We start from the raw sequence: 72089 nt of genomic DNA, 5'->3' as shown, positions 1-72089 counted from the left end.
GCTTTCCTGTAGGACACCCACAATTGCTGACGGAACACATCGACCTGAAAACATTCGACAATACGAAGGCTTGATCAAGTGTAAAGTTTTGCCTCCCACGAACCTATACCATCCCGTCTTACCTCACCATTGTCAAGGCAAACTGATGTTTCCCTTGTGCCGTACTTGTGCCGAAACGTGCAACCAGGACCAACCTTGCCATCACAGCCAGGAAGAACGTGCCTTGACGGGAACCTGGGTCAGCTTGGAATTGTTCAAAGTTCTGGACATGGGATACCAACTGTTAGAAGTGTACGAAATTTGCCACTTTCCCAAGACACAACAATACCACAAGGGTGACCCCACGCAGAAAGGCATTTTCGCCGACTACGTGGATGCCTTTTTGAAACTGAAGCAAGAAGCCAGCGGCTATCCGTCCTGGTGTCACACTCCCGAAGACCAAATACAATTCAAAGAGAAATACTATGAACAAGAAGGCATCTCTTTAGACCACATAGAGAAAAACGAAGGCAGGCGATCGTTTGCCAAAGTGATGTTAAATTGCTTGTGGGCTAAAATGGCACAACGACCGTGTTTACCCAAGACGGAATATTTGACAGAACCTTCCCGCTACTTCCAGATGATTCACGACAAAACCAAATACATGAAACACGTGGACGTCGTTCGAGAGGATTTGATCTTGGTCAATTACGAAGAAGATCTGGACTTTGTACAAGACGACCCTTTTGGAAATGTCATCATTGCGGCTTACGTGACAGCTCATGCTCGCTTAAAATTGTACGAAGCTTTAGAACTGTTAGGGGAACGCGTCCTGTACTTTGACACGGACAGTTGCATTTACATCCATCACCCGAGTCAACATCACCCTGACATCGAAGGAGACCGTTTAGGAGCCTGGACAGACGAGCATCCCGACGACAAGATTCTAAGTTTCGTCAGTGGTAGTCCCAAAAATTACGGCTACGAATACCGGGACAAACAAGGAGAAGTGCACACGACGTGCAAAGTGAAAGGACTGACTCTGAATCATCGTACCAGTCGAGTGGTCAACTTTGGGGTATTGAAAGAAGCCTTGCAATCGGGAGAGGATGGAAACTTTAAAGTGACCACCTATCAACCGAACAAGATTGTACGTTTACCCACTCACCACATCGTCAGTCGGCCCCTAGAAAAAGTCTATCAAATCGTGTACCAGAAGCGAGTGAGACTTCCCAATCACTTTACGTTGCCGTACGGTCACGTCGGTATTGGTCTGTATATGAAAAGGAACCCTAGGCAAGATCGATAGTTCATTGTTCATTGAAGTAACTTACCATGTCGTTGACGAAGAAGAAACCAGATTGGTTAGGAGTCAAATGTTGGACATCACCGAGACCAGGGTTTTGAGGCTTGGACACAAGAGGTGGCCCAGTATGCACGAGAGTTATTCAAGGAAAAAAGTTACTTTTCAACCTGTGTTAGTGACGGTGCCAGAAGAACCCGTCACCCAGGACAGGACTGTCGTGGACAGGCCTGAAAGACCCTTTCGGGAGGACACTTGTGTGACCTTACCCCCTACTACAGAACTGGTTAGAACTTTACCCAAAACATGTGGTTGTTGTACAGACACTTGTTTTTATTCCACGTTCATGGTTATCATGTACCTTTTATTCTTGTACTTAAGCCTTTGGCTTTTATGTATTTTTGTCTTTCGTATTCATGTTTGAAAAAACATTCAATAAACGTGTTCTGAAAAAGTATATAAACTCTTGTCTTGTTTGTTTTTCGTGTCACAAGTGACATTCCTCACACTATGGCTACCTCTGCTGTCTCTGCTCCCTCTTCCTCTACTGTCAAAGTCATCGACGAACGCTTAGATCGTGCCAGTTGGGAGGCTTTGTATCTTCGCCATCCCTTTAACATGCTCATTGCTGGACCTAGCGGTTCAGGCAAAACCGAATTCGTCAAACGTTTGATCGAACATAAACATCATTTGATCGATCGACCACCTCAACGAATCGTGTGGTGTTACAAAGAGTGGCAATCGGCGTACAGCCTCTTGCGAGAAAGTCAAGGCGATTCCATCGTGTTTGTGGAAGGCATTCCTAAAGAAGACGATGGCATCGTCTCTGACTCCCGTCAAACCCATTTGGTCATTTTTGACGACATGTTAGGAGAAGACGAAGAAGAAATTAAACTGTGGTTCACGCGCAAAGGGCATCACCGTAATGCCAGTGTCATTTACATCACCCAAAATTTGTTTCAACAAAGTAAAGCCCATCGCACCATCAGTCTCAATGCGCATTACGTGGTCTTGTTTAAAAGCCCTCGAGATAAATCGCAAGTGCAAGTCTTAGCCAAACAGTTAGGAACGCCTTGGCTGACTCAGGCGTACGACGATGCCACTCAAACACCACACGCCTATTTACTCGTCGATTTGAAACCTACGACTCCCGAGGATTTGCGATTTCGCACCCACTTGTTTCACCACTGGTGCCAAGACGGAGGGCCTGTCCTGTACACGTCTCCGTCCTCGACTTCATTTCACTCCACATAAAAAAATCTATAAAAACCTCAGACCCTTTTTCGTCTGTCTCACTCTCAGTGCGAACATGACGTCCCTTCAGTGGCATCTTCCCGTCAAATTGATTCGTGCCTTGTATGGCATCAGTCGAGAAAAAGATCCACAAACACGAGCTCGTGTCTTAGAAGCTAGTCTCAAAGAAGTCTTACGATGGTTCACGGTGACGGCACGTCAATTACTCCAAGGAATCATTCAGATTCCTCATCAAACCAAACGCTTTTTCGATCGAAACAAAGTCGCTTTGGTCCAACTGGCCGATCCCCGCATCGACACTCAAACCAAAAAACAAATCATTTTGAAACCTGGAGGGAGCGGTACTCTAGGAGGGGTCATCATTCGCTCACTCTTAAGATGGGATCCTAATGCCCCCAAAGTTATCCCCAAGACAAAAGTCCAACGAAGCCCCAAGAAGAAAAAGACCAAGTCCTCAAGGAGAACTTCTCCAGTGGCAGGACCCTCGTCTGACCAGACACCACCACCCCGGAAAAAGAAAAGAAGCCCCCAGAAAAAGAAACAGAGAAAAAGTCCCCAGAAAAAGAAAAGTCCACAGAAAACTAGTCACAAGAGAGGCACTTTGGCCAGGACGCAACCTTACACTCGCAAACCACGACCTGCCACAGCGGTGACTGCGTCTCCGGCAGCCTCACGTTTGTCCACTTCTCCGTTAATGACATCCAGAACTGAAGAGTACTTGGAGACGTTGATCACACCAAGAACTTCTCTGTTGATGACCCCCAAAAGAACTTCCCCAGTGGCAGGACCCTCCAATTTAGTGGCAGTGGCTGCTGCTCACAAAGTACCTTCTCCCAAAATCAAAGTCCAAGAAAGATCGGGCATGTTACAAAGTTTACTGGATTTGTCCAAGCAAGAACTGGCTCGATTTAGTCCGTTACGTACCCCTGCACGACGTGTCATGCCTGTCCTCAAACTGATACGACGTAAAGACAATCAGTGGCGACGCGTTCCAGTATAAAAAAGGCCTGTGACCAAGTAGGGGTATCAGTGAACTTGTAAAAGATGTCACCTCCAAGAAGCCACAAAAGAAAGAGACAAAGGCAGACGCGTCATCCGACAAAGCGCTTAGCCAAGCATCGACATTACCCTAAGAAAAGACACAGTCCTTCCAAGAAAAAGAGGCGTCAACAAAGGGGAGGATTCCTTGGCGATTTTGGGAAAAACATTGTCACCTTTATGACAAAGCGATAGTCCCAAAAAAATGATAAAAGGGTGTGCGTTAAGTCATCGACGTTAGTGTCTGTTTGGTGAATGTCCCGGAACCCACAAGCAAAGATGTCACCCTCCAGAAAACCCCAAGGAAACAAAAGGAAAGGACTGCCACCACGTTTAGCCAAACATGGGGACATGTTATCTGTCCTGTCCAAAGCTTCTCCACCCCTACGAAAAAAACTCATTCAAACGGCCTCCAAAGAGGTCATCGATACCGTGTGCGAATGTTGTTTGAACGTTTTGAAAGGTACGATCCCTTTGTCCAAACACCAGAAACAATGCTTAGGCAAACATCGTCACGTTCTTCGCCAAATGGTTCAAAAGAAAATTCCCATTCGTCAAAAAAAGATGTTGGTCCAACGTGGAGGCATTTTGCCTCTCTTGTTAGGCCCCATACTGAAAGGAGTCTTGGGAACCATGTTGGGAGGACTGGTGGGAGCAAGATAAAAAGGCCTTCGGAAGTCCCAAGATCTCAGAATTAACCCCTTACAACCCCATGGAAGGACGAAAACTAGCTTTAGTGCCTTACAAACGATGGATGGAATACCATCGGTGGCAAGAACAACGCACCCCGCATTTACCTCCCAATCCCCCTTTGAGCGAGATGTCCCAGTTACAACACGAATTGCAGTCCTTGATGGATCGCCAAGATTTGTCCGAAACAGAAAAATCGCAAAAGTACGGTCAACTCTTGCAACGATTGCAACTCTTTCACCAGAAAGCTTTAAACAGCTCTACCCACTCTGAAAGATTTTAAGAGCTTGATGAAAAGTTCAGCACCATCACCAGTACCAGTACCACCAGTACCCGTGACCAAGACAGAAAAAGGAAAAGAAGGAGAAGGAGAAGAAGAAGAAGGGTTTCAAACTCCACTCGAAAAAGTACGCAAGTTAACAACACCACCTACCTCCAGAATTGGATGGATTAAAAAGATGATGGCCACCCCTTCTTCCTCACAAGAGAAAAAGAAAGTGAAGACAGAAGTGAAGACAGGAGTGAAACAAGAACCGATATCCCCCGCTCAGACATCCTCCTCCTCTTCAACACCTATTGCCGGTCGCACACGCAAAGCATTGCAATCCAAAAAAATACCCCAAGAGAAAAAGAGTAGCCTCTTCCAAGAGTGGGTACCTTATTAACACACAAACACAAAAAAATGGAAAAAGTCTTAGCCAGCATTTACTACGATCCCTCGCATCATGCAGGTTACGCAGGAGTTCAAAAATTGTATCGTGCTGCCAAAACGCGACTGAAAAGTCTCCGTTTACCTCAAGTGCAACGATGGTTACAAGAACAAGCTACCTACACTTTACACAAACCCATTCGACGCAAGTTTGCCAGAAGTCGCACCCGAGTGGAAGGCATCGATCATCAATGGCAAGCCGATTTAGCCGATGTCTCTCATTTGGCCAGCTACAATCGCGGCTACAAATATTTGTTTTGTGTCATCGACGTCTTTTCCAAATTTGCCTGGGTCGTGCCCTTGACTTCCAAATCCAGCAGCGAGTTAGTGCGAGCCCTGCAACGAGTGTTGAAACAAAGCGGTCGTCACCCTCTTCGATGGCAAACGGACAAAGGCACCGAATTTCTGAACCAAGCTTTCCAAAAAGAATTAAAGAAACGTGACATTCATTCTTTTACCACCGAGAATCCTGAAACCAAAGCCAGCATCGTGGAACGTTTTCAACGCACTTTGAAAGAACGCATGTGGAAATATTTTACGCATCACCGCACTCTGAAGTACATCGACATCTTACCGCACCTGGTACAAGCGTACAACCAATCTTACCATCGAAGCATCGGACGTGCCCCGCAAGACGTGACTCCCGACAACGAAGTGCTGGTGTTCGAGCGTCTGTTTGGTACGTCCCCGACGAGGGCTGTCCCCAAGAAAAGTGGAGAGTTGGCCGTAGGAGATTGGGTGCGCATTGGCAAAACCAAACGCACTTTTGACAAAGGTTACTTACCTAACTGGACGACCGAACTGTTTCGCGTCACTGGACGAGTGCATGGCCGTCATCCTGCCGTCTATAGATTGGAAGACATGAACGGAGAAGTGCTCAAAGGAACGTTTTATTTGCCCGAGTTACAACGTGTCACCAAAAAAGAAGACGACGTGTACGACATCGAAAGCATTCTCGAATGCAGAACCCGTAAAGTGGGCAAACGACGTGTCAAAGAAGTCAAAGTACGTTGGAAAGGATATCCACCCAGTTTTGATTCTTGGATCGACGCTTCGCAAGTCATCGACTATAAAAAGAAGTGACCATCATGCCCTTTCACACATCAGACGCAGCTACGTCGACCACTCCTCCTTCACCCAGTTCTTCTGTGCAAGATTTACAAAAACAACCCTTGTGCGTGTGGTGTGGAGAACGTGTGCCTAAAACGCAAATCGTCTTTTTCTGCCAAATCTTCGTGGTGTATTGTGTCATCGGGGCAGCCATCGCCAATTTGAGTTTGCAACAAGGAGACAAACAATTGTGGACCATTTTATTGAGCAGTTGCATCGGTTACCTGCTTCCTAATCCCTCCCTGAAATTCACCTCGAACGGGAATCACGGGAACCTTGTGTCCAGTGCCAGTGCCAGTCACCACTCCAACCACAACCAGAACCCCATTTTGGGCGGAGACACGCCTCTGACGTCCACTAACCCCTCGGACAACCACAGAACTCTGGAATTATGAGTCACCAAAACCAATTTTACTTAACCTTACCCAGTGACAGTTCCATGGAGGTGTTTCCCAAGAACACGTTGTGCTGTTACACGGCCAAATTACCTCAAGCCATCCAGTTAGATCACGAAGCCCATTGGGAAGTGGCTTTAGTAGAAATGATTCACCCGACCCAAGTCCTCAATGTCCTTCCCAATCAAAATTTTTTTGATGTGGAAGTTCATGACGAGCAAATGCAACAGTGGATGGATAGCAATGTCAAATATGACAAGAAAACCCGTACACAAAATCAAAAGTACACCACCTATCACTTGTTCATTCCCCCAGGCTATTATTTTAGTGGTCAACATTTGGTCAGCACCATAACCTCCAGGTTTAATGTCGTGTTTCTGAAAGCTTTGGAGCATGTCAACAAAAATGTCACCATGGAGTACCACAAAGCAGCTCGTCGCTTCTTGATGAAATTTGAACGAACTAAAATCATGTCCATTTTATTTTGTCCTGAATTGTTTGACATGTTGGGTGGAGACATGGACATGAGAAAGACCATGATGAAGAAAAACGAATTACCCATCGTTTACGACAACGAGTCTTTTAGCAAGTTATTTCGTGCCCCGGTAGAACTGAACCAAGGACTCAATTTGATGTTCGTGTATTCCGATGTGGTGGAGTACAACGTGGTGGGACACACCTCCGTACCGTTACTGCGTGTCATTCCTTTCAAGGTAGATTCTGTCACCAACGCTGACGAGGAAGGTGGAAACACTTACCACGTCCACCGCGAATTTGTCCATCCTCACTATTTGCCGGTCAGCAAGTCGTATTTGGACACGGTCAACATTGCTATAAAAGGAGATTTGGGACAAAATATTCCATTCACCAAAGGAAAAGTCACGGTGAAACTCCATTTTCGAAAACGGTTCTCTCACGACTCGTAAGTAAGTCATGTATCCAGTGTACCGAGGGTTTGCTCGACAGCGAGGACACGGTTTAGGAGACATGTTAAAATCGGCCTTTCGTTCGGTGGCCCCAGTGTTGAAACCGATGGTGACACGCGGATTGCACGCCTTGAAAGATGCGGCACTGACGCAAGGCAAAGAATTTCTCCAAAATGTCATCATCGACAAACAAAACCCTAAAGAAGCCTTCATGAGGGCAGGGAAAAATGTCTTGCTGCAAACGGGCAAAGACATTTTAGGCCAACGAGAAACACCTATAAATGCCCTGCACGCTACCGAGTCAGGCATTCAGCAAGGACAAGGCAGAAAGAGACGACGAAGAAAACACCCTTTCACCAGACTTCAAGCGAGAAAGGCCAAGAAAAGAAGAACCGTTCGAGACTTAGACGTTTTCGATTATTGAGAAAAGAGACAAAAAAAATGATGCACCGAGAATCTTGCGCTTGTTCCAAGACGGAACTGGATCTGTTTGCCATGCCCCCCACGATGATGACGATGCAAGAATCCCAGTGGGTGGAATTTCACCCCGTCTCCTCACTGACCGATTCCGCTCCCATCGAGTTTGAAATCAAAGGACAGCCCGAAGATTACATCGATCTGAATAGCAGTTACTTGTACCTGAAAGTCAAAATTCTAGATAAGACTGGAGGTGCTATAGACGATGAAGCAGTAGCTCCCGTCAACAATTTCATGCATTCCTTGTTCAGTGGAGTGGACTTGTACTTGAATAACAAACTGGTCAGTAGCAGCATGGATACTTACCCTTATCGTGCCTACCTGGAAAATCTCTTGACGTACGGAATAGATGCCAAGAACACTCATCTCAATGCCTGTGTGGTATGGGAAGCTGACGAACCTACCAAGTTTGAAATATTGGAAACTGATGAAAAGAAAGACAACAATGATGGATTTGTAGAACGAAGAAAGAGAATCACGGGAGCCGACACAAGTTTAGAACTGATGGATCGTTTGCATTTGGACATGTGGTTGCAAGAAAAGTATTTGCTGAACGGGGTGGATGTCCGCCTGAGACTGAATCGTAGCAGTGCCGCTTTCCATTTGATGGCTGATAGTGACGGTTACAAAACCAAAATCCTAGAAGCCAGACTCTACGTACGCCGTGTGGAAGTGTTACCTAAAGTGGGAAACGACATCAGTCAGACGTTGAGCAGAACGACTGCCAAGTATCCCATACGACGCGTGGAAGTGAAAACCTTCACCATTCCCAAGGGACAGCGATCCATGATCGAAGATCATCTGTTCCAAGGACAGTTACCCAAACGTTTGATCGTTGGTATCGTCGAGAATACAGCCTTCAACGGAGCTGCCGAAAAAAATCCTTTCTACTTTCAACACTTTGGCGTGTCCAAAATCGAAGTCAGTTGCGATGGCAAGACCTTGTGTACCCGACCTTTCGAACCTGACTTTACCAAGAAGAATTACTTGAGATCGTACTTGTCCCTGTACGAAGCCACCGGACAGTTAGGAACCAATACCAGTCACGGTATTACGTACGAGGATTATGCAGGAGGCTACGCTTTGTGGGCTTTCGATTTCACTCCAGACCAAGGCAGCGACGAGGGACATTTCCACCCTATAAAATCCGGCCAGATTCGTGTGGAAATTCAGTTTAAAGACCGAGACCCTGATGAAACGGTGAACGTCATCCTGTATGCAGAATTCGATAATACGATAGAAATCAACAGTTTGAGAGAAGTCATCCTAGATTACTAGAAACCATGGAAGACTGTTATCCCTCTTTACCTAGTGGAGAAACTTTTAGTGTTGCATTGTTGTTAAAAAATGTTAGAGTTGTTGTTTAGTGTTAAGTGATTATTGAAAAAAAAATATTGTGTTTTGAAAAAATAGTTTGATGTTATATTGTTGGATTATTGTTAAAAATGTTAGAGTTGTTGTTTAGTGTTAAGTGATTTTTGAATAAAAAATTTTGTGTTTTGAAAAAAATGCCTTTGTCTTTTGTTTAGCTATAAGAATGTTGGATTGATGCTCTTTCATTTCTTACTATCCCTCTCATGGCACTCACTAAACGTTGCGACTCAAAAACCGTGTGGGGGATGTTTTCCTTCACGTCCGCGCTTTGACTTTAAGAACCGGGTTGTTTCCAGTCTAACCATCCATTGTCGACTCATCCTCCTAAGAAGATGTGCTCCAAACTAGCTAAACTCAACGAAGCCTACGTGAATTTGCATAGGGTCAGACACAGTCTGATACCGAAGCCAGAAGAAATAGAGAATGTGAGAATGTTAAAAATCACTGAAGACCTGATAGAAGAGCTCTTCAGAGAAGAAATGAACAGGGAAAAAGAAGAATGGACAGAGAAGTACAGACTTCAGAGACAGCAGCAACAACAACAACAAGAGCAGCAGCAGCAACCTGAAGCTGACAGAGGCTTTGTCGATTTTCGTATCGACACCAAAGAGTTCTTCTTCTCTTTCCGAAGAAGCAGACCTATCGCCAGAAAGTCTATCCTCAGAGGACATCGCATTCTTAGAAACTAAAAAGAATGCCATAGCAAACAAAAAAAAACAGCCCTTTTCAGGGCTACCCAATACTCTAGAAAAGAAATAACAATCGATTTGCCAATGTGTGTAGGTAGAGTAGTGTGAAAATAAACACTAACTCTTTTTTAAAAAAATGTGAGGGTATGTGTTTGTGTGTTTGTGTTTGTAAGTGGTTAAGTAAGTTGGTATGGATAGTAGATTAAAATGATGTCTTTTTTTTTTTGGTGTTTGAGGTGTAAATTTGGGGTTAGATTGGATTGCTTTGCGTATGTGGATAGTCTATTGAAGTGATTTATAAAAAATTTTAAAATAGTGATGGGTAGCATAAAAAAGTGAGTGAGTGTTTCTTTTAGGTCCGCGCGTTGTTGTTTTTTTTTTTGGTTATGATCTAGGTAAGATCAATTTTATGTTTTTAGGGGGATGTTTTCCATCACGTCCGCGCTTTCACTATAAATTGAAACTCGCTGGGCAGTCTAGCTACCCTTGTTGATTGATCAACACAAGAATGAATAGCAGAATAAGCAAACTTCTTGAACTCCAGATACATCTGGAATATGTCAGGCGCCTGTTAAATGAACTGGCCGCGGAGGCTATAGTAGAAGAGGAAAGAATGAAGAACGAAGAGGAGGAGAGAAGACAGAGGGAAGAGGAGGAAAAGAAACTAGAAGAGAGGATGTCGTACAATATTCCCGAGACAGAGGATTGGGGTGTTGAAGCGAATCATCCTCCCTCTGCGCTCCCCAGAAGAAAGGTGAAAGGAGACTGGGGAAGAAGATGCGTGTGTGGCGCCAGGCCAGGAAGGTGCAACCATTAGATAGGTGCATATGGAGTTAAAAACAAACAGCCCTTTTAAGGGCTACCCAATACCCTAGAAAAGAAATAACTATCGATTTGCCAATGTGTGTGTGTGTGTGTGTGTGTGTGTGTGTGTGTGTGTGTGTGTGTGTGTGTAGGTAGAGTAGTGTGATTATAAACACTAACTCTTTTTTCATAGTGCGAGGGTATGTGTTTGTGTGTTTGTGTTTGTAACTGCTCACGTAAGTTTGTGTGAATGGTAGATTATGGGTTTCTTTATTTTTTCTTAGCGTATGTGAAGAGTATAGTTTGGGTTTTGTAAGCGCTCACGTAAGATTGTGTGGATAGTAGATTATGGATTTTGTTAATTGTTTCTTAGCGTATGTGGAGAGTATAGTTAGGGTTTTGTAACCGCTCACGTACGATTGTGTGGATAGTAGATTATGGATTTGTTTATTGTTTCTTAGCGTATGTGTTTGTGTGTTTGTGTTTGTGTGTTTGTGTTTGTACCCGCTCACGTACGATTGTGTGAATAGTAGATTATGGATTTTTTATTGTTTCTTAGCGTATGTGGAGAGTATAGTTTGGGTTTTGTAAGCGCTCACGTAAGATTGTGTGGATAGTAGATTATGGATTTTGTTTATTGTTTCTTAGCGTATGTGGAGAGTATAGTTTTGGTTTTTATTATATGAAATGAGAAAGTATAGTTTGGGTTTTATCATATGAAATGAAAAAGTAGGGGGATGTTTTCCTTCACGTCCGCGCTTTTCGTATAAGAACCCACAGTATTCGTCGTTCAAACCATTCTGCAAAGAATAAAAAAGAAGATGGCTTCTAACCAAATGGACAAAATGGAAAAATTGCAAAACGTCCTCGACAATTTAGGAATGATAGAGCAAATGTTGGTTAACCTAAACGAGGATCACTATTCTTATAGTCCCCATCGAGTGAAGATGGAGATAAACAATTTACGAAAAATGAAGGTAATCATCAGTGATCGGTTGAAAGAAATAAAGGAGGAGAAGGAGGATGAAGAGGAAAGGATAAGGATGAGAGCATGGAATGAAAAAATTGAAAAAGAAGAAGAAAATGAAAAGAGGAAGAAAGAAGAGGAGGAAGAGAAGAAGAAAGAAGAGCAGGAGAAAAAAAAGAAAGAAAAGAAGAGAAAGAGTGTTGGAGATAAAATAAGAACTTGGTGGAGAAAAAGAAGAAACTAGAAGCGGAAGAAGAAGAAGAAAACCCAAAGGCCCTTTTCAGGGCCAGCCATATTTCTCGAAAAGAGATAGCCTTTCCATTGCCTACCCCTTTTTTTTAAATTTAAATTTAAATTTAAATTTAAATTTAAAAAAAATTTTAAAAAAATCCCAAAAGCCCAAACTCTGTTCCCCATGTTAATTTCCCTTGTCCCTAGACAGACCCAAACTCTATGTTAAATTCCCATTGTCCCTAAAGTGACCCACGATTTCTCTCCATGTTAAATTTCCATTGTCCCTAATCTGACCCAGGGGTCTTTTTAATGTTAAGTCCCATTGTCCCTAATGTGCCCCACTTTACTACTATTAGCTATGTATTGTTATTTACAGAATTAAAAAGGTCAGTGATTTGGATCACAGTGAACTTGATTTTGGACAAGGTCAGCAGCAAAAATACAACATTACGTAACCCACAGCATATCATGAAAATAATTATTTTTAAAAATCTAACAAACAAACAATGCAAATTAATATATATTATAAAATCAAGTTAATATTGTTACGACTCTATGGTCACAAACAAGTAACAGAAAACAGCAAAACCTACAAGTTTTGTTAAACTTCACAAACAATTTAGTTGTCAAATTTAGAAATGAAAATGTGATAGGAACTTACATTATTATGACGTGAATCCAAACTAATCTGTATAAAGTGTCTACGAAAATCCTTAATGAATGAAAGTTCAGACGTTCCTTATAAATTTCAAAACCATATGTCCTGCTTCTCCAAGAACCGTGACGTAACAATATATTTATAAAGATGGTGTAACAATGACATCTCTCTCTCTCTCTCTCTCTCTCTCTCTCTCGTGAAAATCCGCGACTCTTTGTGAAGCTCTTGCGTTGACGCCTTTATTATGTATTATGTTTGGAAAAGTGGGCATGCGTCCTGCATCCAGTATTTGATTGCTTAGCGGCAATGTTCGGATTTGACAGATGCATTTATTGGAGTTATTTATGCAGAATCATTTATTTGGAATTCCTAATGTGATGTCTTTACAGAGTTTTATTACAGGTAAATAGTAAAATGCAATTTAAACTAGGTGGGAACTCAATAACCTCGCAGCATCGACACTAACGGCAAAATAGGAACGAGCAATATATAGCACTTCCGGTTGTAAACAACTGTTTCTAATTCAATCTTTTGTCAATTTCCTGAGAGTATTTAAACAGACCTTAACCAAATTGTTGAAAAATATTATAAGAGATGCTGTTCTTGTCATAACAGTGTTGTTCTCAACGTTTATCATGCTGCTTATTGGTTGGCGGATAATCTGTGAACATGCAGCGACGTGTTTTCAACGATGTCATTGAATTGACTTGTATGGGATCGTATAATATCAGCGGGCGTAACTTTTAATATTTACCGCTTCATCAGAACTTGATCAGACTGATAAGATGACACACTTGGGAGGTATGTAAAGCTACATGCTGAATACAAGAACCAATCTTACATTGCTTTTATTATTTATAAAAAGATAGTTTCAGAGGTTGTCATTTTTATTTGTAGGTAAAGCCATATATAATAGAGATAACAAAAGATTTATTCAAGTTTTAACTACTGAAAAATACCTTTGCACAAGGTAGAATGCCAATAATGGAGTATTTTGGGTATTATGACTTTATGTTTGAGTTTGGCAAGTTTTCAGTGTAATGATATATGACATATTTCAAAACTATTTAAAATTTCTTGCTTTAGAATTCTGATAGGTGCTAAATTTCTTTTCTTGAAAAATGTTATGTGTGGATCTTTTCATTTTTAACTTATCGTCATTCCTTTAAGTTATATAATTTTTAAAAAATATTCTGAATCAATCCCAATATTTCTAAAAATGTATCTTAGACTCCTTGGTTTTGACACACTCAAGCACTTACTTTCACCTTTTCAGAATATACATTTTGCACAGTTATATCTCTCATTACTTTAGAATATTAGTTATTTTAGTAAAGTATGGCTAACAGATGACAAGATATATTCTCTCATACTCTACTTGGCAAGCTTTCAACTAGGAGACTCATTGTCATAAAGATCGTATATTTACATCACCCATTGTGACACACATCACAGAAGTCTATTTCTTCCTAATACACCATTGTAGTGGGCCCTGAGTGGCTGAGTGGTCTAAAGAGCTCACCATTATGGATCATTGCCATCTCACCTCTGTCTGCATGGGTTTGAGTCTTGGGTTCAGCCATTGTAGGTATGTGAGGAAGCTTGCCAGTTTCAGAAGAGAAGATAGATTTGTATATAAATTTTCTAAATTCTCTCCGTAAATTTAATAATTGTACATCTGTGATAGAGAAGTACATCTTTATTTACTGCTAAATTTAGGGTTTGAGAATCTGGGTAAATATGGTATTATGAGAAGCAGTCAGTGGCAGTAGTGTCAGGTTACAGTGCTAGCTGAGGCAAAGTGAAACACAGAAGTCATTATAGTGATGGATGTGTGTTTATAAATTTACTAAAAATCAATAATAGCAAGAGTCTCTTGATACTCAAACATTTAATTAGTGACCAGTTGTTGGGAAATTTGAATCTATTTTAGTAGATATAAAGTGCTTAACTTCGAGATGGGTGGTTAAAGTTTAATTTGGAATTAATTAGATCATAAGGAAAAAGTTTACAAAAAAAAATCCTACTTAATATAATATATTTGGAAATTCAAACAAACATTATCAGTTGCAAAAGATTGTGTGTGGAGAGTGGATATATGGTTATAATTTGGATTCATACCTGTTAACTCACAACGGGAGAGAAAAAACCCGATTTTTTTGGTCGTTTTATGCCTACCTCTTGATTTCAAAATATCTACTGATTTTTGTAGAGAACTCCTGATTATTACAATATGTCTGTTGGTTTTATTTTCCTACCAAAAAAATCCTTCATCAATAGATACATCTTATGCAATCCACAGATGTCACATGGAGAAATAATGCATCCTTTTGAGAATTTCATGGACCCAGAAGATCAGTTAATATTTACTGAAAATGCCACAAAAAACCGCCAGATTCTAGGTCCCAATCTCCCTATAAGAGATAAAAGTACTTGGATTTTTTAGTCACATTAAATAATGCTCATTTTTGTAAGTTTTATCTTTAGAATACATAATTATTTGACATCTAATGAAGTTTAGAAAATGGGCTAGAGTAAATATGAGTACTGTCAGTTTAAATGTTCTAGTCTAATTGTGTTCAGTGTTATCTGCCCTGTATAGTGTTTTTTTTCTTCAAAATGTCTTTGAAACATCATATACATTTTGCATATTGTAAAACACGCTTGAATCATATCTGGGTATATTTAGGTTATTTTTGGATGGTATCTTTGGTGAATCATAGCCCTGCCCAGTATGAATTAGTGACTTTATAAGCTCATTGTTAAATTCAAGTACAACATGTAAACAGATTCCAAATAAGCTTGATTTATTTAGCTTCAGTAGCTCAGTCTACAAAATGTGGAATTTGACTTACCATTTCACATGCTACATGTACATCCTACATTTGAACCAATATTGCCATTTTTCCACAAAAGAACATACATAGAGATACCATCCTTATAACGTACAGTACATATATTTTAATGAACATGTTGGCTTAATGCAGGTTATTCCTTTTATGGACTGATATAAATTTTCTTACCACAATCCATGTTCATACTGACCAGGCAGATATATCTGAATCCAGTTTTTTCACGGATATTATGTACTGTGATAAATGTCAAGATTCATATGAGTCAAGCTAATAATTAAATAAATTTTCAAGCTTCAATCCAACATGAGTATTCCTGAGATCTAGATGGCAACAACTACATCAAATAGGTACTGGGTAGTTCCAATTGACTATCTGGTTTAAACATGCAGCTGTTGATTTGATAAAAAAAAATTATGTGCTTTTATCCAATTATCAGAAGATTATGTCAACAATCAAATTGTTTTCAAAATCCTCATAGTGAGTAGAAATGATGATTTCATATAGGAGATTCAAGAGAGAAAGTAAGTAAATTAATTTTTATAAAATTTTCATGTCTATGCATGTAATTGTCTCTAGAATTTAAAACTACCTTAGAACCCCTAAAATATAAGTAATCTTCTGGTGGAAACATATTTACAATTATATAATTTAGCAGAAGTTCTTCAGCTATAGCCATTATCAGTGTTAACTTTACATTTAAGGTATGACAGCTACTGTAATACACGTGCAGTAACTGTACACCAAACCTGTCAGATGCCATAATGGTAACCATTCCAACAATATTGATACCAAGTCTTTAGGAAATATATATTATGTACAAATGAACTATTCTTTCATTAATGCACCAACATTATACAGAAAGTACAAGACCTGATGCTCTGTAGAATGAGCATTCTTTCCAAATTCTTCATGCTTCTTTGCACACACATTATATCACACAAGCTGTAATGGAACTACCCAGTAAAAGACAGTGCCACAGTAACAACCCTGGTGTTAGTAGTGTTCCTTTGCTTTACTGTTTTCACATCATATTTTTTAGTGTTTCTTCCATTATGCCCCAGTCAATTCCCAAATCCCAAATATCATTCTCTGTAATAAAATATCTATGAAAGATAATTACCATGAAAGGCATTGAGCATAAGATTTGCATATTTAGCATTTGGTACCTACTATCGAGGTTACTGGGTATCAGGTTTGTTCTTGTACATTGGTAACATATGCAGTGATAGTATCAATGCCATTGCATTTATTAATTGCATGTCAAAAGAGAGCGCCTTTTAAATTGATTAGCTACTGACTGCAGCAATAATTCTTGTTGATTGTTGCATTCTGGTACCACTGTTTCAGGCAATTTCTGGATGTAGCAACTCTTATACATATCGATCAATATAGATCTTATGACACAAATTAAGAATCATTCACTGACATAGTTAATGTTACCGTACTTAATGTATGATTATACACTTGAAGGAGAGTTGTATCATTGGATCAAGAAATGTCTCTCTTCATGTATGTGTGCCACTAACCAGAACTGTACATACAGTTAGTTATTATTGGATATCAGATCATGTAGATTTATTTTGCTAACCAGAAATAGAAATCACTCGTGCAGTATCCTTCACAGAAGCATGATTTTTTAGCTATCCATTTCAGATGTTCTAGTGAATGGCAGCCTCAATTAAAGTGGCTGGTATCCCCGACACAATTCGGGCTCAATATGATTCCTTACCAAATGACCTTGGAGGAGGGGCGTACATGATGGCTCAGGAATCAAGACAGTATCAGAGGTCAGTGATTTATGACTTGCATTTTGCATTTTTATTTTCTACTTTATGGTGTTTATTCTACTTTAACCAAAGATTCAATCCTTCATTATAGAGGGAACACTTATTAGTTCTACTGGTCATAGACTAGAAGTGTTTATGGGATGGTCTGTTATCCATCCATTTGTTAGAAGAAGTTAGTTGTTTCTGTTCCTCCTAAACTACTTGGGGGATTGCCATGAAACGTTTACGCACATTAACCCTAGGGTTTAGTTGATCCTAAATGTAAATGGTGATACTTAGACATTAAATATGGCTGCCACAGTAGCCATCTTGAAAATCACTACTCCTCCTGAATGGATGGTCATATCAACATGGGGTTTTCACTAGAAGAATTCTAGGACATGTAGGTGGTCCTAAATGAAAATTGGGCTGATCTGATATCCACTATGGCAGACACGACAGCCATGTTGAAAATCTTACTATTGCTACTTCTCCTGAATGGATGGTCATATCAACATATGGTTTTAACAGAAAGACTTGTGATGCCTAGTTGGTCCTAAATAAAAATGGTGGAGATTTAATATCCAGGATGACCACAACATCAGTCATCTTGAAAATCTTGTTATTGTCATAGTTATTCCTCTTGAATATATCAACATGAGGTTTCCACTTAAACCAGAGAGTTCACTTGCCCAGCTTTGGGGACAAGCTCATATATGGCTCTGGCAAGCTCAAGTTTCCAAGGTACTTGTGGGCAAGTCCCAAAAATTTATATAGAGAGAGAGATGGAGAAAGGAGTCATATTCCTTTTGTAATGCTTTATGTTCAGCAAGTTACAGTACATATGTCAGCATCTTTATTTAGTGTTTACATGTACCATATTTTTTTATTGCATAACTGGTCAGTTTCTTTTATCTATCATATCTTATTTCCATCTTGTAGTCAGTGTCATGGTCAGTCTCACGTATTCTCGTATAGATATATTGATGTAGATATTTGCTATTTAAAGCATATTTTGACAAATAAGTAATGAATATTTATATTTTAGCTTATTAGTTACATTTTAATCATAATATTTGTACATATCTGGGATTGGCCAACTTCCATGCCCTAACCTAACCTTGGGCAGTTTGTGAACTTGCCAACTCGAAAACAATCAGCTTGTCAAAGATTGTTTTGATGTATGTTGCTAATTTTTAAGATGTATATGTGTTAATTGGTACAAGTATAACTCAGGAGATTTCTTGACAGGTGTGTTTGAAAGTAAATGGTACCTCTGTCTACCTATATAGTTGAATTGCAACTTGAACGTCTATCTAGATCAATAAAACACTGTTAATGTCAAATTTTAATTAATTTTCAGTTGGATACTGTCTGATTAAAAATCACGTTGGCTTGACACCTTAAGTCACCAGAGAATGTTCAAAACAATATGTTGAAATGGCTAACAACAATAATACTTTATAAAAAAAAACACAACGTGTTTGCAAAAAATTCCACACAGGCATCAAGAGAAGTTATATTTTGTGTAATATCAGCAATAATTTTTATTTCTTTTTTAATCATTAGAGGAAAATTCATAATGTATTGAGGATTTTAGCTTCTTAATATGGACAACTTTGCAAAAATGCCACAAATAGATTGTTTTTATTTGAAAATTGCATTATGAAAGGGATAAACTTAAATGTCACAGCTTTACACCAAGTAGCTGAATATGTTCTGAGCGAAATCTAATGAAATTTTTTTAGAAGGCATGATATTACTTTGTAAGTATGATTATGTAATCCATAAACTTTTCTGTGTTCTTTATTAGTTTTGGTGAAATTGTTAAGCAGGTAACAGAGCAATGTTATAGATTATTATAGAGTATTCATTGTTAAAAAAACACCAAACATAATATATAGGAAGTTTATGAGATTCCGAGAGGAACTGAATCTTTGATTAAAGTAGAATGAACAGCAAGTACAATGCTGAACAAATTAAAACATCACTGTTCATTATGTATTTTTATTGTCAGTATAGGGGATTGCATTTGTTGTCAAGTAAGTCTTCATTTTGGGGACCTATGACTCTTTTTTTCTAATTGGCTGGATCACGTGTTTCCAGCATTGGAATTAGATAAAACAATGCTATACCATTACCGTTTAAAAACATGTTCTTGATCAGCACATTCTGTGAGTGGCATTTTATTTCAAAGAAACACTGCTTTAAGTTCATAAGATGCCAGAGAGTTTTTCATCCTTGATCCAATGACAATAGTATACATGTGCTTACTTGTGCATTTGACTGATTATGTGTTTAAACTTTTGGCCTTGCCACTAATTAAAATGACATTATTTTTTACAGGATGCTGAAATATTTTTGGTATTGATGTTGGAAAAGGAAATATACAGTTTTTGTATGTAATCATGTAGTTAGACCATCATTTTGTTTTACTTCCAAAATAGTAGTTGTTGATCTCTCTGAAAACTGAAGCCTCATAATTAGGGACCCCCAAACTTGAAACTTTGTAAAATTTACATTTTGCATTTGCTCTTAAATTTGACATTGGCTGGAAACTTAAATTAGAACAAGTACAGTAAATAAGATAGTAATATTTTTCTTTCATGAAGAAATGATTTTAAAAATAAAGCCATTATATTATGTTGAAGGTGATGAGTAATACCCAGGGCCTGGAGGTTATTAAAAAAATGTTTATGCTCAGAATACATACTCTGCCCAAAGTGCTGATGGCTAACTGGACCATATTCAATTTTTGACTAATTAAATGTTAGAATTTTGGTACTGCATTTCAGCATTAGAATATTTTTTATTACTTGAGACCTTAAGATTGTCTTGAACTTTGTTTTCGCTTTGATTTTGTATATTGTATGGTCTAGGGAAGATATGTTACATTAAAATAAAGTAGCTCTTTCATGTCATGATTTTAACTTTTTCATTTGTTTCTTACAGAAATTCTGAGGACTTGAAGCTGCTTAAGTTCCCCAATACCAAAAATATTCTTTGGGATCACACCAGCACTGGTTCTCCTCTACATTTGCATATATCTTGTTACAGGTAAACTGGCATGTAATACTACATTTCTACCCAGAAATATTTGAACCTGTGGCTGATGCACATGAAAATATCAAGTTTATATGATTAACAGCAATCTTTAAAATGGTCAATAACCAACAAAAAATAATCTCTGAACAGTATATTGAATTCTTCAGATTTGATGAAAGAGAATGAATTATTATTTTGATCAGTGGATTGAGCTGCAGATCATTTTTGGTACCAGCAGAAAGGGTATTGTTAGCATGTTCTCAGTGCAGGTGAAATTATTAAAAAAAAACTCCAGTTACACTTTTCATTATCAGTGTAAGTAACATTAAGAAAATTCCTGTCATGCTTTTCATTAAAAATTTTAAGAAATATATATTCTAAGAACTATATAAATAATTGAATCCAGTAAGTAGCAATTTAGCAAAATTTTGGTCCATATGACTTACAACTTTGTATCATTGATGTGCATTGCAGCTCTGTATAGACCCTCATACAATATAGTCCCTCTTATTTTAGCAAAATAAATGACATCTTTTTTGATTACTGTTCTGTATTTCATTTTGTCATATCTTAAAATTGTCTGTCCTGTTTTCATGAATAAGTAATTCTGAACTTATTTCCAAGTCTTTCATTTCATGTATCCATATTTTGTTTGCCATGAGCATGTCCAGACTTTATCATACAGCTTGTTATATAAACACACCTTGTATACCAAATCACTTAAATTGTCAATGATAGAAGGTAAACCACTGCCAGATTAAGCCCACATTATCATATAATATCAAAATGACAGCATACTGAATACAAATTATAAGAGAGGCTCAAACTTTTATTTTAAATTGTACATTTTTATCCTCAATCATTATTTTATATTGTATAATATTTTACATTATATAATACTTGGAATCCTTCCAGAATTGGTTTACTCCCTACAGCACACAATTTAAGTAATTTGGTATGCATGGTGAGGTAAATAAATGTGTATTCTGATATTCTTAATCAAATGATATTGGGTTTCCAAGTGGAAGGAATATAAATTCAGACTGATTTTGAATAATGTAAATATGGAAAAATTGTAGTCCCTTCATATTTTCTCTTTTATTGTCCACCCACCTAAACTAAATTTTTAGGACACAGCCATACTGAAACAAATCGTTGATGCTTGGAACATTGGTAACTTCCATGCAGTATAGTGACACGGTCTCCGAAAGGGAAAAAAGGGAGAGAGAAAATATGAAGACTGTAAATGTTACTTCAATAAAAACTATGAATCCTCCTATTTTGCTGTAAAAAAAATAATGTTGCTGTTAGACATGAATTTTTAAATGCCACATGGTGATAATCTGAGTGCAGATATAAAATACTTGTCAAACTATAAATTGGGGCTCAAAACTTGGGTCAGAAAAGATACGAGTCTGGGACCTAAGCTTCTGGGTCAAATATGCATGCAATTTTTGAAGTACACACTGTTTCTCCCTGTAGTGTTTCCCCATGATGCATCTTGTTTTCTCCAGGACGTACCCCCTTTTCATATTCTGGTCAGCCATGGCCACTTGGCAGAATAGCGAAAGGCTTGACTTGCGTAAACAGGCAGAAAACCAGTGTGACTAATTAACAGTTGATCCTTATTGTAATTATTTTGTGAAAAGAACTGCTCCTCCAAAAGTTACCCCGACATATTTAAAGAAATCATGCATGTAAGCACCTGCTATTGATTGGCAAATAAATGATGTCCTATTTTGTTGTAACATTGTTTAAAATTCTATTGGTGACAGTGTGAAAATAAATAATGAAAGTAATCAAAGCTTTGGACAGTATTGTCAAATCATCAGTATGCCATAATAATATGCCATAACTTCTATTTAAGTATGTGTGATTTCTATACGGCATTTCAATATCAATAGAGATTATTTCTAAGAGTGCAGAATAAAATATGGCATTATAAAAATGAGTCTACAAAATCTGGTAACTGAACTTCATTATTGGCTAAATCAGGACCAGTTTGTATCAGAATGTTCAACCATGATGTTTTGAAATTAGGCATAGATTATTTTACACATACTGCCTATAATGAATGGCTTTGTTTGTTTTTTTTGTTGTAGAAAACCTAAGCTGTATGTGTCAGAAAAAGTGCTACGATTTGCTCAGCGTCATTTAGAGAGCACTGGTCAGTCTTCTTGTTCATCAACTCTTATAGGATCCCTTGCCATAGATGATGGTAAGTTATTTTGATTTTTTAACTTGAAAGCCCTGTAATATTTGGGGCTGGGGTGATAAATATCTCACAGATTCTGACTAATTCTAAATTTATTCTTGTTGTTGTAAGAAGTTTCATTCAACCAGCTTGTTCTTATTTGGGGGGGGGGGTGCAAGTTGGAAAATGAATTTTACTCTCAGGTGTCTTATGAGCTGTTTTTTTTTTTTGTGATTCGAATCAGAGGAAAAGGTAAATGATTTGTTTTACTTCTCAGTTATTATGCTCTGTTCCATGAAGTCATTTATTTTATGGGTATCACTTTTTGTAGTTTTATGACAAATAACATTTCATGCATGTTGGTACATAAATTAGTGGATAGTCACTAGTGGATGGAGTCCTATTGTTTCATTGAAAGATCACTGTTTGTTCGATTTTTAAATTGGTGCTTTGTACCAACCATGAAATCCACACAGAGTTACCCCCATCAAAATAATGAATTTACAGTAATTTACATTTTGGTGTGTGTCTGCAGCCTGTTTCTCCGAACCCCAGTTTCAACAAAATTGTCAAAATTTTCCCTCAAATTGAGATTTTACATTGCCTCTGGTTCTTCAGACAATATTTTTGTCAGAAGTAGAAGTGACTGTGGAAAGTGCAAAATCAAATTTTAGTTTTAAATTGAACACATGGAGACCTTCATAGTCTTGTAAAAGGGTTCAGGAACATCTAAGTATTTCCACAGAGATAAGGCAAGGCACCTTTAAGGAAAATTCAACAGTTTATGACTGTATTAATTCTTGATGCCTGTTGAATGTTCTGTGAAGAAATCATTGTTATCAACTAAGCAATAAGAAAGATATTTAAATAATCTCAATGTGAGAATGAATTTTTAAAAAAATGTTTAGTGAAACTGGTCAGTCCCTGCCCACTCCACATACACAGCATTTCATACAAGATACTAGCATACCTAATAATGAAACAGTTCTTTCCCTATCCTGTTAATAAAAAGTGCATTGATGAATGGAAGCCAGTTAAAAGATATTTCCATGGATCTACAAAAGTCATATTTTAATTTCCAGTGACATTAGCTCTGTACACAGTACATCTTATTGAACAGTTTTTTTGCTGTCTTTTTTAGATGGAGAAGGAGTAACGTTCAATCTGGAAAGGTTAGATCCAGGGGCCTTCCCAGAGACCAGTTTGGGGTCAAATGCTGTGGGAGATATTCTTATCCCATTTACAGTAGGTATATTTTGCATCACAGGGGCAGGTTTTATCAATATAAATAAGAAAACTGCCCGATCTTTCTTAGTATGGGGGAAAAGGTCCAGATTGTTAGAAAAAAGTCATAAATGGTATAAAAAAAAGTTATGAATGTTAGAAAAAAGTCATCAATGTCACAAATAATGGTGGCATTTAAAACTTCCCAAACAAAATATTTGATAGCCAGTAGAAATACATGTATTAAACTCAGTCCAAATTTGTGCATTGTTAATGGTGGTAACATTTGTAATCAGCTAGAAAAGTGCCAGTAACATAGTTTGTTGAGGATTACTATCACCAACATCTCAGTAAGATCATGTTTTTAAAGACTGATAGCTCTTTTTGATCATCAAATAATAGTTTTGCACATTTTGATTATTTTCACAGGAAGACTAAGTTCATAAACCATGTCCAACCCTTAATCATGTAGAGTAAATTAATATAAAAAAATGCCCTTTATATTTTATTACATTGCTTGTGAAAAACTTGCATATGTGAACATTATCATCACAAATAAAGTATGATGTGAGTATTTACATGTTTGAAAATCAATCAATGTTATATTGTTGGATCCCAAATCCAAGGAATAGTTTTATTTGAGACACATGTACAAAGTGCAGTAGAAACTTTTCTTCTCATTGCAGTGTTTGCATGTTGTGTTTATTTGTTTACTGTTACAGAAAAGAATTCAATCATATATTGCAGACAAAATTGAGTTGTATTGAAAACAAATAAGAGTTTCTTGTATGGTTCTAATTGATGAATAATGACAAAATACTATACCCATGTGAATGGTTTTTGAGACATTTTAATTTGTATTGTTCAAAACTACAAAGGGATTGGGCCTGGTTATGGACTTTACTGTGAAAATGTAAAAATGTGTAAATTGTTAACTCATTAGTGACATAAACTTACATTCCGTTGGGATAGGATTGTTTTGGAGAAGTTGGAAATTGTTTCACTTGCATTTTTCAATGATATTGTGATATTGTGAGAAGATTGTAAGCCCTAGAAATTGCATGTACAGAATTTAAGGCCACACATTTTTGGGATGAAGAATTTGTCTCCAGACTGCACTGGATAATTATGAGCACAATTTTTGGGAAACCATGTGTAATAGTTTGACTTTTAAAATGTGTTTATTTGTGATTTAATTGTCTATACAAGAATTTGTCTTTAGATGTTTAACATTTAAAAAAAATACAAATGTAGATTTCTATTCATTATGAAAACCGACATTTTCAATGGTACAAAACTGAAAATCATGCTACTTGTCGTTGAATATTTGAAATTGCACATAAAACTTTTATGGATCTGTTGATTTTTGTACATGGGGCAAGTGATTATTCAGAAAATACTTGCCTTTGGCCAGTAGTTGATTTTTATACATGGGGCAAGTGATTATTCAGAAAATACTTGCGTTTGGTCTGTAGTTGATTTTTATACATGGGGCAAGTGATTGTTCAGAAAATACTTGCCTTTGGCCAGTAGTTGATTTTTATATAAGGGGCAAGTGATTGTTCAGAAAATACTTGCCTTCGGCCAGTAGTTGATTTTTATACATGGGACAAGTGATTATTCAGAAAATACTTGCCTTTGGCCAGTAGTTGAGAAAGAGTTGTTAGTGTCAGCATTCACCCACAGTGTGATCTATTTTAACTAGCCAGCTGAAGAATGGATTTACTTGGTTGTTTGGAAAAGTTGGCTTAAAGGGAGATAATTTAAAAAAAGTATAACCCAAACTTGTTTGACATGGGAGGTGGCTGTTATCGAGGATTAGAATATATATTAATAATTGGTTCTTATCATGGTCTTCTGTCAATCTATTCAGCAAATTCCACCAGGAGAATTGCAGACCTGTAAAAACTGGGATAGCATCCAGTTTATAACATTAGCTACAAGATAACACATTTAATTTGTTGTTGTTGTTGTTGTTGTCGGATTTAAAGCCATTTTTCAGCACACGATAGGCTATGCATGGTGGCCAGTATTACTGGTGGAGGAAGAACCTGGGAAAGAACCACCAACCCACAAGAAGCTACTGGCAAGCTTTCTCACATACCACATTGGTTGAATCCTGGACTCGAACCCACACAAACAGAGGTGAGATGACAGTGAACCATAAAGGAGAGCACTTTAGACCACTCGGCCATTCGGGGCCCCCACATTTAATTTATAGGTATACCCAGATATTAATGATGATTGAACACTCTCTGTGATTAGAACAGTAAGACATAAATCAGACCTCAGCCACTTCACTAGACTTTCCAGTTATAATGACCAGCATAGTGTCCACATGATAAAATATTTATCGCATATCTGGTTAGCTACTCAGGCAAACTCCACATCCGGAAAATTGATCCTACAATATATTGGCACAATGACATAAATTGCATAACATTACATTAAGCACATTAATGTACATTACAGAAATAAACTCAATCTCTTTGTAATAGTTAAAAGGTATAGCATCACTTTAACACATTAGCTAGATTAAGTCTTGCATATAAAGGGTGAGACATATTGCATGTATCAGTTTTTTAGCAGTGATGGCATCATCATCATCAACATGCTACAGTGTTATACTTTTTATGTTTTGTAGCATTTACTGTAATCAACTAAAACTTTTGGGATAATATTACTGTCTGTAGTTTCTTTCTTTATATGCATAAGCAGTATGCTGGTGATATTAAGGTGCTGTGTTCTGTTGAACACTTGTTTTAATTACATTTGACTTATTATATGTTTAATTTTATATGACCAAATTCATTTCAGATTCAAAACAACACAAAGAAAGACAGATGTAGCAGTGTGGATGATTATCAAAATGCTCAAATGGTACAGAAACATTTTCTGTATTTTTCATTATATCTATATATATCACTTTAAATTTATGTTTATCAAATGTTTTGAATTATTGAGTGATTAATGTCATGGATTTATTTCAAAACCCTGTGACAAAAATCCTTCATAAAATATTGAGTGATGATTTTTATATCTCTATAACAAAGATAATCACTTTCACCTACATAATATAATGATACATTTGCTTAAAATGGCACAGACTGATTGGTATTTTATTTTCTTGAACATAAATGTTGTCATATTTCTTAGATGTTTCCAAATTTCATTGGATTGCATAAAGTTTTAATGAGTATTAATTATTATAAATGGATATACATGATCTGTGAAATAAAGAAGGGCACAGACCATGGGTACGTTTGCATTTATTACTATAGCATCAGAAAGAGTCGCTGTATTAGTACACAGCATTTCAACTTCATTGTGAATTATATGATAAGCCCAATGAAAAGAAATTTGTGTTTCCTATTGCACTGACTTTGAAATTAGGGTATGCAGTGTTTTTAAAAAAACAAACATTATATGTATATTTAGTGTGATATTGGTTTTGTTTTTTTTTAAATTACTGGGGAAGTGCTAGTGTCAGCAATGAGAAACATGGATGGAAACACATTTTTTGTTTGGCCTAATGAATACACTAGTAAATAGCTTTCAACTTCATGAACAATTTTGCATGTGAATTATATCTTAAGTACATAGCTTTTAACGTTTTGAAATTTTGTTCGTAAATTATATCCATTGTTCCTCTCTTTTGTAAATGTATCATGATAACTTTGTTCAGCACTATAAAAACTGTTGGTGTTCAAACAAGGAAACAAATGAGTGATGCCTTACAATTTCATATGAGGCATGGGTAGAGTGCTTTTGAATGTCATCTTGGTTTATATTTTGTTATGACTTATTGTCTAGTTTTCCCATAGAAACAATAGAATTGGTACTCCACAAATAATACAAATATTAACTATATATTTTATGTTTTCTGTACATACCATATATACTCACTAATAAGTAGACACATAAAGCACTGGCAGATTTGACTTTCTGAAATCACTTAAGAGTAATCATTATTCAAACAACACAGACACTGATCAGCCTATGTATTATACAATGCCAGATCAGGGACTGTTGTTTGCAGTTGGACTTGTCTTATAAGCGAGTATATATTGTATGATTTGTTGTCCACCATCTTTGTACATATGAGGATCATCAAAAGTTATTGCAGTGTACAAAAAAAATCTGGCACATGCACATACTTTTTAAAATGCTTTTTGTTTTTCTGATTTTTTATGTACTGTCAAGTTTCCTTAAACATTTGCAGTTTAGAATGAGCAGAGTACAAATGTACCTATTACATTCTTTTTGTAACACATTGGTTTAAATAATCCTATTTGATTATTGTCATAGAAAAAACAAAATCATTCTTCATTACATTGGTTACATTTTTCTCTTCATCTTAACCCTTTTTACTTCAAATAATAGTATCATATAAAAGCACTGATTTTTTGCAGCTGTTGAGGCAGCGATGTTGCACAAAAAGCCCAATAGAGTTGAGCAACTTCCTTCTGACAAAAGGCTGGTGCAACTTCTACATAAACGGGGACAAGTGCATATTTCATCTTGAATTGGATGTCGTTACCATGGCAACTGAATTCGTTGCCACTCCCATTTCATCTGTTCCCATAGTACCAACAGCTTTATCCAAAAACTTGGCTGGTCCCATGAGTATCAGCCATATGCAGGGAGAACCAAAAACTGGGTAAGGTTTGTTATGCTAAGTAAACAATAAAGAACACTGATTTAGAATCATTGGAATTTCATGATTTGGTATTATAGTAAGCATAATTGTCATCTTCATTGTCACATGATATATACTTTAATATGAGTTCTAGATTAAAGAATTTTGTTGCTTTGCACATATCTTAAAATTTTCTGCTTGTAAACTGTTGTCAATTAAAATATTTTATATATTCCTGCAAAATATGACATCCTAATGAATCTCAGGTCCCTCCTTGGGATTGGCAATGCTTAAAACTTGAATGGTGGTGGTGCAGCATTCTTGGCCCATTAAGTATGTTTTTCTTGATATTTCAGTTAGAATGAAGAATATGAATTTTTTCTTTATGAGTTTGTTGACATCACTGAGCAGGCAAGTGGAATTATTATTGCATAACTTGAATCTTTCTTTAAAATAATATCCTAAGATCACCATGTTGTACAGAATTTTAGAGAGGAAAAAATATTTAATTGAAGCTTTTGCAACTAAAGTAGATATTGTTTTAAAATGGTCTTAACAGCTGTAAAACGAGTACTTTATGACAATGGATGCATGTTATTTAGCTAAAAAATTCTAAGAAATATTATTAAGTTTTGGGAATATTACTTTTCTTTGTTAATCCATTTCGTTTTTGTAACTGTTCTTTTGTAGATACCTGACAATGGACCATACACGTAAACTTCTGTTGGTGCTGGAGTCAGATCCAAAAGTTATAAATCTACCTCTTGTTGGCATGTAAGTGATTACACTGGATTTACATAAGCCTTTTAGACCACTCCAGTAACCTAGTAGTTAGAGTGTCCGCCCTGGATGTGGTAGATCATGGGTTCGAACCCTGGCCGAGTCATACCAGAGACTTTTAAAAGTGGTACTAACAGCTGCCTCGCTAGGCACTCAGCATTAAAAGGTTAGTGTTAGGACTGGTCGGCCTGGTGTCTGGATAATGTGACTGGGTGCTGCTAAATGTCTGCAGCATGATGACCCAGTGCTAGACATCACTTTAAACTGCCACACTGCAGATATCATAGCAATATGACTGGAAAATTGTTAAAGCTACGTTAAAAATCAAAATCACACACACACACCTTTAAATTCCTTAAATTGCATTTAACTGGCTTGGATTGATTTCATTCCTTTAATGCTGTCCACTTATCTTTACTGAGAATATTCTCTGATTCAAATAATAGGTGCTTTTCTACATTTAGCTCGACTGACATTAAAAAGCTCCATGTAAAAGGATATAAATCAAAGTCTGATCCTAAGAACAACTTATCAGACTCAGAATAGTTACCTCCCTTGATATAGCTTGACAGCTTCTCAGTAGTACATTAAACAACACATCATTTCATTAGAAAATGCTCATGAAAGGTAATTCCTTAGATATTTTGTTCACAAATATTTTATGAATTTTTTTCATAAATCCACATCTTAGAAATAAAGAGAAAATGATACTTGAACCATTTATTTCTGATTGTCATATATTTTGAGGAATATTGGTCCTTGCTTATAATCACGATAAAGGTACATGGATTGTCAGTATCTCACAATCTATGCTGATCTGCTTGAACGTGTTTTTATGTATCATATGATCTGAACCCACCGAGACATAAATATTCGCAATACTTGTATATCTTTTTGTGATAACAGGATGATAGTTGTTTCATTGCAACAAGTGTCTTGCAAAATGAGTAAGATTTATGTTTTAACACAGATAACACATATATGAGCTTTTTTTGTCAGTGTTACGTGGTTATGTTAAACCTTAAGGTACTAAGCATCATTGAAATAGAAAAATGCATTTGATGTATTTTACTTCAAAACTTAAGCACATTAGTTATATGAAGTTAAAAGAGAGTACTGATAGTGATTCTTTGTTGCAAAAAATAAATGTCACTGGTTCAGCATAATGCATGAAAATATTTTTCAAAATACAAGTGTTTTGTGGCTAAAAAGAAAAGAGTGAGGTCAGCTTTATTACCGGTTCAGTGTGAATACATCGGCTTTTGAATGCTTTAAGATTTTGTTTTTTTATCAGTCTATAAAAGATGTAAAGGCTGAACACATTTATGTGCCAGATTTTAACATTTAACAATTACTCTGCAGCAGTTTGTGATGCATAGAGATCCTGTGCTCTTGACATCATCATGATGCATGCAGTCATTTATTTTGTTTTCATCCATGAAAATTGATCATTTGTTCCCAATTTCAGTTGGGTGAGTGGCGTGTCACATGTATACAGTCCCTTTTTGTGGGCCTGCTGCTTGAGATATCTCTTCAACTCAAGCATTCAAGACAGGTATGATGCTTTCTGGTGCCACTGCAGATTATTTTACTAGAACAATTTTGGGTGGGGGGAGGGGGAAGATGGTCATCTTCACGAAGTACCAGACTTACACGTACCTTTTTTGACTTTATAAATATTGTAGTTAAACTTGTTGGATAAATACAGATCATAAATTAATTTCCAGAAAGTTTTCCTTATTAATAAAATAATAATAAAAACAACAATGATAACAGCACCAAAAGTATAAACTAATTAGGTGTTTGCAGGTAATATTCAGTTGAAGATTCTGATTGGAAGGATTTGTAAAATAATTATGTGGTCAGTTGCTACAAATAAGATCTTTTTTTCCTTATGTATTTTCTCTTTCAAATATGTTCCCCAATCACATTAACATTAGGAATATTTTAGACTGCTACCTCTTGAATCCAGTCCTGCTAAAAGATGAAAATTGTCTTTTTCAGTCTATCTCATACAAAGGGCAACAGCATTTGCCCATTACCTCCGCTTGTCACCGCCTTATGTCGCTAGTTTTTTTAGCTTTGCCGCTAAAATTAAAAACATTGTACATTTTACCTCAGACAATCCAAACTATCTTAGTGTTAAAATTGGACGATCCTACTTTCATTTGGATTCATCATGTTGGACAATCATTCTTCTGCACATTGTATACATTAATTTTACAGTTTCTGCCAAATTTGAGTGACTTGTTCACTTTTATGGGCTTCATCTACTTAAGACCATGTTACACCACACTATCATTGACCTCATGTTGTCATTTATGAATTAATGCAACACTGACAGTTATTTGCTGACTGCATCCCCTCCTATTACCTATTCTTCTAACATGAATGTGATTGATAAATGTATTTTTGAAGGAGAGAGCAAATTTTTAAGTAAATTGTGTTTGTCTGAGATTATTTACCCAGTCACATTACTTAAAAACCCCAACCACACCACCATGTGAGTATCCTCATTAGTTTATTGTGCAACCAAAGAAAAAGCTATTGATGCCTGGTGGTGGCAAGAGGAAATAATGAGCTAAAGTTTTTGCCATTTATTTATATGAGATAGAAAGAAACAATTTTTGTCTTTTAGCAGGGCTGAATTTGTGAAGTAGCTGGCTAATATTCCTAAAGTTAATGTGATTGGGTAAATATTCTCAGAGAAACACAATTTACTTATAAATTTGCTTTCCAGACATTTGTATTGTAAATTTATTTGTGATGTTTGTTAGTAACAGCTGAGTATTGGATCAGTTCTGCATTGATTTCACTAGCTGTTGCAGAATGTGTTAGGAACCCATTCTTATAATATTCTCTCTGTTTCAGAGTGTGTTCACCCCCAGAAGCCTTTTTATTAGTGCTGTATACTCCCCTTCATTCCAAACCAGAATTCTATGATGTTACAACGACCTCAGGAAACTCAAAATTAACCTTTGATCTTTATACAGGATATGATGCATTTCATTTAAATAAGGTAAGACAGTTGATATGTGTTTCGATAATAACAAATTGACAAAATGTTAATGTGTGTTCATGTGTTGAAGGTGTTTAGAAAAGTTATTTATTTTTGCATGGCCAAGGTAGATATAGGCATCTCTTTTCCACTATAGTCTGAATATACTTACCCGTTTGTATACACCTACCAATTTTAATAATGAAAAGCACAAATGATATGAAAGATGCACAAAACTTAGTTCATTTATTAATTTATAACTTCAAACCTGATTATGCCCAGGTGGGACCCTAATACTTTTATTGTCTGCATGTTTCATCCCAAATGAAAGTTTTGTTCGCCATACATTTCCATTTCCTGGACAAGTCCATTTTCAGATGGGTTTTTTGAATGATTGCACATGTGTACATATTAGGAAAATACTTTATCGTCTGCTTCTCATATTTACAATGTCAAATCAAGCAAAGGAAAAGAATGACAACTACAAATTTGCTTGTCATGTTGATTAAACAAGTTGTTTAATTTGTATATACATGTGTGCAAAGGGATATATCTCTAAAGTCTCAACATTATGGTAATTTACCCAGTCATCTAGCATTTAATAGATAGGATGAACTATGTCACAATGTTGTATGAGGAAATCAACTCACCCATAGTGTATGTAATATGGCACCGTGTTGTATGGAAAGTCCGTTTAACATGAAAGGTGCAGAGAATGCCAGTGTTAGGGCCACACTGGGTCACATTCAGGTTAGAAATTATAAATCAGTGAATGAATTGGCCAAGTTCTGTGCACTTTTTTATCACATTAAAGATTTCTGTTGTTGAAATCAGTAAGGGGGTATAAACAAACGGGGAGATTTATTCAAACTATAGCGGCAGTATTGGCATCAATGTTATATTAATGTGACTAAGTTCTTATAATCGTGCTTCTGTACAAGAAGCAGTTGGTGAGATAAAGTGGGAGATATATGGGAATTGTCATGTCTGGTCTTCTGTCCATCACAGTCTTGTAAACACAACTATTCCCGCATATCTTTTGGATTGCCTTGAAATTTGGTAATAATTATGGTCATCACCGTAAGATGTGCAATTCAACAAATCACACTGCTCTCAAAAATTTTACTAGTTATTGTCCATTTTGACTTGCAAGTGAATGCATTCTATGATAAAATCTTATGAATACAGCTGTACTCAGTTCTCACTGGATTGTCTGAAACGATTATGGTAATGATCTGAAAATGGACATGTCAAGAAATCACTGTATGCCTGCTATATTATTTAGAGTTATTGTCCTTTCTTACTTGCAGCTGGAAATGGTGTATGACAGAATTTTGTGCATGCAACTAGCCTCACAGATTTCAGTAGATTGTCATGAAACATTGCATATGTTAATGTCGTCACTAGAATATTGACCAGGTACTGTGCTCTTGTCATCACTAGAATATTGACCAGGTACTGTCCTCTTGTCATCACTAGAATATTGACCAGGTACTGTCCTATTGTCATCACTAGAATATTGACCAGGTACTGTCCTCTTGTCATCACTAGAATATTGACCAGGTACTGTTCTATTGTCATCACTAGAATATTGACCAGGTACTGTCCTATTGTCATCACTAGAATATTGACCAGGTACTGTCCTCTTGTCATCACTAGAATATTGACCAGGTACTGTCCTCTTGTCATCACTAGAATGTTGACCAGGTACTGTCCTCTTGCAGTATATATTAGTGTTGTTTATAACAGAATCCTGTGACTGTAACAAGTCCTGCAGTTTTTGATGGATCACCATGAAACTGGTAAATATTGTGGCCATCATTAGAAGAAGCAGATATTGACAAATCACTCGGCTCCTGTGATTTTTGATGAGTTACAGATTTTTTGTAGTTCAAGCTGGATATTGTCTATGACAAAATAATGTGGGAGCCCAGAGTGGCGGAGTGGTCTAAAGCGCTCAGTGTTAACAGATCACTCCCATCTCACCTCTGTCTGTGAGGGTTCAAGTCTCGGGTTCAGCCAGTGTGGGTATGTGAGAAGACTTACCAGTAGCTTCTCGTGGGTCAGTGGTTCTTTCCTTGGGTGTTCCCGGGTTCTTCCTCCACCATTTATACTGGCTGCCATGTATGGCCTATCTTATGCTGAAAAATGGTGTCAAACCCTACAACATCAACAACAAAATAGTGTGAATGCAACTAGGCACACAGTATTGATCGCATTGTCATTAAACTTTGCACGTGTTTTTGTCATTATTTGAAAAGAAACATGCTGACTGATCACTCTCAAAAAGTCTCAGATGATAGAAACAACTGGTGCTGAAAAAAAATTTGACATTTCAGCCATCAATGAAATAATTGTAATTTTTATTTTTAATGTTATTTCTGTAACATTTAAATCTAAAAAATTATTCACTTCCAACCTATTGCTTACATTGCTATTAGTGATGACAAAGCCAACCATGAGCTTTAGGGCACTGAAAAATTGCAGTTATAACATACAAGGTATTTTCCTAGCATGCAACAGAAAGAATTACAGACATTCCGATTGATGCTGCACCTCACTTTGTTCCACCCTTGTTAAACATTTCTTGTCATACATATCATATTCAGAACTCATATTTCTCCAATTTATATAACTGTCTAATGTTTAAGTTTGCAATTAAAACTATAATCAAAAATCCTTGTTGTATGCTAGTATTTTTTATGGTATTTGTTTCGGATTCAAGTTATCTTAAAACATCAACAACACATCAAACATTGATTGTAAGACAATTTTCACTTTTGAATGGTACTTTAATCTATCTGGCAGGGATGGAAATTTATGTTGAGAGCTTGATTAAAGTTTGGTTTAGGCTTGGGTTTGTGTCACATATACCATTGGTAATTGAATCTTTTTGCATGTATCTTTTGATTATATACAGCATTATATGCCACTGGGTCGATGGCTGAAGTTATCTCTTAAGTGCAACTATTTTGGCACATAATCTTTTTCAGAGAAATTTTTAGATGACATTTATCTGGGTTTTAATTTTTTTTAAATTAGTAGTTACAGAATCGGAAGCCTAAGGTCAGTTTCCTATAAATCAAATTTTTAAATTTTGTTAATGTGCTGTGTATTCACCTGTCAGTGATATTATCATAATTTTTTTTAAATACATATATAATCTTCACATATAGCCATCTGAACATAGGCATTTGTTTTTCTTTTCAGAGTGATACAAGTACTCATGAGGTGTTGGAGATAGACTTGACTAGTGTTCAAAGTGGGCCCAAACGAGATTTGTTTGATAATGCATATGAGAAATTTCTAACTAAGATGTAAGTTTTTTGTTTTCTTTATTTTTGTGCATGATCATATACATTTTATGGCATTGTAGAGCATAGGGCTGTAAGATTCTTTTAGTATTTGATAAGCTGTGACCATTCTGGTGGCCTAGTGGTTAGAGGGTCCACCTGGCATGCGGGAGGTTGCAGTTTCGAACCCCGGTCGAGTCATACAAAAGACTTATTAAAATGGTAGTAACAGCTGCCTTGCTAGGTGCTCAGCATTAAGAGGTTAGTGTTAGGACTGGGTGGTCTGGTGTCAGAATAATGTGACTGGGTTGGGACACCATACTACATGTCTTCAGCATGATGCCTCAGTGCTAGACATCACTAGAAACTGTCACACTGCAGACATTGTAGCGATATGATTGAATTTTTTTTTTAAAGCTACATTAAAAAAAATTAAAATAACACTGATAAGTTGTGAAAATGCTTTTACTTCTTTAGTATTTGATAAAACTGTATGACTGCTTTTATTCATTTTGGATTTGATAAAGCTGTTAGAGTGCTTTTATTCCTTTTGTATTTGATAAAACTGTAAGAATGCTTTTATTTGTTTAATTGTTGATAAGAATGTAGTAATGCTTTTATTCCTTTAGTATTTGATAAGACTGTACTAATGCTTTTATTCCTTTAGTATTTGATAAGACTGTACTAATGCTTTTATTCCTTTAGTATTTGATAAGACTACTAATGCTTTTATTCATTTATTATTGATAAGACTATGATTGATTTTTATTCCTCTAATTGTTGATAAGACTGTACTAATGCTTTTATTCCTTTAATTGTTGATAAGTCTGTAAAAATGATTTTATTCCTTCAATTGTTGGTAAGACTGTAAAAATGCTTTTATTCATTTAGTATTATATAAGACTGTACTAATGATTTTATTCCTTTAGTATATGATAAGACTGTACTAATGCTTTTATTCCTTTAGTATTTGATAAGACTGTACTAATGCTTTTATTCCTTTAGTATTTGATAAGACTGTACTAATGCTTTTATTCCTTTAGTATTTGATAAGACTGTACTAATGCTTTTATTCCTTTAGTATTTGATAAGACTGTACTAATGCTTTTGAGGGCCCCAAGTGGCCGTGTGGTCTAAAGCGCTCTCCGTTACAGATCACTGCCATCTCACCTCTGTCTGCGCCAGCTCAAGTAGCAGATTCAGCCAATGTGGGTATGTGAGAAAGCTTGCCAGTAGCTTCTCGTGGGTCGGTGGTTCTTTCCGGGGTTTTCCCGGGTTCTTCCTCCACCATTAATACTGGCCGCCATGTATAGCCTATCGTGTGCTGAAAAATGGCATTAAACCCAACAACAACAACAACAACTAATGCTTTTATTCCTTTAGTATTTGATAAGACTGTACTAATACTTTTATTCCTGCATAGGATTTGAAACTGAAGTTTGTACAACTGTGCAAGTGGTAAATAAAGGTCTACGTGTACTTTACAGACTTTTTATTTGAACATGTTTACTGATGCTACATGTATCGAATACCAAACTTTTGCATACGTTTCCAGCATTACAGTAGTAGTTTATGATATTTTGTTACACCTTACTGAAAACTGGTAAAACATACAGGAAAAATAATTTGCCTTACTGAGACAGTCTCATCAGGGTTGGCAGGTCTGAGACATTCATTTTAGTTGTTAGCTATAAAAACACTCTCTGCTTGAAGTTAAAATATTTATTTTCTTACACCCTAAATACTGACACCTCACAAGCCATCTTCATTGCATTGGTATATTTTTTGTCAGATTAATTTTCCTAAATGAATTCAGGTGAATTGATTATTTTCTTATAGGATACCTATTTTTATAGATTTTGTGGGGTACAAATTTTTTTACATGGATTTCATGGTTTCTGCAATCAAAAATTAAAAAAACTGAAGAATGACTCTTCCTTCCCCAGTCTATGAATGTCAGTTGGCCTTGTCATGCTTTTAGCAGTACAGTAAAATAAAAATGTTGTATCTCATAAAACGGCAAAATTTATTCCAATGAAAATAAATTTGTTCAGGGTAGCATAAAACATTAGAAAACTCATATTTCGTTCACCATATTACCAATTGTCAGTCAAAATGAAATCTTGGTCATTAAGATATTTATTACCTTCAAAAACTCAAACACTGACCACTTGAGTAGCATGCATTACCCAAGGTCACAGGCTGCTTCTAACCATAAAAGCACATTTTCTGACTTAAAACTGAAGTAAAGTCAGTGTGCTGGCTTTAATTCCATTTATATGTATTCTTTGGAGAAGGCCCTTCCTCAGTTAGTGTTATATTGAAACTGGTTAGATATTGACCTATACACACTGTCCACATGCTGCTATAAAGGTAATCAGCTCTAATATGCATTGGGTCTGCATGAATCAAGGATATAAGTGTCAGCTTTGTTTGTTTAAACTTTAAGCTTATGTTGGAATTACAATTTTTAAAGAGAAAAGCACTCTTTGTGCATATAAACCTTGCAGAAGGCACTCCAAAATCATCACTTTTTCCCAGTGATGAATGAACATGTTTCACAGGCATTTCCAAACAGCCTAGAGAAGGATCCATCATTGCATTTCTGTCTGTCTGATCTTACATCCTGCTCTCCCTGTATCCATTCTATCTTTTATATTGATCAAACAATGTTAGTTGGCCTTGTCATGCTTTAGCAGTACAATAAGTATTTGGCCATGTTTAGCTTACAGTTTTGTGGGTGGTCTCAAAAACTTGAAGTAAAATTGTAGTCAGATAGTACTTAGAGTTTTCAAATTAAGGATATTAGGATAATAAATTATCAACCACTGTTGACCTTTGCAAAGAACCTAAGAGGCTTATGCTTGACTGAGACATTTTCAGTTTTAATTTAAGGAAATGTACTTTTATTATTGTATTGTATGATGGACTTTGCTGTAGCAGTAATAAACTGACATTTATTTTCTTTCTGTTTTTAGTGTTCGAGATGATTCATTAAAATCTGAGTCCTCCCATGGTACTTCCACAGGTCCAGATGAGATAATGCCTCGAAGTCAACCAACTCCACAGCAAGCTCAAGTAGGTATCTAGTTAGAAAATCTTTGAAGCTGACTTAACTGAATAAAGAGGACCAGCTTCACTGACCCAAGGCTCTTAATTATATTAAGACATATATTATTCCTACAGTATATATACCGCTCTGGTGGCCTCATTGTTAGAGCGTCCACCTCGGATGCAGGAGGATGTGGGTTTCAATCCTCGTCTAAGTCATACCAAAGGCTTATAAAAATGGTACTAACAGCTGCCTCGCTTAGCGCTCAGCATTAAGAGGTTAGAGATACGACTGGTTGGCCTGGTGTCAGGATAATGTGACTGGGTGGGGACATCATGCTACATGTCTGTGACATGATGCTCCGATGCTAGACACCACTATAAACTGCCACACTGCAGAAATCGTAGCGATATTACTGAAAAATTCTTAAAGCTATGTTTAAAAAATCCAAATCCTGCTTGGATTATGTAAAGTCAGTTGTCTTCTGTCAACAGTTACATATTACCACTCTTTAAGGCCATATTTCTGATTGAGTTTTATGAGATTTGGAATAAGAGCTGATATGATCAAGATATTGTGCATGACCCACATGAGTTAATGAGATAATTTTGCATCTGCTTGGATGAGCTAGTTACCACTTTAGAGTCCATAAGATCAACTTTTGATCTTAGCAAAGATTTTTTAAATCCTGAAGATCTTTGAAGAGTTGATATTGAGTGAGATTCATGCATATTATTGAGGTGATCTTCCATCTGTTTTATTGAGTTTCTCACAACTCTGAAATCCATATTTCTGATGCAGTTTTGACCAATGAAGACTTGTATAATTGAAATCTCAGTTGAATTGGATAATAAACAAGTTCTAAGTATATTAATGAGGGAATCTTGCATCTGATTGGCTGAGCTTGTTCACACTATATAGACTGAGCTTAGATAAGATTTTGTTCAGACTTGGTACAAAGTTTATATCATCATGGTCTAAGACAGGATCTGTAACAAATGAGATCAGTGAATATTTAATAATGATAAGATCTTGAAAAAGATTGCATCAGTTTCTTACTCCAGAGACTCCATGTCTTATCTGATTGTCATGAAATTTGGTAAATAGGTTTACGTCATCAAGATCTTGGATGAGTTTGATTCTGTACATATTAATTATGCCTTTATGTTTAGTAAGACATTTTATCGAACCATAGCAAAATAGGTGAAAATCAACTTGTTATGATCTTTCTGAAGATGGTTTATGTAGGTTTGTGTTCTTACAATAGTACATGAGTCTACTTAATGAAATGGACAACTATTAATTTAGGTGAGCCAGGTGAGTGTCATCAGGTCTACTTGAGGCTCTTGTTAAGAAATAATGCAACAGAACCTGTGTAGCAATGTTCCATTTAAACATTTGTGGTATCCAGCAAAAGCATCTTTTAAAAACATGTGCCTGGATGTTCTGATTACTCGGAGAGTTAAGGTGAAAAGGATACAAAATTTTAAAAGGGCCTTCCCTGGGTGACAAATATATTTTACTGAAATAGCCCTTGTAAGGAATTTATAGGAACTGATGAAATTTTTTTGTTACTCTTCAATTTAGAAAAAGTGGGAAAACAAACAAGGATTATACTTCATTATTAATAAGTTCAGTGTTACTTTGTTGTGCTTCTTCATCAATGTTTTCCATTCATGGTGACTCAGTTGTTAGTGTGGCAGACTCTACATTCCAGGTTGTAGTCTGGTCTGGGCAAGATATTTCATTCCCTTTGCTTTAACACTTTACAGCCTTTCATATGCTGTATGCAGATTAACACCAAAACAAGCAAACGGTTCATTCTTTTATTTTGTGAACAAGCCAGGAAATCAAAACACTTCTGACCATACATACATACATTCATAGAAGATGAAGATGAAGATATATATATATGTATATATATGATTTACTGTATAAAACAGTGGTACAGTGATAAAGATGTCAAAGACATTTTAATTTTTTCAGTACATATTCATATACAACATACAGAGCTTATATAGTCAAACTTTGTGTCTATAGCAAGATGTTAAAGTTATTTCCTGTAGTCTGGTGAATTTTACTTAATGTTAGCCTTAGGGTATATGCCATTTGATCCAGCTATGTTGTTATAGCATACTGAGTAGTTGAAGTCAGTTATCATTGCAGGTTGAACATCCACTATCAGTTATAATTCCAACCCAGTGGAAAATGTTAACTTTTTTGTTTTCCATTTTTCGTATTTCAAGCCGCATGTAAAGCATACAGATTATGCTGTACCTCTCATGCTTCTTTACCAAGTTAGACTAGAGCAGAACTCAGCAGGGTCTTCTTTCCCCACTGGACGTTTATAAGAGTGTTTCTGATCAAACAGTTTCATGTGAATCTGGCATGCTCTCAGGTTCCCTAAAACTGTTGTAGCATTTTTCATTTCTTCACAAAATAGTTTTAGAACATAACTGTCAAAAAACTGATCATGTACAGTGCTTTATCTACACATGGCTTCATGTAAGTCATTTGACTCATCAAGGCAAAAACAGTGAGTCAGAATCCAAGCCTTTGAGTCTTATTCAAGCCGTTGATCAGTCTTAAGTAGTTTTAAAAAATAATTATATTGTTTAAATACACAATAAAAATATTAGTTCTATAATGTGACTAAAGCCAATAAATCAATTCCCTTGCCAGAAGCAGCTGAACATTCTATATTTGTTAAAAAATCTTCTTGATGGTTTTTCATGTCATCAGAAATAATGTGAGTTCATGTGACAAGCCATTTATTGTTGGAAATGTCAGTGCTTTCATCTGCCATTGCTGTTACAAATGATGAATTTTGCAGGCCACATGTAAGATTATCCTCAACAGCGTTTGACAGGCTTTCCAGTACCTCTGAACAGGTTGTAGCCAAGTCATACTGAACGAAGGAAATTCCTCAAAGTGCCAATGGCATCGGTTTCTTCAGCCATTAAATTGTGTCTTAAATTAGGAAGAGATCTGTATTTTAAAAAGGGATGTCTTTTACACTCAGCCAATGTACACACTTAAGTAGCACTTTCACTGCTATGTCTTGTATGTAAAACTGCATTAAAATCTGCTTGGTGGTGTGGGCCTTCAATTAGCAATTTGTGTTCTGGTAACCAAGCCTGCCTTGCCAGTGAACTGTTCTGAAAGTTGTTTTTTTGTGCACCTTTGATCATGGAGGTGTATTTTTTTAGCCTCTGTTCATATATGGCAAAACATAAAGGCGTCTTCACTGCCACATTCTACACTTCTTTTTAAAAACGTAGCTAGCTGTATGTTTTAAACTATTGCTGCACAAAATTTTACATTTTGTCTTACGAGTAACCGGTACCTCATCTTTAGATGATGAAGGCTCCACTGCTTCGACAGCAATACTATTATCGACGGTCAGTTGTACAAACTTGGTCCAAATTATAATTTTGTTTGTTTTGGATCAATTTTAATTTTTTTTGCTTTGGATGCCATTTTCAGTCAAATGCTGACAGTATCTTCGAACAACGCAATCCATACAATGGAGTGAATGGAAATTGTTGCTCCTTTGCGTGACAAGGATGTGCATAAAGTAATAGTTTCTCATGAGAATCACTTTAAAATCTCGTGTTTATTTTCTGCCTCTTTCTTGTGTGTGGTGATTATACGTTCCTAACATCCTGTTGCTACAAATGATGTGACAGTTACAAGTCACATACAATCGGCTCCAGGCTCCACTCTCACTTGTAACCCTATGTATTGTGATAACATCAGTGAAGAAACTGATGTGCATGTGTTTTCCATGTTTGGGAGATTTGTAATGTAGCCAATAAAGTAGTTAGAGCAAACCTTTATTTTGTGTTAATCAGCAAAACATAATATTGGGGTGCGTCAATTTGCATGCCGTCGACGACTTTTGTGCGTCAAATCGGAAAAGTCTGCATATTTGACACATGATGCAATGGTAGATAAAACACTGCATGTAGGTATATCCATTAAGTTTACTGTACAGTCACATGCATTTCTTTCTGAGTAAGAAAGGGAAAATGTTTTACAACCTCCCACCAACCCCATTCTCCTGATTTTTTTACAGACAGAAACAAATGCATGTTTGTACTGTAATGTAACAAAGAACATTGGACAGCTACCTGTACTACAAATGTATTTGCCTGTCCCATTTTAATGCATCTGCATTAGAAGCAGCGTCATAAACTCCCAGCTCTCAAGAGAATTCATTGCTCAGTGGAGAGAAAAATGTGTCAAAAGTCCTGTCATTATCAGTTGTTGTTGTTATTATTTTGGAGTTAGCACCTTTTTCTCAGAACAAGATAGGCTGTGCATGTCAGCCAGTATAACTTGTGAAGGAATAACCCAGGAAAATCCTCTTAAGAACCACTGACCCACAGGAATATACTGGCAGCTCTCTCAGATACCCACATTGGCCAAGCATGAGCCTTGAACCCACGCTGACAGAGATGAGATGGCATTGATGGGTAAAGTCAAGCGCTTTAGACCACTCAGCCACCCAGGGACCCTGTTATCAATTGTGAATTGAAGCCAAGATGCATGTCAAAGAAATAGCCTTCTTTATTTTTTACATAATCTTGTTAAATAAACGAAGCATAAGCCAAATAATTAAGGAAAAAATAAAGGCCTGGACGAAAGGGGGTTGGCTTATCCATGGGCCAATGTCTAAACTTGACAGTTTTTAGGTCTCTTTGTTGACTACTATAATGGCTGTAAATCTTGGGACAAGAAACATCAATTTTTTCCATGTCCTAAGACATAGGCATGTAAAAAAGAGTAACTTTCACTGACCCGTCAATTATTAAACTGTTATAAAGTACTATGATTGATTTTGTTATTATTTTGCGTGTGCATATTTTCTGATTTCTCCAACACGAAGTTAAATAAAGGTAAAAAAAAGACTTCATAACTCGCGGGCCGCTTGAGTTTACCAGGGAGACTATGCTGAACTATAATGTACAGTACTTACACCGTGCAGAGCGTGCATTGCGTCACTTAAATCCTTACTTATTCCCAAACATAGATGCAGATTTCTCTTTATTCATTGTTTTGACCAAATTGCATTCTTCCAGATAACATTTAAGCTAGTCCTTAATAGCTGTTTCATTTAAGTTGAATCATGTGCTCACAAGTTACTCATTTTCAATGATATAAGCGATCCTACAAATTGAGGTAATATTTTTAAAAAGGTACATGCTTATTTGTACGAGGCATATAACCATAATAATTTACATGTTCACGAAGAGTGATAATAATAAAGGCTAAAATTCTCATACAGATCAACTAAGATCAGCATCAAACAATTTTAGTTTTGTGCTTTAGCTGAACAAATGTAACTTTCCACACATTGGAAAGCTTGATGTGTTTCAGTGACTGGTATGTTGATAGTTGGCAAATTTTGTCTTTTGTTATATCTGACAAAAGATGCATCATTTGAATTGTACTCATGCTGAAGACACAGTTGATTACAGTGAACATAATACTCTGTATATTAGTGCACTGGAAATGAATTTACCTTAGTAGGGATGTGGGGGGGAGGCATATATAAAATCAGTATGATTACATTGAGCTATAATTTTGCGTGACATCACTGTTGCATGCAATCAGATAATGTTAATGATGGGTATAGATGACGACAACATTGATCGGAAGTCCACTCAGCATAAGATTTTTCTCTGTCATCTTGTATCCAAACTTCATCTTATATCCAGCAATTAGTCTAGATAATCCTTCACATGCTGGATGATTCTTCTTTTACAGTACTTGTGGTTTTGTCCTAAAAAAAGTTTATTTAAACCCTAACTTAGAGCAGAGGGGGCATATTGTTTTGCTGCTGTCCTCTCACCTTTGAATCCACTTTAGCTAGTCATCTTTGTGACATAAACTGTTAGAGCGTCCGCCTTGGATGCAGGAGGTCGTGGGTTCGATCCCCGGCCGAGTCATACCAGAGACTTAAAAAATGGTACTAACAGCTTCCTCGCTTGGCGTTCAGCATTAAGAGGTTAGTGTTAGGACTGGTCGGCCTGGTGTCAGGATAATGTGACTGGGTGGGACATCATGCTACACGTCTGCGGCATGATGCCCCAGTGCTAGACATCACTATAAACTGCCACATTGCAGACATCGTAGCGATATGACTGAAAAATTGTTAAAGCTATGTTAAAAATCAAAATCACATCACATTGTGCAATAAACTTTTATGGAATTTATCGTAGTTATGAGTGGATGACCTGATTATATTTTGAAGATATTACAGCACTTTTTCGGTCAGACCTTTTTTGCACTTCATCATTTTGGACACAAACCTTTGCATGATTAAACCAAAAACTACTCTCATATTTGATAGTCTTATTTGTATTCATTTGTAGATGACCTGATCAAGTTTTGAGGCTATTTGAACAGTGATTCAATCATTTTAATACAATGCTGTCGGGCATTTCTGTGCACCTAAGGTTTCCATCTCAAATATTGAAGCAAAATGCATACCGAATTCAACCGATTGATGAAAATAAAATACAGCAATGCTTACCATTTGAAAAGAGGCAGTTGTCACCAGAATATTCTGTTTAAAATAATATTAATTTTGGACACGCGTGATACCATCCCCGTGTTTTCATGACTCACGATATGTCGGCCTATTCTGCACACAACTTTGAAAAGATGTAATGTTTATCCATCTGGCTATAGAAATGGAATACATTACTTTCGACTGTTTCTGTCTAAAGAATTTAGAAACAGGCTATACTCCAGGGAATTTCTTGAGAATTTATGTTCTAGCAGCAAGTTGACATGATTAGTAGCAGACAGTTTTGTACGTGTGGGACAAATTCTTGCAAAATTGGAAACTTGGATTAAAATTCAGTATTGTTTTAAGGTATAAATTTCCATCTTTTATATAATTTATTTTATTTGTATGATTCTAAAAGATACATAGTAAATCGGATTTTCTGGGTTACCAGTTCAAGAAGGTCATGGAATGGGTCTTCATGTTGACATTTAGAAATCACATTTTCATATGCTTTTTGAGTTGAAATGTGGGATATTTTTGTACACTTTATGAATATCACTTTCCTTAATTAAAGGTGCAAAAACAACACGTGATCCAATATTTACAGAAATGACGTATCGTTGCACAGAATTACCTGACGTGCATAATTGGCTGACATGGTGGTACATTTTTTGTAGTTTTTCACTTTTTGACCATATCTGTTCAGCAGACTTTAAGCAAACACCATATGACTTAGATTGGGAACAAGGTGTTTTACAAAACAGAGATCTAAATATTTGAATTTGTTAGACTTTCATTGGGGATGAGGTGTTTTACAAAACACAGATCTAAATATTTGAATTTGTTAGACTTTCATTGGGGATGATGTGTTTTACAAAACACATCTAAATATTTGAATTTGTTATAATTTCATTGCGGACGTGGTGTTTATTAATAGTCAACTTGCATGCAGGTATTGTTCCATGGAGACTTCTTTCTAAATTACTTATTGTTTTACATTGCATGTTTTTGGCTGATGTCAGTTAGAAAAACAATTTAAATTCCAGCTACCAATGATGCAGTCCATGGTGCCAGAAGTTTCTCTCTTTTTTGGAGATGGAGATGATGATTTGGTGATCCCTGATATTCCAAAACCCAGAAAACCTCTGACATTATCAAGACCAATTCCTAGTCATGGACATCCATACTCTGCTTCCTCTAGATTTCAAACTCCGGCAAGTGTTCTTCCTAGAGTTAGAGAAATACCAACTACCTCTCAAAATGATCTTGTAAAAAATCAGCAGCAAACTAGTCCTATGAACTCATGCAGTAGTGGACCAGTAAGAGAACCATGTACAACATCGACTGCCCAGCACTGTTTGGGTGCAGCATGCCATATCCAACAAAAACATATGAATGGGATCTACATGATGAATGTGCCTAAAACTCCTAGTCATCAATATGGAATTATATCATCACAGATAACAAATGGTGCTCAGCCACCACTCTACAGCTGTCCTAGCTGCTCAGGATCTTCAAATGGACACACTCAAGGCAGTCACTCAATTCCTGTCTATAGCCAAGGTTATTCTCAGACAAATTTTCCTAATGTTCCAAATTCCAGTGACATGCCTAGGGTTATTCAACCTCAGCTTAGACCTATGTTCAATCAGGAATCCATTCCTCCCAGATTACCCCAGGTGCCTCACCCAATTCAAAATCAGCCCTTTTCAAACTCATTATCAGTGCATAATGCACTTGTCTCCTCAAATCAATGTTATCCACCCTATTTAGGGTCCAGTCAGAGTGCATTTAATGCTAGTGTTCCTCCACCTAGGTTTGTCAATCCTCCAAATCCATACCAACAACAGCAGCAGCAGCAGCAGAAAGTGTCACCTGGCTCCTCAAACAATATAAATTTTGATCAACAAAGAAGTGTTCCTTTGTCTTGCCAGCAAGGTTCTATCACTGCTATTCCAACATCTGCTCAATTTTTTAATTCAGGAGTTGTTGCATTTACAGCAGGTACAGCAATCAGACCTCCCTCAAATCAGATGCAGTCAACACCTACGCCTACTGTATCAAGGACTCAGGTCAAAGATGAACTGTCAGTTTTCCCACAAGGATGCAACATTATGCCTGGAAACTCAACAGCAGGTCAGGAAAATATGGAATATAGGAGAAGTAACAATTCCAATCATAACAGTAATTCAAGTGATGATAGTGGATTGAGTGTAACACCAGAAAAAAACAATTCTCACAGGATGGTAAATCCTGGTGTCTCAAATGGATCAACAAGTCCAAGTAAAGAAACTCAACCATTGAGTTTTTCCCCAAGTGCATTTCAGTGGGATCAGGTGCCCCCTGAAATTTATCAGCTTCTTGTGAACCAAGACAAGCAGCTGAAGCAGCTGCAAGCTCAGATTAGTCAACTCCTGTCTGTTCAAGCCAGTACTACAACAACACATTTGGCCTCAAAAGCTGATTCAACTCCCAGTCAGTCAGTGGAGAAGTGTAGTGTTGCTGTTAACACATCTTTCTCCTTCCCTGAACTAGAGGAGAAGCACCAGGTGTCAGCCTGTATCCAGACAAGTCTTGGATCTGTGCAGTCCTCACAGAGGGACTCCTCAAGCTCAGGGTCTAGCAGACATGGGGAGGAGGTCCCTACTCCTATGGAACTTCGGCACAGAGGAGTAGTCCACCTGAACAGCACAGAGCGGGAAGATTTGGATATGGAAGAGTGGCAGGGAGATTTGGCAGCAGTGATGAGCAATCTGCAGAACAGAACAATGGAGAGCATCCAGTCAGACATGATTGTGGACCTACCAAGTTATAATTCATCACCAACAGTTGGGTATGAGATTTGTCTCTTTCATTTTTTTAAAACAAATACAGTTGTTTGGACAAGCTAGATATATTAGTACTAACCAATCTTTTGTCATTCAGAAAGTTCTTTTCCAATTTCAGATGAACACTGCCATTATTTAGATGATTATTATAGGAAGTGTATCGAAATGAAATATATTTGTAATTATAGCATATTTGTATGTGGCATTTTGGGCTTCAAGTTATGCTTCCTTTTTTGTGCCTACAAAATGTGGCAGGGCTTGTCTTTGTTATCCAAGTAATTCATTCGTCATTTGAAGATAAAATCTAAATTTATTACTTTAGGTGTATATAATTATTTTTTAAATTATTATATCATACTTGGACATTGCATACTAGATTATTTATGCCAATTATTTCAAAGTTATCTGTTTACATTAAAACAGGTCACAAGACTATACAGCAACAGAATCCATGACACATAACATGTCACCCAGGAGTCCAGTTAGTGCCAGTATGTGTGAACAAATGAACCAGGTAAAAAAAAATATTTAGCTATGGGATCAAAATGTTTGTCTGGCTACATATGGTGCAGATATCTCCACTTGATATAGGGATTGGTAACAAATCCTGTGTGTACCTCAGTTACTACTTATCATGCCAAGTAGCACACCTTTTCCTGTTCAAAGACCTTGCTAATCATATTCAAGAATTTTGGACAACATTCAATGTTAGAGTAAATTTTCTCTTGCTCCTTTCTTTCAGAAAGTCTCTCTGTCTATTGAAGAATTAAAATGTTGTCATAAACATAGGCGTCATTCTGTACTTACGTGCATGAGTTGCTATTGCAGCCTCTCGGTTAGGACTATTTTCATGGGTAACTTCACATAATATAGTGTAGTAACCCAGTAGAGTCCACAACTTGGGTTCATAAAGCAGAAAACATGGCTGGCTACACCTAGATATTATTGTCTGCTTTTCATTGCACATTTCGACCAAGTGCAGTTCAATGGTGTGGCTGACAACCATAGTACATGTATAGCATGTGTGGGTTGTAATTCTGGGAACACATTTCATATATGCATGGGCTTGACTGATACTCACATGACCTTAGTACTTCGAGCAAAATCAGAACATGATGGGGAAATGCAGAGTGTGTGTGTGATTTGGATTTTTAACATAGCTTTAACAATTTTTCAGCCATATTGCTACGATGTCTGCAGTGTGGCATTTTATAGTGATGTCTAGCACTGGGGCATCATGCTGCAGACATGTAGCATGATGTCCCTACCCAGTCACATTTTCTTGACACCAGGCCAGCCAGTTCTAACACTAACTTCTTAATGCTGAGCGCCAAGCAAGGCAGCTGCTAGTACCATTTTTATATGTTTTGTATTACTCAGGGGGGGTTTGAACCTGCAGCCTCCCACAACTGGGGAAATGCAGAAGCACACTCTGAGAGACAAGGACACCAGTAATATTCATACTGACATTACCTCAGTCAATAATTTCTGTTGGTTGAATATCACAATTATGATGGCCTACCAGCCAGGAACCAATCCAGGTTATCCCATTTGGCATCAGCTACATCCCCAGCTCAACCTTTGCTGCCTCATCCTAACAAACTAGTCGAACATATTATGCCTGATACAGCAGGGGCTTGATGGCCAGTCATCTCTGCTGGCTACATATAAGCAAGCTCAAGCCAGTTCAGATATTGTCTTACACCATGCAGGTAAGGATCAGTTATGTGGATTAAATATCTTCAAACTGGTCCTATCGTAAAGAACTAGATGTCATGGAAGATACATTGACTCAGTTCTACCATGACTGGGTTTTCCCATACATTTCAAATCACAACTGGTCAACACCAGTTTTCTTGCCTTTAAAATCAAATGTCTTTGTTTGTTATGCCTACCCAGTATCAGAGCCCCAGCACAATTATGGATCAGCAAAGCTTCCATAGTGCCACTAGACACTTAAGGCATCCTATGCCCAGTTTAGTGCCCCAGTACCCACCTGAGATAACATGCCACTCTAAGGGAGAACATGCTCAGTAATCGCCTAGAAGTCACCATACCCAAGTCTGGACAATTTGCTAGTATGTTTGACCGCCATGTTATGCAGTTGTCACCACCACTATCTCAGATTGTGCAGCAAGCGTTGACATCACCACATTCATCTAGAGACCATGAAGTATGCTCAAAAGCTCCATCATCTTTACTAGACCTATGATGTCAAGAGAGGACTCAGTCTTTTGAGCATCAGACTCCTGCAACAGTCTGGTGAAGTAGCTAACCTATTGGGTTCCTTACACAAAGAATTTCAGGACCTAATGTCAGTGGACAGTAGATCATAGTAGGAGATCTGTAAAACACACACCATTATTCCACACTAGTAGTAGATAGAGACAGTGCAGCACTGGGAATATCTAAACCCTCTTCATTATGAATGGACCAGGAGTTTTTAATGATGCCCAAGAATTAGTCCAGAAGGTCTTGGAAGTAGGATCTGTGTTGGACTTAGTCTTGATGGCAAATGCAAATGGTAAGCCTTCTTGCTCAAGCGATTCTCTTCACAACGTTTTAGTGAAAACCATTTTTTCGGCTTGTTTATCTCTGGATTTAGATGAACTACCTGCCATTGTTGTTGCTTGAACAGATGAGAAGTATCAGTTTTCCTTGAATTTCACTGCTAGATGTAACAGGTCACTTATCCATGATTTTTTTCCCCAGTCAGGAGGCTGTGACACTCCTTTTCTTTTACTTTTTGTAGCACATTTTGAATCAGTTGTTGAAGGTAAGCATAAGCACCCAAAGTCATTCCAATCAGTGGAAAGAGCATTGACTGCCCACGCCTTGAACCACTATCAAGAGCTTCATTGGTTCACCGCTTGTATAAGACATGCTTCTAATTGTATAGCTACAGAAGGTAGTATCAATGAAATACATGCCTCGTCCATTGTTCCAAGCTACCTACAATTCTGATGGGATTGGTCAGTGTCACTAATGTTGTCCCTGCATTCATTGCCAAGAACAGGCTCCTGGTCATGGACAATCAATCTTTTGTGGTGAAACCTTTTCAAGCCTAAACCCTCAACTCAGGATTGTCTGCATGACCCAGTCTGAGTTCTGGATTGGTACCTGAAAAGAACCAAGCCATTTTGTTGAGGGAGATCCCATCTATTCTTACTTCAATGAGAGGTTAAATATGATGGTTACCCATTCTACATATGGAGAAATAATCCAGAATCATATAAACTTGTTATGCTTTGTGGTCATAAGGTTAGGGCAGTTGCAGCAAGTGTCACATTTGATTAAAACTGTTCCTGACATTACACTAGCAGTGTGTTGGTGGTTGGAGTCGACTTTCTCTAGCTTTGACCTTAAGGGTCTTTCATCCCAGAAGATTCAGTAAGACCTGTGGGACCTGTCACCACAGTGCAACAGGCTACATTCCCATGTTAGTGAGTAGCTTCTTAAGGTCATCACAGCTGATGAATTGTGCTGTGTTTGAAGAAGGGAAAATTTGCATACAGAACCTATGCTCCAGCCAGGTTCTGGAACTAGAAGCTGCCTCACAGACCTTATGGGACTTGAGATGCTCTCTCTGGGGTCAGGGAATGTGACTCCCTTCACCTCTTACCTATTCTACTAAGGTAATATGTTCAGGTAATGTATTTGAAGAAGAAACTAATTATTTTAGGAAAATCTTCTTCTCTAAAACTTACATAATCATGATACAGAGACACCTGCCCAGCCTCCCCACAGTTGCATTCTTGTAGGAGAGCATACACTCCACTCATTAGTAACTCAGCTACACATGAGATTTGGCACCATCCCTATATCAGATGGAGATCACTCTGTGTGACTGCCACATGTGGCCATAAAATATTTAACTAAGTTAGCTAACAGTTTGCATTGGGATAGCTGGATTTGAGGTTGTGATAGTACTCCTAAGGTATTATGATTGGTTAAGTATTCTCAAAGAAACATTTTACTAGAAAAACATATTTCTTCAATGAATTCATTCCTCAATCACATTAATGTTATAAAGATGCATTGTAACCTTTCAAATCTAGCAGTTGCAAGAAGACTAACAATTTCATTTTTCCAATCTATATAATTTATAGACAGAGGAAGAAATTCTCATAAATTACATCTGCTAACCACCTACTAGGTGGCTGTGGTTGTTAACTCAGTGTTAGTTCATCTGTTACATCAACAATGATGCTCTTATTTTCTAATGTTAATGTGATTGAGTAAGTATTCTTGGAGCAAAATTACACACTAACAAATGTGCTTTAACTAAAATCATAAAGTGATGGAGGGCACTTTTAGAGTTTTTGAGAGTAAACATTTTATTGATAGATGTCATTTGTAGCTGATTTTACTACAAATTACAAACAGTTGTCAAGATATAATGGAAAAGAAATATCTCTTCTTCAGTGATATTATTGTCAGATTTACAAAACCTTTTTCAGACTGATTCTTTGTTAACTTGTTTGGGATATTGGAGACCTCCCCCATTGTACAGAATTGCAAGAGACAAGAGAGACTGCAATAATTTAGATAGTGTAGTATGTGTGAAACAACTATGCACAATTTCATTTAGGGATCGTAAAATTGTAGGTACCTCAGTGGACAATAGTGCAGATTGTAGTCACTCAAATGAGCATCACCCAAAGGACTTGCACAATTTGTGTACAAACTCTTCTCTTGCTTGTGACAATGAATACTTAAACAACCCAAAATTCAACAAAAAAAATTTAGGTCTGCAGAATTTCCAATTTTTGAAGAACTACTGATTTTGCATGTTAAAATGAGAACCTTATAGGTATATGTAGCAATTGTACAATATACTGTTGCAATTTCAGAACAATAAGGAGGAAAGCAGTGATGCGGATGAAGAGGATGAGCCTCCAGTTATGGCAGATCAACAGGAGTATTACACAAGATTGATGGTAAGATTACACTGTTTTGTTTTTAGAAATAGAATGAGTATGTGAAGTCAAGTATTAATTTTTTTAAAAATTGATTTGTAATTTTCCATTTATCTTTATTAATGGTACTATCTAGAATTGGTGTCATCCTTGTCTCACCAGCAGTAGCAACAGTAAATGTTCGACAAAGTAGGATATGTGATTATCAGTGCTGTATGTCCTTCCTTTCTCTCCCCTCCCATCAACTTTTTATTCCGACTTTTAGTGATGGCATATACAGAGCAGGGTTCTTGCTAGGATTTAAAAGCTGGCATCCATTACTCCTTTCTTGGAAAAAAGTTGGAGTATGTACCCTAAAATTAGGAGTCCCAGTAATGACACCTTGTAATATCTATGCAATAATTCAGGTGATTATTGTTGTGTCCCCGATATAAAAATTGAGGTTTTTATTGCTTATTGATTATGAAATGTTAAGTGTTATTATACAAGAATAAAACCTAATTCAATTGAGAACCCTGATAACTGTGGTTGCAATGTTACAATTGGAAAATTTTACCAGAACACAAATGATTCACTGCGACAGGTTCATTAGTGAGTCAAATGGTCAAAAGTCAGAATATGGAGAGTATGGTGAAAAAATAAGCGTTCAGAAATGAATAATATAAAATATTTTTTTAAACTCGCCTCTTGTTCAAACTTTTGCAGAGCAACATCCAGAAGCTGCTGAGTGCCAGTGGGGAAAACAGTACAGAGGCATTGGATGCTGATACTAGTGATCCTAACTCTCCCATGAAACTGGCTCAACACAGCATCAGGCTGGGAGAACACCTCCAATCCTTTATCCGGTGGGATAGTCAAAACATGATTTTTTTGTTTTCTTTCATTTCTGAATTTGGGTTGGGGGTTGAGGTTGACCCAACTGGTTGCAGCCAGGGCAGCTTGAGTGCTGTATTGTGGGTTTCCATAAGTTTTGATCCCAGAAGTAGGGAGGACATGGGAACATAGTGTCCCTGCTCATAGATCCTAAGTGCAGTCTTTCCAGCAGCCCTAGTTTTTCCTGCTGTTTTGTTAGATTCTCTATTTTTTCTAAAATGGCCTTCTTACTTTTTAAAAAATTAAGTCAACATGTAAAAATTGTTTTGGTACCCATATAATGATAGGATTCAAAATATTTTCTCAAAGTAGTTTTTAGCAGAGGAAAGATTTGCTGTTCAGTTCCATTAAGACTTCTGTCTTCATATCTGTCTGTCTTCAGGATCCATGTAATGTGATGCATACAGTTTGGGAGGAAGGTGAACTGAAGTTATTTAGAATCATTGTATTTCCCATTGAGGGAATCTGAGGAAATACCGCCTGTAATGTGCATGCCAAAAGTGCAATGTCAGCATTAGAATCTGCTGCATAATGCATGCTAGATGTGCAGTGTAGCAACATTGAATATTGATTCTTTATTATGAATATTTATTGTTGGCAATTTTCATAGCTTTTGAACTGTTTCTCCATTAGATATGTTACCTGATCACATTACATTAGGGATAAATTTCTTTGCTACCTCCAAATCTAGCCCTCTCAAAAGACAGAAAAACATCTTTCTGTCTCCATTATATAGACAAAGGGAAGCAACTCTTTCAATGATCCCCAAGCACTAGCTGGCCACCATTATTTCTAGTTTAAACAAGTTTTTTCTTTTGATAACCATGCTGACAATCCAGTTAATATCTATAACTTAAATTTAATCATCAGTATTTCTTTTTCATTGGCACAGTGGGTCAGAATGTTGTTTTATATGGTGCATACAGCATTCTTGTGTATGTACCTGTTGTTGCAATTATCATACTGCTTGTTTCATGTGACTTCAGTATCATTCAGTTTCAATGGTAAAATTTTTGGTTGGTGTTCTCATCAATTTCTTGGTATATTTATATATATTGTACGCAGTTGTTTTCTCCCCTTCATTACAGAATGACAAGCAAGTGCAAGAAATATAAATGATTTAAGGTCTTAGAGGATTCATGTGACATGTTTTTGAATACAGTTGCTTGTTGGTATGAAGATACTTTTCCAGTGTTTTGAAAAAGCAGCTGAACTGCTGCAAAAGTGAGCACGGTCTAATACATCCAAATGTTTGATTAATCTCATGTTGATGTCTCTACCTCTAATACAGATGCAGAAACAGCATCAAAACTGTATCCCTGAATACAGTAGAATCGTTGATTGGTCTCATGCGTGATATCAATGTGCCCTCCCCACCCCTACCCATCCCATGAAGATGCAGAATAGCTCCATAACATACAGTGTCTGTGAAAACAGTAGAGTCATTGATTAGTCACATAGTCTACCACCACAGAATAGTCCAGAATTAATTAGTGTATTTGTGACTGATGTAGAATTGTTGATTAGTCTTATGGGTGATGTGGAGATGTCCTCTCCACCCCAATGCAGGCACAGAAATAGCGGCAGAACATACTGTATCCTTGCACACAGTAGAAAGCACAGGTGATTCCGGTCAGGACTCTGAATTGCATATGATCAGCATAACTCACAAGGCTGTGTTGATTTGTGAACAAGTAGTAATGTCATGTACCGCATTTTCGCGCATTTAAGACGCATCTAATTATAAGACGAACCCATATATAAGACGTGGGTTTTGACGATTTGTGTAAAAAATATTTTACATAAGACGCCCACAAATATAAGATGCACGCGGCCTAGCCATCTGCCGCACTGAGCAATTTATCTCCAGTGGTTTCCTTTCCTTTATCATAAATGAAAATTTGTCCAATGTTTCATCACCCGTCGGATGTAAACAGGGCTTCATTACCATTTTTAGTTAAGATCAAAGAATTGTCTGAGGCAGGACAGCAACAGTTATCGTTTATTCTTATCTCCTGCTGGGCCAATAGCGGATGGGTTGAGTACCTTGTATCTAGATTCTAGAACAATAAACGCCAGATGTAAAGGTGGCTTCATTGATCTGCTAGGCCAAGTCTTCAGCGGGTGGGATTAGTACCGTACATAGACCAATAAATGCCCGATGTATGCGGTTTACAACTAGGAATGAAAATCGTGAAACGTGAATATCGACCGCAACAATCGTCCTTCAATATCACACACTGTACCGTTCGTTCGTGTTAAAAAATACTTAGATAAGACGCCCATTAATATAAGACGCACCCTGGGTGCGGGGTAAGTAAAATTTTGTATAAGACACATCTTATATACGCGAAAATACGGTATATATTGTCATCCCACTGTTGATATGCCACAGACTCTGCCAATGAGGCATGAGAGCTCGCAATAAATTATTCCATCTGTTCATGACAAACAATGCATGTAGCTTAGCTGTTTGACCAATATGGAATGACAAAAGGTCCATACCAATACAGCACATATGGACAGCCTGTACCATCAATACCATGCCAGCCAGTCAGACAGCAAAGCATAAATCATCTTTGGCATTCCATTCTAACTGCCAACCAGCTGGTCCAGCCATACATATGAGCTATATACATTTTCACAATAGTAAGGGGTCTGTTATCTCAGAACGACAAGCCAGCCCATCCAGACATACCACGTGGCATGCAAACCTGCCAACCTTTACGATTTTGCCATAAGTCTTATGAAAATGACCCTTAAATGATGGACTTTAGGCATAAAAGCAAAAACAATGGCAAAATGATTGTTGCTGAAAAATCTGGATAATTGGTTCATCTGTGTTCGATTTGGATCCAGGTTTCATAATAGAATAAATGGAATTAGTCAGGGAACAAGACTAACTTTACAGAAGTACCTCAGATGCTTGAAACTGCACATATATTTCATGCAAAGCTTATGCAGTATCCAACTGTTGATCATAAAAAAATGGTATCCAGCTAGACATGGATGTTGAAAACAAAAGGGAAGATAAGTCTCTTAAAAGTGTTAATAATCAACACAGAAGGATGAAAATGAATATTCAGATTCTTGTGAATAAAAGCAGGGAGTGACACAATTACGTTTTTGGGGCAGCTCATGTTAATTTGAGTATGTCTTATGGCAGGAGGTAGGATTGTCATCGTCGTGTGAAATGGAATTTGTTTTACGTCTGGTTGAGAGATAGCAACAAGCTATTGAGCTGCAAAAGTTTTGGAACTGAAGTTTAAGCATCTGTACTGGTGATAAATAAGGTCTATGTGTACTTTACAAACTTTGAAGTTGACATTATGTTTACTGTCACTGCATATTTCGGTTACAGAACCTTTAAATAAATTTTCCAGCTTTACAATAGCAGTTTATGATATTTTGTTACACTTTACTGAAAACTGGTCAAACTTACCAAAAAATATCAACTGCTTTACTGAGATGGTCTTGCCAGGGTTGACAGTTATGGGCATATAGTGTCTTTGTTATGCTGTATTGACTGCATACAAACCAATCCAGCCATTCATACAAGCTTTGTACATTTACAGTAGTCATGACTCCATTATCTCACTGTGGACCAGCTGAGCAATAAACCACACCAGCCATTCCTATAAAATTCATAGCAAACCAGCATTACTTATGTCTACCCAAGGCAAACCAGCATTACTTATGTCGACCCAAGGCAAGCCAGCATTACTTATGTCTACCCAAGGCAAACCAGCATTATTTATGTCGACCCAAGGCAAACCAGCATTACTTACGTCTACCCAAGGCAAACCAGCATTACTTGTGTCTACCCAAGGCAAACCAGCATTACTTATGTCTGCCGAAGACAAACCAGCATTACTTATGTCTACCCAAGGCAAACCAGCATTACTTATGTCTACCCAAGACAAACCAGCATTACTTACGTCTACCCAAGGCAAACCAGCATTACTTACTTATGTCTACCCAAGGCAAGTCAGTCATGCTGGAGCTGCATGCAATCACTACTAATCGGCAAAATGATTTTGCATGCTGATGATATTTCATCATCATTTCCTGTTGATGAAGTTGATGAAACAGAAATGCCAGAACATGTTGTGCTGATAATGGAATGGATGGAATATAATTCATGGCAGTAATAGAATAAATCTATAGGATTTTATCTCTTCGGAATGCCTTCATCAACCTTCAGTCAGTTCTGCCTTCATGGTCAATGCCTTGATAGATGCAGAACAAATAATGACAACAAAATCCCGTCCATCTTAAGCTTCTGTTTCCACTTGTGCTAGGAAGTACACTGTTGTAGAGACACAGTTGTAGAGATCATGCCAAAACAAGTTTTTCAAGTGGTATCTTTCAGGCTAGGAGTGAGTTTGATGAGTTTTCTTACACAATGGAAGTATACTCAGGCTCTATTTCCACCTATTTCCAGCTTGTTTCTATCTGAGACAAAGTTTTGAACCTTAACAGAACCTAACTTCATCATACATAACAACATTGATATACCTGTCATGTTCACTAGAACATTCATTCAGGTAATATATTTCTAACCTATGATAAGATTTCCACACTGACTATCAAAAAAAATCAACCAGAAGGTTCATAAGTAATTTTTTAAAGAATTTGTATTGTTGACTGGTAAGTAAGTTTATGTGACAGTTGACTTATTTCACCTCTATCACCGCTCCAGTGGCCTAGTGGTTAGAGCGTCCGCCTCGGAAGCAGGAGGTCATAGGTTCGAACCCCGGCCGAGTCATACCAAAGATTTACAAAAATGGTACTAACAGCTGCCTCGCTAGATGCTCAGCATTAAGAGGTTAGTGTTAGGACTGGTCAGCCTGGTGTCAGGATAATGTGACTGGGTGGGACATCATGCTACATGTCTGCGGCATGATGCCCCAGTGCTTGACATCACCATAAACTGCGACACCGCAGACATCATAGCGATATGACTAAAAAATTGTTAAAGCTACATTAAAAATCCTAATCACACACACACACACACACATTTCACCTCTATCATTTTGCAGTCGGTAGTTACAGGTATCATCACAATAGGCAGGACTAGGTGCTGTGAGTGCAAGCAGTTTAAACTGACTGAGGATAATTTATTATGTCTGTTGAATGTGTGCAGTGTAATTTAAGCCATACGTGTGACATAATTGCATGTTGGATAGGGAATCAGTGGTCTACATTATTGGCCAAAAAGTATACGGAATAAAGGGAAACAGTAAAGCACACCAGTAGAGAGGAGGATGCCATTAGTATTGCCTCTGACACTGCCTCAGTGAACAAATATCTTCTGGATGAAACATTGAAAGCAGAAAGATTGCCAGTATAGAAGAGAATTAGGGTGGCCATTTCATAGTACCATGATGGACCTGTTGCTGTTATTGACCCTACCCTGTTTATAGTGGTGAATCTGTCCATACATATTATGGATCTAATCCTTCTGTGCATTGATGGATGAAGTTTTTCATTTGCTACCAACTATTTGCAACCCCGGCCGAGTCATACCAAAGACTTACAAAAATGGTACTAACAGTTGCCTCGCTTTGCGCTCAGCATTAAGAGGTTAGTGTTAGGACTGGTCGGCCTGGTGTCAGGATAATGTGACTGGGTGGGACGTCATGTTTACATGTCTGTGGCATGATGCCCCAGTGCAAGACATCACTATAAACTACCACACTGCAGACATCATAGCGATATGACTGAAATTTTTTAAAGTTACATGAAAAATCCAAATCACATCACACACACCAGAAGTAACTGAAGTATGAATAGGATTTGGCTTTAATCTCTCCATCTGAAGGGGAATGACTCTTGTCTGGCCCCCACCTATAGATGACTTTTAATGTGTTTATAACTAAAATTGAAGTGGGGGGGGGCTGGATTCACAAGACAGTGGTCATACTCCAAATACTACTTTGGTATTATGATTGGTAAGTGTTATCAAAGAATTGGTTTTTGTGTATGTATAATTACTTTTAGACCTGGGGTGTTTGTTTTCTGCTTTTCAGTGCAGACCTTGTTAGCATAGTCATCAAAAGCCACTTTGGCAAAGGACATATGGTTGGTTTGTTTCTATTATATGTAGTTAATTTGATTTGGCTTTTCACAGCACTTGAATAATTTTTGTTGTTGATGATTTTTTCAAAAGTTTTTTTACTTTTGTGCTCTTGGACTTTTTGGGGGGAACTATGTTAATACTTGTATGTTGAAAGCACTTTACCTTGGCTAAAAAATGTTTTATGTGCATCTGTTGTTAGATTCATAATATTTAAATTTCCTTTTTTGAGCTTTATCAGGTTATGGGACTTTCTGGAGTTTTGGGTTTTCAGCTGGGACGTATATGTCTTACAAGCACAAATAAAGTTGTGGTTTAAGACTCTCTTGACCATATAATTTTGGTATTGTCCTGTAGTAAGTAGTTTTTGGAAATATAAAAATTTTCTAAGATCTAAATTGGACAATTGAGCAGTCACTTTTATATTTAAAAATGCTGGTCTATATTTTGAAAAAGAGATGTTTCTTACGCTTTTTTATTTTGGTTTAAAGTTCTTCTTCAAAATTGTGTTCAAATGACAACATTAAATCCTTATCCTTTCTCACAATTTTAAAAAAGATTTGAAAAGTTGACTTGCATAGAAATAAAGATAGAAGCTCAAGCCTTGCTGATAAATGGAAGGATTGCTATCATGAATTCAGCTCTTCCTTTCATTTTTTGTTCATGTACATTGTTATAAAAGTAAACAATGAGGAAATCATATGCTATTTATAATAGTAAATTTTGAAGAAATTTCATTCTCTTTGTCTTTATTTTTAAGGGTCTATAGCATTCTTCAAATTTTGATTTAGGAGACTTGTTACCTAGAGATAAGAACAAAGGGCTTACAATTGAGATGTTGTGAGATTTCACTTGCTGGGGTAGGTTAACATATGTACCTTTGAGCAGTGCACTTAATCTCGGTTGTTCTAATAATTTAATAAATTTGTACAGTCCTTTTTTGTTATAATCAGAGGAATTTATTTTGATACAACAGAATAATTCTGGTTATAATATCATTATACAGCCCATTTTCTGATTTATATGTCAGTGAACTATTTGTAACATGCTTTTTAATAGAAAAATACTTTTTTCAGGTTTAATCCAGGTTTGAAGCACACAGATACAACCTTTATACCCAGGATTAATTATGTTTCTATGTTGTTTGACTCGGATTCTGACACCTCAATGGAAATCAATGCTATGGCTATGAAATATCTGAAAGATGAGCAGTTAACAAAGTTGACAAAACTTCAGGCAGCTTCCAGGCTTCCTGGAGCCAGAAAGGGCCTTAGGAATGGGTTGCTGCAAAAAATTCTGAAGGAGGAGGATCAATCCAGTCCTGATGTTACTACATTAGGCATGTCACCCAATGACTTGACTTTTGCCACTAAGAAATACATGGAGAAGTATGGACTTCTGGCAGAAGGAGACAGTAAAGGTGAAGGGTCTACTCAATCTGAATCAACATACAATGAAAGTTACCAGCTGCGTATGAATTACAGTTCTTTGAGCTCAGACACTGAAGGTACAGCACAGATAACTCATGAGGTTATTAGAACACCTACAAATAGAAGAAGTGTGCCAGTTGAAACACGATCACCAGTAAATGTAAATCTCAATTCAAAGAATCATACACCACATTCTGAACCCAAAACTCCAGTTAGTCTCCGTCCAAGTCCTGGTCTAGGCTCAGAATCTAGGACACCCCTAGGTTTTACTCCTACCTCAGAGCCCAAAACGCCAATGAGCAATGGATATTATGGAGTAGAGGAACAGCAGACCACAAACACCCCTCAAACTAGAAATTACAGTACTCAGCAAAGGCATTTTGTTCACAATGATTCAGATTCCTATACCAAAGCAAACCCTCATATGTCATCCCCCTTTGCAACGGAACCAGGTGCTAGAGTTAAATATGCTAATCCTGTATTGACTGCAGCGCCATCTAAACATACCTCTCCACCAGAAAGGCCCAATAGAGTTGATGAGTACAATAGGATTGGACACAACTTTGACATGGGTTTTTCAGAACAACAAATAAATGATTATGATGGGAGGATGCCCAATATTCAGCAACATTTTAATGACTCACAGAAACAGCAGGTGCCAGAAAGACTTCAGTTTCTTCCACAGCAACCAAAAAAACAACCTTTTGTTGTTTCAAAGAGAGATGATGAAGATGATAGAATATTGGACATTACCCGACTGAAACAACTGCCCAAACTTTTATAATTTTTTACTCTTTTAGTTTAATGATATTGACACTGTTCTGTGATATCATTTTAATTGTTTTTAAATGTCCTAAATTTAGTATTGCATATTTTAAGTGTTATGTTATGCTTCAAATCAGAAATACATGCATATTTGCATATGAGGGGAATTTCTGTGAAAAGGTCCATCTAGCTTATTGGGAAAGGAAAACTGTTTTTGTTCCTTGGCCTATTATGTTTAAACTTAATTAGGATCCCAAGACAAGATATGCAAGCCCCCATAGTATATCATCATTTCGATCCTTCCATCTGTTTGTCTGTAACCAGCATAGCTCTTCAGCCCTCACACATAATTGGATGCCGTTTTATAGGTAAAATGCCTATTACCTGTTTATGTGTTCTCTAAAGATTTTGTCATTTCAGGTTGAATTTGGTGGGGTTTTGATGCCTATTCTCCATCATTAGTACATCTACACAACAGCAAATCATTGTAAACAGCATAGCTCAGAAACCTTTAATACAGTCTGATTCAGTTTGGTTTGTATATTGTCTTATAACCTAAGATGTGCCATTTATGTGTCAGTACCATTGTGAATAGAGTTAAGGCCCTTGACAATGAGCTTCATATAGTCACATGATGTTATTTGTAAACAGCGCTACTTGAGAACTGTTGGACATATTCTGATGCCATTTGCTATGAACATGACTGTTGTGTGCTTTTTATGGGTTTATTATTATTTAAATGAGTTATACCCCCCTCCACCGATTGCTCTTCCTGTTGACTTGGGTTCCTGCAAAATAACTTTACCAATTTAAAAAAACAAAATAAGTCAAGTTTGGCATGGGCTTTAGATTGACAAGATCTTACCCGAGTTTGAAGTCCAGCAGTTCACAAGATTGTTTATAGGAGTTATGGTCCCTGATTGTTCATCCTCTATTGGTTTCTGCAGCATAACTTTGCTAAGCTTTGTTGCAATTCAGTCAAATTCAGCATGGAGATTTATATTGAGGAAATCATAAATTAGTTCAGTTGCAAGTATTCCACATCATTCAGACATCATTCAGAAGAGTTCTTTTCGCCCTGTAATATACAAGCACCAGGGGAAATAAAAGGCTAAAGGCATTGCCAACAATTCAGCCAATACATTTTGTGTTGAAGCAAGTTTATCTTGATAATTCATTAGTATGCTGTAATAGAATGACCCTGAATGATATCAGAATCAGAATAGAATTTCATCTAGTCAGATTTTTATTTTACCTGTTACTCTGGAAAATTGAGAGGTAATTATGAACTTTAATAGGTACAAAGTGATTTTAATTGATGAAGATCTAATGAACTCTGCCTAAAATGATATCACATACAGTAATATCCAGTTATTACCATACACATCATATGGTCTTTATCATATCTTACACATATTCAGTTATAATAATATTTACCGGGTCTATTCCAGAACTGAAAAAATTGGAGGGGGGAAGTATAGGAGAAATTGAATGAAAATTTAAAGGTAGACCTTAAAATATTACACATGATTTTAGCACATTCAGTTCATTTTTTCATCATTTGTGTGAATCCTACAATTGTACATCCTAGACTCCTGTATTTTGGTTGGAACAAGATGAATTTTTATTTAGGTTTCTTGAGTAACTGTATTCTATATATGTAGAATTATATATACACATTTATTAGGTTAACCGCTAAATCCTAATCTGGATACAATTTTGGATACTTGCATCAAAAGAAAAGTTACAGTTCATAAAAAGACCTGTGTCCAATCCTCATATGTAAATGTACATTGTGACAGATATTAAAAAAAGCAGTCTGTGATATTTTAATTGTTCATTTATGTTCAAGTCATAGAATAAACTTCTCAATGTTAACACAAAGTACTTCTATATTGTCCGTGCATTTTATTTTGAGATGGGGGTGTAATTCCAAGATCCTGCCCATCATTTTGTTAGCACATTACATGAGTGAGTAAATGCATTGTCATACGCCTCCTCATATGTTTAAGATACGATGGGAGAATGATTAAGTTAGTAGCATTCAGATCCATGCATTTATGCTGCAGATTGTTTGTTTTAAAGTATAGTTAGCTGCTTTGAGATGGATCTACATCTTCTTGATTGGCTTGAAAAAGAGCATATCCCTTATTTGATCAAAGATATATAATTTAAGATATGGTAAATGTAATGTTTTGATTCTGCTAATTTCTTACAAATTATTTGTCAGTTTATAATATAATTGCATTTCAGTCCTCTTCACCAAGCAGCATCAAATTCATGTATGGAATGCCACATCAGTCTGTTTTCACTCTGTTATTACACTGTGCAGCTAGCATCAAATGAAGTTGTAATTCACATGTTTTTATTTGATATCATGTTTCATTTGAAAGATAGTGTAAAGCCGATTGTTAATTTGAGAAAGAAGTTCATTTGGCCATTACTGTCTTGTTCAATGTCAGAGCAACTGTTCAATTATTCATTATAAATTTTAAAAAATAAATACAGTAGAATCTGGTTAACTACAGTGATTTAGATCACAAACTTGGCTTTAAATCCTAACATAACGTTTATAACTATATGTAATCTTGTTGACTCCGCTTGCGGATCAAAACTGCACATCTCATGAACTGATTTGCTAGGTGCCATGTCTGATCAAGCTGTGTGGATTTGAAGTACATAATAAGGTTATTGCTTGTTTCTATATATACAACTGAACTTAACAAAAATGTTATAAACTGCAAAGGATAAAACAGAAAATGTGGTACCATACATGTTGTATTTTGTATTATTTTCATTTTGAGCTAGGAGTTGTTGAGTTTTTCTTTGATAGCTTCAACTTAAATTGCACACTTTTCATAGTGATGATAATAATAGGAAAAGCAAAGTACAGTCATTTTTAGGATATCTTATAAAGTGAACTTGAACTAGATCTTTATACTATTTTTACGTGCCAACCTTAAATCAGAGCAGATCATGTTATGATGTTGTCCATCGTTTGGTCTGTCCCTTATTTTGTTTCTGCACAATAGTTAGTCTTCTCCACCATTTACTGTTACTAGACCTTTTAATTAGATTGTATCTTGGGCAAGATAGAAACCTGTCAGTTTTGGGTTGATAAAGTCAAAGGTCAAGATCACATAGACTGAAGAAAGGAAAATGTTTCCAGTGGTAATTTGACTGGCATACTAGATACCTTGACCAAGCTGTCTTGTGTAGAAGATAAGAAAGACATTTGTTGATTTGGGTTTTAAAAACTCAACGGCCAAGGTCACAGTGAATATGGTTTTGTGTCCTTTATTGTCTACTTTTACCAATCTATGTTGATGACTTGCACTTCTGACAAGAAAGACATATATTCATTTTGGGGTCAAAAGGTTATGGTCATAGATACTGAAAGAAGCACAACAATTTCTGCAAAACTACTTCAGTTCTGTACCACACATTGATAAACATTGTAGAAAGCTTGCATTTAAGAAAAGAACAGCTTTGATTCGATTACAGTGACAGAGGTCAATGTCAGGGAGACTCCAAGAAGCAAAACAGTTTGCACAAAATAACTCAGATGATAACAAAGGTTTTTGTATGGTTTGCATTTAAAACAAATGAGGTTAATAGGTCAGAGCTCATGGTCACGAATACTAAAACAGATAAATGATAGCAAAATAGAGTTCAGTGTTGTTTGAGTTGACTAAATTAGTGAATGGCTTGCATTGAAGACAAGGAAGACACTTGTTGAAGTCTGATGTGAAAGGTCAAATATCTGACCAATGAAAGAGGGTTATATATAAAAGAAGTATAATAATGCTATCTACGACTTGCAAGTCATATAGTATACCATTATGTACTGTTATGGCACAGAAGTATCAGAATATTAACATTCTTGTAATTTATTACCAGCCTGGTTTAATAAATATGTCATAAATATTACCAGCCTGATTTGATAAATATATAATAAATATTACCAGCCTGATTTTATAATTATATTGCAAATATTACCAGCCAGATTTGATAATTATAATGCAAATATTACCCGCCTGATTTGATAAATATATTGTAAATACTACCAGCCTGATTTGATAAAATTATCGTAAATATTACCAGCCTGATTTGATAATTATATTGCAAATATTACCAGCCAGATTTGATAATTATATTGCAAATATTACAGCCTGATTTGATAAATATATTGTAAATACTACCAACCTGATTTGATAAATGTTTCGTAAATATTGCAGTTAAAGTATATTAGTACTAATACTCAGCATTATGTATAATTGGGTATCTTATATCTATTTTTACTATACCAAGATGTCAACTACTCAAACTAAAATAAAACTCAACATATATGAAAAGTTTGGCAGATAGAATCCTATTATCAAGATCTTTCAATTTATTGGTACAGTAAATATCCTTCTCTAATATTACCACTTTTACTTCAAATAGAAAACCTCACAACAACTTTTTTTCAAAGATAATGACAGAATTCAACCAGATTTTACAGGAAGCATATTAGTACACTGATGACTTTGCTAACTGCTATTGCGTTTGGCTAATGTTGGCCAGGTGAGCAGTCTCAAGCCCAGTTTGTTTACTGCTATTGAATTTGGCTAGTGTTGGCCAGTTGAGCAGTCTCAATCCCAGTTTGTTTACTGCTATTGAATTTGGCTAGTGTTGGCCAGGTGAGCAGTCTCAAGTCCAGTTTGTTTACTGCTATTGAATTTGGCTAGTGTTGGCCAGGTGAGCAGTCTGAATCCCCGTTTTTGGATCCTGTGTACTATCATGCACTTTATAAATGCCCTCAGATGACTATGATTATGGACTTTTAAAGAGACCTTTTGAGCATGTCAATGTTTCAGTTTGTTTTTAATTTAAAGTATAGATTAATTTTTCAAATTGAACAAATCCTTTTCTGTATTATTTAATGACAGAATATTTATAGGTAATAGATATTTAATTTAGATAAAAGAAAATGAACATAATACTTGTATTCACCCACCACATATATCAACAAGAGGAATAGACATACAAGCACAGTTTATGAAAAGGAAAGCAAACAAACACAACTACAGCAACAAATGTGTTTAACTTATGGATGATATAATTTCTTGATAAAATGGTGAGGTGGTATGGGATATCTCGAGTAATAACCTTGTCAATATTTTCAACATGATCCCAGCTACAAGATACCTTTATTTAGGGATACATTCTTCACTATTATCTATTCAGTTCTATGATGGGTACTTACAGGTACTAGTAGGGCTTGTTTTTAAAGCCAAACTGTAAATAATGCTGTGTATATCATGTAGTTTATTTATATTGTATTTATATGTATATATAGATGCTTAATAAATTCTTGTATCATTAGTTGCTTCGTTTTGTTTCCTGTTTATAATTTGAGATTTTTTTGTGTATCTTACCTACCAACGTTTTTTCCCCATTCATTCTTTCCTTCTAGTTTTATGGGTTCATTCTTTTGTTTTTTTTTATTGCCTCAAAGCATGAGCCAAACGTATCACTCTTTCCAGAGACAGTGATACAAGGTGACATTCTTTGTATATTTAAACAAGAAATGAGGATTATTCACATGCGGGTCTTTTCACGACTTGTCACATGAGCCAACACAACACGGCATGTATGCTGTCTTGATGTCTAGATGTTAGAGCTGTTCACCACAGAAAATTGTTGGGTACTACGAAAAATTCTCTACCGCGATATTTCTCAACATATCATGATACTTACCACGGTATACCGCAATTATATCACTGGTAGGGACCGAAATTTTCATGTTCTGCGGCAGGGGATACAACTTACTAGCTATACTACTAACAAAATAGGCAGGGAAACATAAGTGGGACCTATTATACACCCTATGTAGATCTTATCTGTACGATTTTATTATGATGATAAAGAGCAAGATACCGAAATACCAGTGGTTGTTTCAGTTTCAAAGAATCAAGTTTATTCAAAATTGTTGGAGAAAGAAAGAAAAAATGCCAACTGGTTAACTTCAGCATAATGCTACTCCACCCTATCCACTGAGTTAATCCTAACACACGACATGATGTCCCAAATTTAAAAACTTGGTCGTGAAAGCAATACGTTTCAAACCAGTTTTCATATGTATAAATAGTAACATAAAGCATTATTATAGCTCAGCCAAGAACCTCTGTAATTGTACAATGAAACTAAGAATGTTATCATCTGAACTTCTTCCGAAAAAAGTGGATGTACTGATTTCAGAACTCGAATTCATTCAAAGGAAAATAAAGCAAAATAACATTATTTCATGCATTATTTGAGATAATATGGATGCTACACTCATTCGTTTTGAATGTATCTTAAAAATTCTGAATTTTTAAAAAAAGAAATATATCTCAAAAGATTGTGCCCTCTCGATATTAAAATTTGGTGGTCCCAAACCAGCCTTTTATTTTGGGACAAATGCTCATTAAGTCTGACTTTGGTCTTATCCTTGTAAATCACTAATGTAATGTTAATTCAATTCCATACAATGTAAAAGTTGATTTTAAAAAATGAGATTTTGTTTTGTTGTTAAAATTGCATCAAAAGTGAATCAGGTAGTCTACAGAATGTATACATCAAGTAGTTGTTGCATATCGTGTTAGAAGATTTACGTTAGTAGTGAAGGGGGACACTTTAGCGACAATGGGAATTAGCATTAAAAACACCCTTGGGACACTTTAGCGACAATGGAAATTTAACATGGAGAAAAATCGTGGGACACTTTACCGACAAGGGGAATTTAACATGGCAATAAATCGTGGGACACTTTACCGACAAGGGGAATTTAACATGGCAATAAATCGTGGGTCAATCTACCGACAAGGGGAATTGAACATGGGATTTTTTTTAAAAATTTTTTTTAAAAAAGGGGTAGGCAATTCAAAGACTATCTCTTTTCGAGAAATATGGCTGGCCCTGAAAAGGGCCTTTGGGTTTTTTCTTCTTTTAACTTCTTAACTTCTTCCACCATCCTCTTATTTTGTCCATCATTCCTTTCTTCTTTTTCTTTTCTGTTTCCGGCAACCAGTCCGGGTGGCCCATGGCCCGGAACTTCTCTTGGATTTTCATCCAGTTTTTGTTCAGTTTTTCTAATTCATCCTTTTTTCTTCTATTTTCTTCGTCTTTTCTTTCATTGGACCACTTTTCTTTGATCTTCTTGACCTCTTTGGTCAGCACATTCCTCATTAGTTCTTCAGCTTTCTTAAGTTTTTCTAACCCCCACTTTGCGAAACACCAATCTGTCCATTCTACAACGTCTTCTAAAAAGCACCTTGCACTTGTCACATGATCTATTGCTTCTTTTAACTTACCCACTTTGACATACGGTGGGTTAATTAAACCTCTGATTCTCTTCTCCTCATCCTCTATCATTTCTTTCACGATGTTTACGGCTAAGTGCAGGCTGTTTATTTGTCTTGAGACGAAGTCTTTTGTCACTTCATGCCTCCATTCCTGTTCAACCCTTTCTGCTACACTCAATCCATCTACCATCCAATACCAACTTCCCATAAGATCGTTGTATAAAGCTGAAGCTGCTGGCATCTTCTTGTTTGCTTATTCCGTAGAATGGGTTCCAATGGCCAACACTGTTAGTTTTATACTTAAAGCGCGTACGTGAAGGAAAACATCCCCTACTTTTTCATTTCATATAATATAACCCAAACTATACTCTCCCCATTTGCTATGAAACAATAAAGAAACCCATAATCTACTATTCTCACAAACATACCTTTACTCATACAAACACAAACACACAAACACATACCCTCACATTTTTTTAAAAAAGAGTTAGTGTTTATATACACACTACTCTACCTACACACATTGGCAAATTAATAGTTATTTCTTTTCTAGAGTATTGGGTAGCCCTGAAAAGGGCTGTTTTGTTTGGAACTTCATGGGCACCTGGTTAATGGTGGCACCTTCCAGGCCTGGCGCCACATACGCATCTTATCCCCCAGTTACTTTTTACCTTTTGGGGGGAGAGAGCAGAGGCAGGATATGTCGCTTCAGAATCCCAATTTTCGCTCTCTGGGATTTTGAAATTTTTTCTTCTCTCCTTTTCCTCCTCTTCTTTGTATCTTCTCTCCTCCTCTTTGTATCTTCTTTCCTCTTCTTCTTTATATCTTCTCTCCTCCTCTTCTTTGTTTCTTCTTTCCTCCTCTCTTATTCTTCCCTCCTCGACAATGGCTTCCGCGGCCAGTTCATTTAATATGCGCCTGGCATATTCCAGATGCACATGAAGCTCCAACAGTTTCTCCAGTCTCGTGTTCATTTTTGGTGTTGATCAATCAACAAGGGTAGCTGGACTGCCGAACGAGTTTCAATTTATAGTGAAAGCGCGGACGTGATGGAAAACATCCCCTAATAACATAAAATTGATCTTACCTAGATCATGACCAAAAAACAACAACAACGCGCCGACCTAAAAGAAACACTCGCTCACTTTTTTATGCTACCCATCACTTCAATAGACTATCCACATACGCAAGGCAATCCAATCTAACCCCAAATATACACCTCAAACAGCCCAAAAAAAACCAAACATCATTTTAATCTACTATCCACACCAACCTATTTTATCACTTACAAACACAATCACACAAACTCATACCCTCACATTTTTAAGAAAGAGTTAGTGTTTATTTTCACACTACTCTACCTACACACATTGGCAAATTAATAGTTATTTCTTTTCTAGAGTATTGGGTAGCCCTGAAAAGGGCTGTTTTTTTGTTTGCTATGGCATTCTTTTTTAGTTTCTAAGAATGCGATGTCCTCTGAGGGTAGACTTTCTGGCAATAGGTCTGCTTCTTCGGAAAGAGAAGAAGAATTCTTTGGTGTCGATACGACAATCGACAAAGCCTCTGTCAGCTTCAGGTTGTTGCTGCTGCTGCTGCTGTTGTTGTTGCTGCTGTTGCTGCTGTCTCTGAAGTCTGTACTTCTCTGTCCATTCTTCTTTCTCCCTGTTCATTTCTTCTCTGAAGAGCTCTTCTATCAGGTCTTCAGTGATTTTTAACATTCTCACATTCTCTATTTCTTCTGGCTTCGGTATCAGACTGTGTCTGACCCTATGCAAATTCACGTAGGCTTCGTTGAGCTTAGCTAGTTTGGAGCACATCTTCGTAGGAGGATGAGTCGACAATGGATGGTTAGACTGGGAACAAACCGGTTCTTAAAGTTAAAGCGCGGACGTGATGGAAAACATCCCCACACGGTTTTCGAGCCGCAACGTTCATGAGAGGGATAGTAAGAAATGAAAGAGCATCAATCCAACATTCTTATAGCTAAACAAAAGACAAAGGCATTTTTTTCAAAACACAACATTTTTTATTTAAAAATCACTTAACACTAAACAACAACATTTTTAACAATAATTCAACATGATAACATCAAACAATTTTTTTTCAAATCACAAACATTTTTTTCTTCAAATACAATTTACTTTAAACAAGGCTGACAACGTTGTAAATGAAATTGTGATTTCCACTGTTGGAAATCATTTGGCCATTGATGGATACTACGTTTCCTAGCTTGAGACAAAAGATAAGCATAATGGTCACAAAACCATCGATCTACTTTCACATCGTTTCTAGCAGAAGAACGAGGATCGAAATGAGTCACTAAATGTTCTAAGGAATAGCCCAGGCTGCGATGATGCAGAAAATACACACAGTACTGTCCACACACCAAGGAATCTGTGCCTTGTAATTTCACGTTATTGAATCGGGTGGTTTGAGCATTTCTTCTCATAAAGTCGATGATATCGTCTTCCAAAGGGGGCAATCCGTACGAATCGAAATATTCCACACATCCTTCTTGAGGAAAGTAGATGGCTACCCAGTGGGTTCCTGGGAGATGACTTTCGTCCGTGTTGATCACGTAAGCTTGATGGTCTTTAGGTTTGCGATGAGGGAGTTCATCTTTAGCACAGACGACAGGATTCCAAGAAGCCGTATACGAACTGTGGTTCAAAAGGTAATAAAGTTCCCAGGTATCCATTGTTTTGTGTGGTTTTTTTCTTCTTCACAGGTAATAATAAGTCGTCAATTCGATCCTGACTTTTTGCTTGAAAATGTCTGACGAATAAACGGTTATTTGTTCTGTTTCCTCACTCTGATTCAGGAGACCTTCGATACGATGGATCTCTTGAGTGGTTAATGGTGGACAAGAATGTTCACGCAAGTCTTTATAC

At 36.8% G+C, this 72089-nt stretch overlaps 1 protein-coding gene across 1 annotated transcript; it reads left to right on the top strand.

Moving 5' to 3' along the window:
- Positions 1 to 12870: 12870 nt before the first annotated feature.
- LOC149806543 (uncharacterized) lies at positions 12871 to 67234 on the top strand. The gene is made up of 17 exons (XM_089954275.1): positions 12871 to 13009; positions 17116 to 17249; positions 20181 to 20285; positions 22376 to 22491; positions 23609 to 23712; positions 26509 to 26571; positions 28104 to 28351; positions 29021 to 29104; positions 30579 to 30665; positions 31982 to 32129; positions 35319 to 35425; positions 38380 to 38479; positions 46020 to 47806; positions 48225 to 48315; positions 52655 to 52741; positions 53426 to 53565; positions 60749 to 67234. The coding sequence occupies exons 2-17, from the start codon at positions 17128 to 17130 to the stop codon at positions 61884 to 61886; spliced, it is 4527 nt and encodes a 1508-aa protein (XP_089810401.1). The 5' UTR covers positions 12871 to 13009; positions 17116 to 17127; the 3' UTR covers positions 61887 to 67234.
- Positions 67235 to 72089: the final 4855 nt, after the last annotated feature.

The sequence above is a fragment of the Sinohyriopsis cumingii genome, chromosome 1, assembly GCF_028554795.1.
Source record: "Sinohyriopsis cumingii isolate HCF-2022 chromosome 1, ASM2855479v2, whole genome shotgun sequence".
Taxonomy (NCBI): domain Eukaryota; kingdom Metazoa; phylum Mollusca; class Bivalvia; order Unionida; family Unionidae; genus Sinohyriopsis; species Sinohyriopsis cumingii.
The sequence above is the reverse complement of the archived record's forward strand: the minus strand, read 5'-3'. Positions and strand labels throughout refer to the sequence as shown.

Excerpts from the sequence above, each read along its gene's own strand:
- LOC149806543 (XM_089954275.1), top strand. The coding sequence starts at position 17,128 with ATGGCAGCCTCAATTAAAGTGGCTGGTATCCCCGACACAATTCGGGCT. Across the intron at positions 30,666-31,981 it reads AACTCAAGCATTCAAGACAG|AGTGTGTTCACCCCCAGAAG; the intron begins GTATGATGCTTT and ends TCTCTGTTTCAG. Across the intron at positions 38,480-46,019 it reads CAACTCCACAGCAAGCTCAA|CTACCAATGATGCAGTCCAT; the intron begins GTAGGTATCTAG and ends TTTAAATTCCAG.